Genomic DNA, 72,089 nt, shown 5'->3' on the forward strand with positions numbered 1-72,089 from the left:
TGGTGCGATTACCTCACAAATTCAAACCATCTAATCACTCCAAGTATGATGGCAAAACCGAACCAAAACAATGGCTCAGAATATATTCACAATCGATTGAACTAGCCGGAGGAGACGACGATATCAAAGCCCTTTTCTTCCCCATGGCACTGGAGGCCATGCCCCTCCAATGGTTCGATAAACTAAATCCAGGATCTATCAGAAATTGGGAGGATTTGCAGAGAGCTTTTTGTGAGAATTTTGCAGGAATCATTACACACCCAATCACTCATGCAGAACTAAAAGGACTCAAGCAAAAGGGAGGTGAAAGTCTCAGAAACTATTATCGACGATTCGACGAACTACGAGCTCAAGTGCATGACATAACCGAACGAGAAGTAATTGAAGCTTTTTCTCACGGAACCATGGCTAGATGGCAATTTCAAGACTTCTGCAAAGAAAATCCGAGAAACAATGAAGAATTCAGACGTACAGTAGAAAAGATGATTACTGCAGAAGAAAAAACACGAGAGAGGTTCCCGGACAGAAGCAACCAAGACAACCTGGACAAGCAAAGTCAACGAAATAGCAGACATCAAGAAAGAAAACGTAGACCAGACAATACTGTGGCAATGGCCGACAAATCAAAGAAATTTCCCAAACCAAGAAGATATGATGACATTGAAAACATACGTTGCCCATTGCACCCTAGTGGGAGGCACACTATCGGAAATTGCTACACTTTCAATGATCGATACACAAGAAAAGATAGTAAGGAAAACACTAAAGAGGACAATCAGAAAAGAGAAGAAGACAACCACGAGGACAAAGGATTCCAAAAACCTAGGGGAACGGTAGCAGTGATTTTCTCAGGGGCTCCGGATTGCAGAAGCAAACATCAAGAAAAACTAGCACTACGGACCATTATGACAGCAGAACCGGCTACACCAAGATACCTCAATTGGTCACAGTATCCTATCCAATTTACCAGAGAAGACCAATGGACTAGCGTGGGAAACGCAGGCCATTATCCATTGGTTCTGGATCCGACTATTGCTGGTATGACCGTCACCAAAGTACTAATCGATGGAGGAGCTGGGCTTAACATCATCTTTTCGGAAACTCTAAGGAAAATGGGACTACAACTCGCCGGGATGATTACGCCAACAAGCACACCTTTTTACAGAATAGTACCCGGCAAAGCAGCCATGCCACTCGGACAAATTACTTTACCTGTTACCTTTGGAACTCCTTCAAACTACCGAACAGAGTTTATCAAATTTGAAGTCGCCGACTTCGATTCATCATATCATGCAATCCTCAGACGTCCAGCACTGGCCAAATTCATGGCAATACCACATTACCCGTACTTACTACTTAAGATGCCAGGACCCAACGGTATACTTTCCCTTCGAAGCAATTTAAAGCGCGCTTTTGACTGCGACGTTCAGGCGATCCAGATTGCAGCTAAAGCGCAAGCCAACAATGGAAGAAAAGAAATCGCAATCGCTGCAGAAACAAGCCAAGAAGAATTAGAAATACCGGCTAAAAAGCCCAGCATCATCGCACCACCAAAAGAAGCCGACGTCAAGCAAATCGACTTAGGCACAGGCGATACCTCCAAGACAGCAACTATCAGTGCTCACCTCTCGGCAAAATAGGAACTCGCGCTCACCAACTTTCTTCGGGACAACAAAGATATCTTCACTTGGAAGCCAGCCGACATGCCAGGAGTCCCAAGGGAGTTGGCTGAGCACAGAATTGATGTTAACAAAAGCTCCAAACCAGTAAAACAATGGCTACGACGATTCTCACCCGACAAGAAGGCAGCAATTAAAAAGGAAATAACAAAACTAATGGCAGCCAGATTCATCAAGGAGATCCTACATCCAGATTGGCTAGCAAACCCGGTCCTTGTACAGAAGAAAAACACGGACGAGTGGCGTATGTGCGTCGATTACACGGATCTCAACAAACATTGCCCAAAAGATCCGTTCGGGCTACCATGCATTGACTAGATAGTTAACTCAATAGCAGGATCTGCGTTATTATCTTTTCTCGATTGCTATTTAGGATATCACCAGATCGCACTAAAAGAAGACCAGAGCAAGACATCTTTCATCACCCCGTTTGGTGCCTACTGCTACAAGACCATGTCATTTGGACTAAAGAACGCTGGTGCCACGTACCAAAGAGCTATCCAGACTTGCCTTGGGAATCAAATTGGTGAAAATGTGGAGGCATACGTGGACGATGTGGTGGTAAAAACAAAGAACCCAGACACTCTAATTGAAGATTTAAAGCAAACCTTCGAAAACTTGAAGAAATGGAAATGGAAATTGAACCCAAATAAATGTGTATTTGGAGTTCCCTCAGGACAACTACTTGGATTTTTGGTCAGTCAGCGTGGGATCGAAGCCAGCACCAAGCAAATTCGAGCTATAACAGAAATGGGCCCACCTAGAAGTGTCAAAGATGTGCAGAAACTAACAGGATGTATGGCAGCCCTCAACCGTTTCATATCAAGACTCGACGAAAAAGGGTTACCTTTCTTTAAACTACTAAAGAAAACAGACAAGTTTGAGTGGACAATAGAGGCCGACGAAGCTTTCAAAAAACTTAAAGAATACCTCACTTCATCACCTATCCTAACACCTCCAAAGAAAGATGAAGATATGATGCTATATATTGCGGCAACTCCTACCGTAATCAGCACAGCAATAGTCATAGAAAGAGAAGAACAAGGGCGCGTGTATAAAGTGCAACGTCTAGTATACTACATCAGCAAAGTACTGACAGAATCCAAAATCCGGTACCCGCATGTACAAAAACTACTCTACGCCCTACTCATTACCTCATGGAAACTTCGCCACTATTTCGAAAGCCACAAGATTACCGTAGTGACAGATTTTCCACTCGGAGACATCCTACACAATAAAGACGCCACAGGGCGCATATCCAAATGGGCAGTTGAAATTGGAGCTCTTGACATCAATTTCACCCCACGGAAAGCAATCAAATCTCAAGCCCTCGCCGATTTCGTGGCCAAATGGACAGAGATTCAACAGCCCTTATCAGATACAATCCTCGACCACTGGAAGATGTACTTTGACGGATCACTCAAACTAGGCAGGGCCGGTGCAGGCGTTCTCCTCATTTCTCCAGAAGGAAAACAACTCAAGTACGTCCTTCAGATATTATGGCAAGCTACAAATAATGAAGCAGAATATGAAGCCCTCATCCACGGGCTACGAGTCGCGATTACCCTCGGAATAAAAAGATTACTCGTATACGGCGATTCAGCAGTGGTCATCAACCAAGTCAACAAAGATTGGGACTGCACCAAAGAAAACATGGGTGCTTATTGTGCTGAAATACGGAAACTTGAAAAACACTTCCAAGGACTAGAAATTTTACACGTCCTACGCGATTCCAACATTGCAGTAGATGTCCTTGCCAAGCTCGGATCAGACAGAGCAAAGGTTCCACCCGGCGTATTCATAGAAGAGTTATCAGTTCCCTCTATCAAACAACCCGGTGAAACAACACATGAAATTCAGGCTAAAGGCGTTCAGATCTTGATAATCAACACTTCATGGACCCAGGTTTTCATCGACTATATCAAAGAAAACAAATTACCAGCAGATAAGGTAGAAGCCACCCAAGTTGTTCGCAGAAGCAAAAACTACGTTCTAGTAGGAGATAAACTTTACAGAAGAGCAGCGTCATCAGGAGTACTCCTAAAATGTGTCTCATTTGAAGAAGGTAAAGAGATCCTAGACGAAATACACTCAGGTTGCTGTGGAAATCATGCCGCTTCAAGGACACTGGTTGGCAAAGCATTTCGCACCGGATTCTACTGGCCAACCGCTTTGAAAGACGCAGAAGAGCTTGTCAGAAAATGCAAAAGTTGCCAAATGTTTGCAAGACAAGCCCATGTACCAGCTCACAATCTTATCTGCATCCCACCCGCTTGGCCTTTTTCCTGCTGGGGGCTAGATCAAGTAGGACCCCTGAAAAAAGCAAAAGGCGGCTTCGAGTACATCTTTGTAGCAATCGACAAGTTCACCAAGTGGATTGAATACAAACCACTCGCGAAATACAGCGCAACCAAAGCAGTCGAGTTCATCCAAGACATTATGCACCGCTTCGGCATGCCCAATCGAATCATCACAGATCTACGCTCCCCCTTCACAACTACAGAATTCAAGAGCTGGGCACAAGACTGTGGTTTCAGTATAGACTATGCATCTGTTGCACATCCAGAAGCCAATGGACAAGTAGAAAGGGCTAATGGACTCATACTAGCTGGATTAAAACCAAGGTTATACAAAGAACTAGTGGACTATGGGTCCAAATGGATTGAAGAATTACCGAAAGTAATATGGGGGCTACGAACTCAAATAAGTAGAGCAACAGGCCACTCACCCTTCTTCCTAGTTTACGGGTCAGAGGCCGTACTACCTGCCGACTTGATCTAGACATCCCCAAAAATAGAATAATATGATGAAGGAGAAGCAGAACACACAAGAAGATTAGATCTCGACAGCTCAGAAGAAGTCAGAATAAACGCTACCCTCCAATCAGCCAGATACCTACAAGGTTTAAGACGGCACTACAACAAGAGTACCCAACCTCGATCACTACAAGTTGGAGACTTAGTGCTAAGAAGGATACAAAAGACTGATGGACGACATAAGCTACTCAGTCCATGGGAAGGCCCGTTTATTGTCACAAAAGTCACCGGACCAGGCACATACAAGTTAATAACCGAAGATGGAAAAGAAGTCAGCAATACATGGCACATCAGCCAGCTAAGAAGATTCTACGCGTAAAAACAGCTCAAGAAAAAACAGATATGCAAGCCACAAGGGACCTACGTTCACAATCAACGAAAGACAATACTCTTCAACAACATATGTATTAGTTTATACTCATGATCAATAAAGATGATATTCATCCACAGCATGTCTTGTCATGACTTCCAATGAGTTTTTTTCACGAAACAAAAAGCAAAATGGCTGAAAACATGCTTGAGCATTCCGGCCGAGAGCAAAATAGCTGAAAAAACGCTTGAGCTCGCCGATGAGGGTAGCTAAAAGCTAACACCCGAAACAAAAAGCAAAATGGCTGAAAACATGCCTGAGCATTCCGGCCAAGAGCAAAATAGCTAAAAAACGCTTGAGCTCGCCGATGAGGGTAGCTAAAAGCTAACACCCGAAACAAAAAGCAAAATGGCTGAAAACATGCCTGAGCATTCCGGCCGAGAGCAAAATAGCTGAAAAAACGCTTGAGCCCGCCGATGAGGGTAGCTAAAAGCTAACACCCGAAACAAAAAGCAAAATGGCTGAAAACATGCCTGAGCATTCCGGCCGAGAGCAAAATAGCTGAAAAACGCTTGAGCCCGCCGATGAGGGTAGCTAAAAGCTAACACCCGAAACAAAAAGCAAAATGGCTGAAAACATGCCTGAGCATTCCGGCCGAGAGCAAAATAGCTGAAAAAATGCTTGAGCCCGCTGATGAGGGTAGCTAAAAGCTAACACCCAAAACAAAAAGCAAAATGGCTGAAAACATGCCTGAGCATCCCAGCCAAGAGCAAAATAGCTGAAAAAATGCTTGAACTCGCCGATGAGGGTAGCTAAAAGCTAACAAAAAGCAAATTGGCTAAGTCGACCGAAATTTTAACGTCAAAAGACCCTCCAGCACTTCATTCTGAAAAGCAAGAGGCTCGGGGGCTACATCCAGATAGGAATACTTTTTCCTCAGAAAAGCACAAGCGCCACTCAAGAAAGCACTCGGATGCCGAAGTTTGTTGAGGCAACATTCTATACCAAGTCGTTTTACATAGCGCAGGCGAAAGGTTGTTAACGCAAAGACCTACATCCAACAAGTCATAGCACGGACAAAGCACTCGACGGACAAGTCATAGCACGGATCACAAAGTACTCGACAAATCGAGGGGCCTCGTCAGAATAACGCACAGAGTTGTCTTACGGAGCAGAGACGGGAACAAGACAAGGTACTCAGCAAGTCAAGTAACTTCAACCGCACCCAGGCAAAGAATACATCGACAAAAATAAAGAATCTTCATTTAAAAAGAAGTGTAATATTACAAGAGGACGCTCAATCGAGTCAGGCGTTGTCATCAGAAAGGGAAATATCAATATTTAGACTATCTACAACCCTACTGGCTAGATCTTCAACCTCGGGCTCCATCCTTTCAATGGCGTCAAGATATTCTTGGCTTTCAGCTTCTTCTGCTATCTTGGAGAGAGGCGCTTCTGGAGCAAGGACCCGGACCTGGGCCAGCACATTCTTGGTACATACTTGGGCACACCTCTTCGCGAACTCTTGGAAACGAGTCAGAATCTGGGGAATGAACTGCGCCCAAGATTGCCCGTCATCCGCTGGAGTCCGGAGGACATCGGCTACCGAACGAAAAGATTTCCACAAAGCATTCCAATTCTCGGTAGCCGTCGCCAGCTTCCCGGACAAGCCTTCAATGGTTTTCTGGGCCTGCACAAGATCTCTGTCAACTCCACGCCTAATCAGCCTAGCAAGGGCGAGTTCTTCCTCAGCATGAGTAATTACCTCCTCAGCTCTATTATGACTAGAACGGACAAGGGCCCTCATTTCATCAATACTCTCCGAGAGCTTCTGCTTCTCAACTCGGAGAGCTAGACAGAACACCCAAGAACAAGTCAGCGGAAAAAGAAGTCAAAATACAAGAAGAAACAGGCAGAACCCGCGGCACCTTTGCATTCATTCTTCGTAGACTCCACCGCAGCATCTCTCTGTTTCTCCGTCACCACTACCCGGGCGCGAAGGGCTTTCTCCTCCTTTTGGTGCATTTGACGCTCCGTCTCCAACTCAACCCGGAGAAGGTCAAGATCGGCTTTCAGAGCGTCCACCTCCGAAGACAACTTCCTCTCATTTTCAGATGAGAAAAAGAAGCCAGAATGATCACGAGAGAAAGACTGAGCAAAAAGAAGCAAAGAGAAACAAAGCGTAAGGATAGAAGAAAAAACAAGCATACAAAAGAGGAGCAGCAGTAAAACCTACCTGGAGCTTTTCACCAAAAGAAGTCACGAGGGTCGACAAGCTCCCCCTGGCTACGGTCAGCTCCGATAACCGATGAGTGGCATCGAACTATTGCACCATGTCACCGGAAAAAGGAGGGGCCGCCGGAGACAAGAGAAGGGGAAGGAGAGGCCGGCTGGGGCGAAGGAGGAATGACCAAAGCGACCTCCAGGGAAGCCGGAGCCAAACCCTCAGAAGAACCCGGCGCGATGGCCACAGTTACCTCCGGAGCGACCAAGTCCGCAACTCCGCCAGGTAGCTCTGAAGCCCCCGCGGCGACTTCATCAACACAATGTTGTGAGTCCCGAGGCTCGGAACTCGTTGGCACGGCGGGAGGCAGAGAAGAAGTCGATGAAGAAATTAGAGAAGACGAAACACTGAAAAGTGATAAAAGGAAGCACCAATAAGAACCAGAAGAAGATAAAAGCCAAAAAGATAAAGCTAGAATTTACTCACCCGACTACTTTTTTCTTCGCGAAACCAAGAGAAGGCCTCGCAGGGGGAACCACGACGGCGAAGACGTCCCCGCCACCCGGCGACGGGAGCGGGATAGCAGACAACGGGGCCGCGGAAGAAGCCAGGGCTGGAGCCGTGGAAGAAGCCGGGGCGGAAGAAGAAGCTAGGGCTGGAGCCGTAGAAGAACTCCGCACCGGAGGAGCGGTACAGCTCGGGACAGAGGCAACCAAAGAACTCGACACCGGAGCTTCAGAAGAAGTCGGCGCGGGAGCCTCGGAAGAACTCACACCCGACCTCCGATTACTTCAAAAAGTCCAAGACTAAAATTCAAAACAAAGAGGAGAAATTCAATGCAACAAGAATATGAAAAACAACTCACCGCCGCATGATGAGGGGGACTTCATCATCCTCTTCTTCCTCAGCCAACGAAACCAGAGCACCCGCTGAAAAGGAGACGAAAAGTACTCGGTTCAAGAGAGAAACATGAAAATAAAAGAACAAAGAGTATTAAATGTGCTCACCTAAGAGCATGCTAGCAACAACTGGAGTACCTGAGGGAGTACTTGGTTTGCAAGGCTTCTTAGAGACAGGCAAGCCAGATGAAGACCCATCCATTCGCCCCCTCTTCGGGACACTGCGAGGACCGCGAGGGACTAGACGAGGAACATACTCTTCATATACATCAACAAATCTGAAAGAAACCCCAGGAAGGGCTGTAAAGGTTTGAGACTTACTAATTGTAGAAGTACCAGCTAGACGATCCCCTGTCTTCGCCATGGCAGGGAGAACACCAAGGGGGATCGAATCGACAAAATTCCGCCCAAGCTCCTGCGAAAAAAGATAAAACACCGAGACAAGGAAAAGCTAAGCAAGAACGGATGCAGCAAGAGTACATAAAGAACTCAAATAAAAAAGATAGACAACTCACAGCTGGGGGCGGGTTGATGGCCGAGAACTCAGAGACGGCAGGAGGAATGACGCTCACTCCTTTCAGCATCTTCTGGAGGCGCTCGAGTACCTCCTCACCGGTTAGCTCAAGAGCTGGGACCATGCGTGAAGGATCCTCGGCCCCAGAATACTCAAAGCCAAGATGTTCCCGCTCTTTCAAGGGCTGAACCCGGCGACGAAGAAAGCTTGAGACAATACCAAAGCCGGTCAATCCCTGTTGTTTCAACATGCTAATCCTATCAAGGAGTGGCTGGATCGCTTGAATCTCAGCAGGTGACTCAAGCTTCTTGTCCCATCGGTCATTCACCACAGGACCAGATCCGGAGTGAACAACAAGAGAAGGGATCAAATTGGCAGCATAAAACCACTCGGCACGCCAATCTTTGACAGAATCAACCAGGTCATAGTCAAAAAACTTAATTTTGAGACCCTGGCGAAACTGAATCCCGCAACCGCCGAGGGCACTGGTTTCTTCACGGCGGGGTTGAGGTTTCAGACGAAAGAAAAAGCGAAAAAGAGATAGAGAAGGAGGGATCCCAAGGAAGGCTTCACAAAGGTGAACAAAAACAGAAAGATGGAGAACAGCATTGGGGGTTAGATGGTTCAGACTAACCCCGAAATAACCAAGAAACTGATGAAGGAAGGCGGAAGCAGGAAGACAAAGTCCAGCGCGGACAAAGGAAACAAAAAGGACAATCTCACCAGGACCCGGAGCCGGAACCCGATGCTCGCCCGGAACTCTCCATTCAGTGATGACTTTGCTTTGGATCAAGCCATCACTAACGAGCTCACGCAGCTGGTCTTCACTTGTTGTTGGAGCCGGCCAAACCTTCTGAGCTGCCCTCATGGCCATGAACTCCTGGTTTTCAATCAAAGACAGGGATGACTCCTCATCCACGAAGGTCGCCTAAGACTTGCTTGCGGTTTTCTTGTTTCCCATGAACTGGCGGAAGCAAAAAAGGCGCTAAGGAAGATGAAGCTAGAATGATGGTGCTCGGGTGATGGCGATAATGACGGCGGCAGATTTCTGAGAACTAGGGTTTAAAGGCAAGAGTTGGGCGACAAGGGAAAGGAAGATAAAAGGTCTTTAAATAGATTTTTCAGTAATACAAACGGCCCACAAGGCCCGTTAAAGCACAGCGTGGGAACGCAATGGTCCATTTACCGACGCAGCTAAAACGACGGAGGGCACGAATCCTCACAACGGTAAAAACCAACGGGCAGATTTTTAGACTTATCCGTCCAATGCCACGGCAGGATTATCAGATTGATACAAGAACGACCCGTCAAACCAAGAAGAAAGAAAGAAGAAAGAAAGGGCTACCTCACGAGGAACAAAAGAACCCGGTTATGTAAGAAAGAACTTGGTAGTCTCATGAACGACAGGGATCACAACAGAAAAGTCAAAGACAACTCAGAAGACAAGATTCGTTACATTACAAGCGACTTCAAAAATAGAAGATTACAAATCTTACAAGACCCAACGAACTCAGCACCACGAAAAGCAAAGTAGCAAAGAGGAACACGGACACGACTAGGCTCTGGAACGACTACGTGTCCCAAATTGCTACTCGGAAGGACAAACCGCCATCAGTTACACTGTTTTCTTCAAGGGACGGACGCAGTGCATCCAAGGCGGAAATCGACAGCACGGCAGGGCAACATGGAGCATAGAAGACCGGCAGGCATCTGTCTACCCAAGACCGATGTGATGCTAGATATGGTGTTGATCTGCACCGGACGGTCTCAAGACAGGCGATGAGGATCAACCCAGAACTGCCGGATGAAGGAACGAAGCCCACATCACAAGACTTCCTCCAACTACCACCACGTACATCCTGGCACAATGCTGTCGCGGGATCAGCCTACCTCTAATCCCTATCACAAGACTTCCTCCATCTACGACAAGACACACAGAAACTACAAAACATGCCCGGGGGCTGCTCTACTTCACAAACTACCATGTTCATGACCACCAAGGTTTCAACAGAATATCCAATGAATAAAAACAAGCACTCAGGGATAGTATTTATAGACCAAAGGATCGGCGCACATGGACTAGGAGTACCATCGAAATAGGCCTAACAAAGGACACAGTGAAAAGACAGGACACAATAATGGACGACTCAGGCGAGAGGAAGCGGTACTCGAAGACGGGCATATTCGGAAGAATATACCAGCACAGTACAACCCGTGAACAAAAGGCATTTACACTCAACCACCACCATACAACTACATCTGACAACAGCAAAACTATCAAAGAATACGCCAAAACCACGCATCTGAGTTCTTCCTAAACAAAACAACACGGATATACGCTCGGGGGCTTGGCCAGCATCATAGCTTAAACAACACTGAGCCAGGGAGATCGGCCTTCATTTTCACCTATTCCCGGAGGCTCGGAACCAAAGACAAAGGACCAGGAATACAAGAAACTCAAGACTACAACGACGACACATCAAGACTCTTCATCCAACTTCTTTTCTAAAAAGAAGAACTCGGAGAAAGCACGGGGCCGCAGGAGACCCTCCAACTTTTGCAAACAAAAGCAAGAGGCTCGAGGGCTACACTCAGTGAGTGCAATTTTTTGACATAAGCTCGGAGGCTGCTTACCGCAAAACTACTCGGATGATGACGTAATCCAAGTCTCGGGGACTACTTCAGAACACAAAATTTTCAAACAACATAAAGGATCAAGACCCTCCAACTTTTTGTTCCAAATAGCAAGAGGCTCGGGGGCTACACTCAGTGAGTGCACTTTTTCTTCGAAAAAGCGCACGTCACCAATAGGCTTCCTCAACGCAGACCACTTCGAGACATTACGGCAAAAAGAACCCGGAACAAGCCATGTTCGAGTTCTTTTTGATAAAATTTCAACGAACAATCAGGGCAACTTCAAGACAAGATCCTCCAGCTCCTTGTTCCAAATAGCAAGAGGCTCGGGGGCTACAACCAGATGGATGCACTTTTTCTTCAAAAAGCACTCACCACCCAAAGATCCCAAGAAGCGCTACAAGGTTTCACTCCAAAAAATGCTCAGATGACATTTTGTTCCTACTCAACAAGACTAGAAGGAGCAGAGCGAGATTTTCAGAGCTCAACCATGAAGTGCTCGGGGGCTTGTCGATGCGGGACCCACAGGATACCCCGCAAGGTAGAAAGAAGATCTAGTCCAACTAGGATTCTTCCCATATAATCGTAGTAGTAGAACTATTAGGTAATCCTATTAGGAAATCTCATTGTAAACCGACTAGGACTCTGGCCTCCTGACTATATAAAGGAGGGCAGGGCTCCTGAGAGAAGGACGATTGTACAACAAAAACACTTGACAATCAATCCAACGCAAAGGCTAAGGCCGACTGGACGTAAGGTTATTACTCGATCTACGATCGAGGGCCTGAACCAGGATAAATCGGCTATCTCTTGCGTAAACCATCGAGTTCGGCATACGCCGAAGCCCGAACATACTGCCCTGGGTACCCCCGTGGCAGGCTATCGGTGGTGAAACATCGACAGGTACCCACACCTTTGTTCTATGAACTGGCACGGCTCAGCTATAAGCCGCCTCTGCCTCGGCACACACCTGATCACATAAACGACAATGCCACCATGCTCCACCGAGAGAGCCCCGCCGCACCACCAAAAGGATGCATGAGCCACCACAGCAGACCGGGGATCCTCCGCCTCCACCTCCGTCGCTGCTGCCGTAAGTCCAGTGGGCACATATTTGTTTTCACTTGCAGGGGATATCCAATTTAGGTTAACCTGTAGGGCATCCACAAGGACAATAGGATACTATAGCGACACCAAAGAGATATCAACACAACCAGGCGTCTAGCGCAATGGTAAAGACGTTCCATTCCTTGGTCCAGATCCTAGGTTTGACTCCCAGGTATCATACCTTTTTTGAGAAATTAAACCCCGGTGGCACACATGGTACAAGTGACATGCAAGTCGTCGGGACCCATAGGTTGGACGAATATAGAGAAAGGTCCCATAGGTACACATGACACGTAAGCCATCAGGTCCCACAGGTCGGATGGAGAAGGGTCCCACATGTACACGTCGGATGGAGAAAGGACCGAGCGGAGACTTTTATGATGAACTGTAAGAGTCACAGATGAATAACTACAGGTCCCATAAGTACACATCAGATAGAGCAGCAGGTCCCACAGGTACACGTCGAATGGAGAAAGGACCGTGTGGTGATTTATGATGAAGTGTTGTTCGTTACAAATCAAAAACTGTTCGCCACAGATGTGTAATTAGTTCAATGATGAAGCCCTGGTCATCACAGTTCTAAAGAGGATTGTCATAGATTAGCAGGAACGGTTGCGCGAGTGATCCGTGATGAAACCCTGTGCTGTTCTATGACGTTTTTTTACGACGATGACTGATTTCGTCATAGATAGGATGGATTGGAGGATTGTCACCAATGATCTTTGACGAAACAAAAATATTCATCATACAAAGCAATCTTCTATGATAGGATTGGATTCGTCATTAAGATTTTCATTATAGAAGTGCATATTTCTAATAGTGTTTTATAGTTTATAATTTCATGATAGTTATTATATAATTAATGATTCGTTAAATTATATATTAAATTAATATTTTTTTCACGATAACTATATTATTTTTTAGGAGCTATCCTTGTATATGTTAAATATGCAGAAAGAAAGAATGTAGAGGCGGCGCATGATACGAGGCATAATAAATTTAGGGTAAATGAAATTAAATTCACCATCACATTGTTGCTCCATCCCATTACTTATAGTGAGTGTCAAATATTGCTTGCCAATTTCTCATGACATAATTGTGCCTAAAAAGGACTGATACTTCAGATGACATACGTTACTCATCAACACAAGACATCTCATTGTTTATTATTTCATATATTGAGTAGGACACTACTGAATAGATTCATCACAGACACATACATATATGAAATTAACCATGAAAGCAAGTTCAGATGTCACATTCGCTCGCATTATTCAATTGATGCTTGCCTTTCATATATCAAGGCATAAAAAAGTATAAGGTAGCCTTTGCTAGGCAACCTAGCCAATACGTGGAGGCGGCGCCGGCGGGCCAGCAACGTATGGGACAAAGTGTTGATCGATGTAGATGTTGATAATAAGGCGTACAACGCCTCCGTCACCTTCAGGTGGCTCCGAGTCGCCCATTACGAGTCGTACCCCTTTGATGTCTCTCCGCTCTTGAAAAATTTTGACAATTGCTTCACAAATGCCCCAGTTTACCAGTTCGGGCCACGTTGTCCTCAAGCCAGCGGGACCAAAAGCAGGGGCAGCCATGATCACGTACTATCCTTAGCTTTTCTCTATTTTGAAACTGTTACAATACCAATAAAAATCAATAATGTACAACATTGTCATAATCAATAGAAACATAACATGTTGTTTCGAACTAATGCTATCATAGTTTCGTACTAAGCAGATGTCTTAGTTGAATGCACTACGTACCAACTAACAAAGAAATACATGACAACCTCCGGAGAAGAAGAAGAACGCAGTAGCCTATGACGATGATACATGTTCTATGTATATGTGTATTTATACACACTAAAATTTGTGTAGTAGCTTTTGGCTCTTTTAGGTGAAAACAATGTATGTGTAAGCACAAACGTAGATGATGATGTTGTCCAAACGTACATGATGATGTTGTCGACCATAACAATGCTTGCAGTCTGCTCCCTTTGACCTAGTAAACATCATCGCTGAATGCCCATAGTTTACATGCTGACCTGCTGTTGGGCTCCACCTGACATATTAAAACCACTCTTAGGGTGCGCGGGTGAGTGGTGAAACTCACAGTCCCATCCATTATAGCTGGTGAGTCCTCCGTCGGCCGAATCAGGCCATACTTGTGCCTATATTTATTTGGGGAAGAGAGAATTGCATGGAGATCACTTGTGGGACACACGCGCCACCACATCTCTGCAGTGTGCCTATGTAGCCCTATGCCTCGCGCCACCGTCTCCTGCATTCGTGTCGCTCTCTAATGCTTGCTCTCTCACTACCTTGCGCGCTTAGGAACAGAGCAAGGAATGAAAAGGGAGGCAGGAGGGACTAATACCAAAATTATGTTATGCTAGCTATTGATTCCACGTGTCATGTCAGATCTAAGAGCCAAACAAAGGAGTATAGACCTGCGGTGATTCAATTAAAAAAAGTCTATGGACCAAAAAGTTACATCAATGGGCCAAACGAAGGGGTATATATGGAGCTATTTTGAACCATTTAAAAAGTTAATGTAGCCGAAAACCAACTTTTGGAGTTGATTGACCTAACTAAAACCACTGCATAAGTAGACCTCACATGCATTTAACTCTATATTAAAATGCCTCACGGGGATGCCATAATTGCGGCGTAGTAGTAGTGAACGCAGAACCTTTAGCTATATACGGGCCTATAATTATTCATCTTGCTTCACTCCACGTACGTTGGACCGGCCAAGTGTGCTATTGGCACAAGCCAGAATTAATCAAATACTGATTGACATCAGCCGTAAAATGCTGGACACATATTCAATTAAATATAGCTTCTCCTCATCGACCATAAGGTACCTTTGTCGTTTTGATGAAGGAAAAGTCCTCCTTCCTCCTTGCGCCAACAGCAAAATTTCGCATTTTATTTCTCCATTTCTATCTTAAAAAGAACGTCCTCTTCTGAGATGCTGCGTGCCATGTAGTTCAGCGTGTGGTGGTGGGATGCAGGGAAGTGCTCAAAATATTTTAACTAAAACTTGGCCATCATATGATTTTTTTTCCAAAGAAGTTACAGATGAGGGAAAGAGGAACATTGAGGGCAGCTTACTAGAGCAATGGAGCGACACGGCGAGCGAGAGCCCTCCCACCCGACACCTCCGGCATCACCTCCGGTGCAGGCGTCCACCACCAAAATCACGCCCCAACCTCTTCAGCCCGACTGAAGACGAGGAGGAGCTGCTCGACTGGGGAGAAGTTGAAGATCCGGAAAGGATGTTATTTTAACTCTACAGCGGCCACTGATGGTGGAGAGGGAGCTGCGATGACAGTTCTGTGCCTCGGGCAGGCCTCGCTGGCTCCAGCTTCGAGACTGGCGGCGAGCTCCGTGTCTTTGACCGCGGGATCCGGTGGATCTGCCAATCTTCTCCTCGGCGAACCCGCCGCCTCCTTCGCACCCTGCTGTGCCAGAGCCTCACTGACGCCGCCAACCACCCAAGCTCAAATCCGTGGTGTTCCAGCCTGCCCGCGTGCCCATGCCCTCTGCTGCTGCTCCGGGCCTCCGCAACAAGGTGTGGCGCAGGCTGGAGCTGACAGACACTACTAATTTTTGACCCTACCGTGTCGCTTTGCCTTGCATCAAACGCAAATCAGATGCAATAAGTGGCTGTTATTGCATCAATTTTGCAAATTTGATGCAATAGGTACACATTGTTGCATCGAGAACGAGTCGGATGCGATAGTAATTCATGTCGACCGATTTCATATAAGAGATGCAAAACATAGAAATTGTTGCAGACTTGCAGCCAACAAATTTGGTTGTGTTACTATTGATTCTTGATGCAATATGTAGGTGGTACTACAGTGGTTTATAATATGGGTGCAATTAGGAGTACTATTGCAATGGATTGACAGTGCTAAACTCTAATGCAATATGTGATTTTTATTGCATCAGTTTAGCAGTGATTCGATGCGATACATGGTCATGTTGCAGTAGGCCAAAACATATCATTGGGCCACACGTGCCTGGAGGGCCCAGGTAAAGATACAGGGGCATAGACATGTCTCTGCCTAGTGCTCCCTCAGCCACACGCCTCCCCACACGCCCTCTTAACTGTGCATCCCTGTGCTACGCCGTGCCGCCACCATGCATCTTACCAACACAAGACGACTAAGGTATATGGCGCGCGATAGCATCTCACCCGCAGGTAATAGTTCACATGCCTTCTTGTACACATGCCATAGTATTCCCATGTTGCAATTTTGTGAAATTGCTAGATGATATTTTTATTATTCACTAGCAAAAATGCCCGTGCGTTGCAATGGGTCTCAAATAGATGATTTCATAGCAATAAATTTCTCAGTGACACTTCTGGTTTATTTGTTTCCACATTTAGGTCTGTGAACACAATCTTTTCAAGCTGAGAAGGAACCACACGATCATTTCTAGAATCATCCACTCTTGACGCTGATTTATTAGGTGATGAGATGAGGATAACATCTAGGGAACAACCAGTATATGACAAGGATAGCTGCACAAATTCAGCTGGTGTGTGGAACAGGTCAGTGGATGTTTGGGAGAACTCCTGGACCAGCTTTCCATCACCCATTACAATATCTGCCAGGGGAACAAGGGCAAAGCCAAGCAGCTGATCCTCCAGCTTTCCATCACTCACTATGCTTAACATCCATATCTCGCACTTGAACGAAGCATCCATATTTCTTTGTTTCCACATCAAGCCGTAGGCTTTCCTTAAATATGGGGTTGCGCCCAGCACTGTTGATCACCTTGGTTGAGCATGACATATCAGGGCTGCTCGTGAAGCACAGCTTTGCATACATGTCTTGCTTTTGATAGATACAAACATTGTGGATGTCACGTGCCTTGTGTACAAACACATCCAAGTAGCCAATGCATTTGTCTTTTCTGTTAGTGGCAGCAACAAAGTCGTTGGCCTTCTAAGTGATAATTTCAGTGTTCAGCAACTGTGGCTCAGCAACAAGGCCAGTTTGGTAAGTAGCCGCCATTGCTGGTGTGCTAACTAGTAAGTACTGCACTACACACCCAAAAAGAAATAGGTTCAATGCCAAATCAGAAAGAAAGTTGTTTGAACAAATAACACAACCTGTAGCCAGTAGCCTTGTAAGAAAACAATAATGATGCATATTTCAGCCAAAGTGTTGTGGACTCATTCATTGGGCAGCAGTATAATAGGATGAAGAAGGATGTGGCTGCCTCTAGTGGCTAGAGCCTGGTCAATTGGATCAGGTAGCTGTCTCCTCAGCCGCTCATGTGGGTGTGCGGCTGTGTCTAGTGCTAGTGCATGGTCAATTAGTTAATAATAGTAGGAAGTGTCCTCAGCCACGCATGTGGGTAATATAACCACTAGTTCTGTTGGGATTAGAGGCAGGCAGAAGTAGAGTTAGCAGATCAGAGCCCCCCAAGGAGGGCAATCCTCTCTACTGTTGCTGTTCTAGTAATTCAGCCATTGTAATCACCTTCCAGTCATCAATAGAGTTCTCAGATTCCTAGCCATATCATCTAGTATTAGCTAACCTCTCGATCCTCTCGCCTGTCATGGGTGACGACCTCAACTCCACTCTAAAGGCCATCCAAGCCAATCTCTCCTCCAAGAATGAGGTGACGACGATCAAGGGCGACCAGAGCCGCCTCAACGTTGTCGTCAACCGGCTGCAGTCGAACCACCTCTCCTCCGGCGGCTCCCACAGCGACAAGGACGCTGACCACGGAGCCCCTCCACCTCCGCCTCCACGCGAGCACGGCAAGCACAAGCTCCGGTTCCCGCGCTACGACGGCAGCGCCAATCTGGTCACCTGGCTTCACAAGGCGGAGTAGTTCTTCTGTGCCGATCGCACGGTGGACGACGAGTGGGTGTGGCTCGCCTCCTTCTACATGGAAGGTGCTGCCCAGGACTGGTACTACCGCCTGGAGCAGAACCACGGCGCTCCAACGTGGCCGGAATTCGTCGACAAGGTGCAACGGGCATTCAGGACGCCGGCGCGCAGCAACCCGCTCGGCGCCATCATGAAGCTCCACCGCACCAGGACGGTCGAGGAGTACAAGGCACAGTTCCTGCCCATGCTCGCACGCTGCCGGCCACTCCAGGAGCAGGACCAAATCAACATATTCACCGCCAGCCTCCGCAATCCACTGCAAACGGATGTCGAGCTCCAACACCCTGCTACCCTCGACGATGCCATGGGCCTTGCACGGGCCATGGACCTGGATGACGACGTGGACCTTTCGTCGTCCCACACCAGCCCGCCGATCCGGTCGCAGCCGCCGCCAGCGACGTTCGTGCCCCACACGCCGCCCCCAGCCACCAAGATCGCGCCTCCGACCCCACCAGCCCCAACCAAGGCTGCTCCCCCAGCAGGCGCGTGCTTCAAGCGGCTAACAGCGCAGGAGATGGCGCAACGCCGTGCGGACGGCCTCTGCTTCAACTGCCCTGAGAAGTTCACACAGGACCACAACTGCACGAAGAAGGGCCTCTACCTGATTGAGCTCGATGATGACGCGCGCGCTCGACGACGCTGTGGCAAACGAGCCAGCCTCCGATGCCAACCTCGCGATCTCCATCCATGCCCTCACGGGCATCAAGACGGCCAACACCATGCACCTGGCCGCCTCCGTCGCAGGTGCGTCCATTCGGGCTCTTGTGGACTCTGGGTCCACCCACTCCTTCATCGCCGCGGAAACCGCATGCCGCCTCAGCCTCCAGCCCGCGCTGCGTCCCGGCCTCACCATGGGCGTCACCAACGGGGAGTATGTCCCGTCCGTCGGGGTCTGCACTGCCGTCCCCATCAGCATTGGCACCGAGGAGTTCCTCATCGACCTCTTCGTCCTGCCCCTCCCGACTACGAGCTCGTGTTGGGCTGCCACTGGCTCTAGTCCCTAGGCCCCATCCTCTGGGACCTCGACCTCCAGACCATGGCGTTCTGGCACCAGGATCACCACGTTCGCTGGACCGGCATCACGACCACCAGGGCCCCTGATCTCCACGCCATCAAACGCCTGGACCTCCTTCAACTGCTCCTAGCTGAGTTCGGCGATATCTTCGACATGCCATTAGCGCTGCCTTCGGTTTGTGCCAGCGAGCCGTTTGAGGTGGTTTATGGCCGAACTCCACCAACCTCAGCTTCATACCAGCCCAACCTCTCCAGGGTGGCTGCCTTGGACAAGCAGCTGACAAATAGGGATGAATTCCTAGCTGCTGTCCGGGAACGGCTCCTTCAAGCTCATGACCGGGTGTAGCTCCGTCTACACCAGCACGCTGCGATGACCATCAAGAGCAGCCAGAATGCCAAGCTTGCACTCCGCTACTATATGACCCCTTTAAGGTGATCGAGCGCATTGGCTCGGTTGCTTATCGCCTCCAACTTCCAAACAAGGCGCGCATCCACAATGTTTTACATGTGGTGTTCCTGAAGAAGTACCACGGCACTACACCGACGGACATTGTTCCACTGCCCACGGTCATCCACGGCCATGTTGTCCCGGAGCCTGGACACATTGTTCGCGCACGCCTGAACCATGGTGTGTGGGAGGTTCTGGTGCACTGGCTTGGCCAAAGTTCCACTGATTCCACCAGGGAGCTGCTCAAGAATTCAAGACCACCTATTCCAAATTCAAGCTTGAGTACGAGCTGTTTCGAAAGGAGGGTGGAAGTGTTGTGGACTCATTCATTGGGTAGCAGTATAATAGGATGAAGAAGGATGTGGCTGCCTCTAGTGGCTAGAGCCTGGACAATTGGATCAGCTAGTTGTGTCCTCAGCCGCTCATGTGGGTGTGCGGCTGCCTCTAGTGCTAGTGCATGGTCAATTAGCTAATAATAGTAGGAAGTGTCCTCAGCCACGCATGTGGGTAAAATAACCACTAGTGCGGCCGGGATTAGAGGCAGGCAGAACTAGAGTTAGCAGATCAGAGCCTTCCAGGGAGGGCGATCCTCACTACTACTACTGCTGTTCTAGTAATTCAGCCATTGTAATCACCTTCCAGTCATCAATAGAGTTCCCAGATTCCTAGCCATATCACTAAGTCATATTGATAGTCATAAATTTGTTTCAATACTTAGCTAAAATGATTGGACCTACATCTTTGGGCTCACAATTTTCAGAACATCATCATGTAAAACTGAAAAGTAAGGCAGTTGCTAGTTCAAGATTTTAAGTTAATAACTGAACCAGACACAGGGCCCAGCTACTCTCTAATCAGGAAACTAACTTTGCTAGTTCAGAGAAGGAATTTTAGCTCAAAGATCTCCTACAACTGCAGCAAAAAAAAAGATTCTAGTGGTAGAAAGGTGACCTGTACTAATTTGTTCTGAAACAGAAAGAGCACATGACAGCAAACAGAAGCAGTATCCAGTGTGCAAGCGTAAGAGCCTGGACGATTTGACAATTTGCATCTTTACCGATAGCCTGGATTTATGATTCCCAGAAATTAGAGAGTGAGTTGCAGTTGCAGCGAACGCGCATTTTGTACATCAATTGGAGCCCACTGTCAACCCAAGATGCCGTGAGGTGAAGAATAAATAATACCAAGAATGAAAAAATATTTTCTTCCAATAAGGTGTACCTACATCATCGTTTAACCATTTGCTTTGGTCTAGGAGGCACAATAATTGATGTTGTTTGACAGATATTTCATCCATCTTCACCAGTAAATCATTTTCCAAAGATGTTTCTATAATTATTTGAGCACATAAGTCCATATTGGTCAATGCATAATCTGCATAAAATTCAATACAGATTGGCTTTATATCCTCGGCATTATAATGAAAAGACTACATACAGAAGTACACATAAATGGAAAAAAAAACTTGTGGCTTGTGGGAGATAGTCACACGTTGAACGCAAGGGAGATAGTCATACGTTTCACCAACATTTGTCTGTTTATGTTCTTCAGGTTGTTTATCATCATCCGATGAAAGATTTTCTTCACTCATCTGCTCATCTACAAATTCAGAAACTGAAGATAATGTCTCTATGGTTGGTGATGTAGCTGAGGGAATTGCGTCAACATTTATCATGCCAACAAATCCAGTTGAGAACATTTTGCTTTCTTTAAGGACCAGTCATCAAAATCCTCAACAGTGTTTGATTCAACGCTATGATCCATTTTCTGTAAAAAAAAAGCATAACTCACTAGTAGAGAAATAACTTTTCATCTACTTCGATTTTGGGCTTTAGTCTCAATATTTTTTGCGTCCGGGAGTAGAGGGAGAATTAGTCCCGGTTGGAGCTAGCAACCGGGACTAAAGGCTCCTGTCCTGGCAGGCTTTCGCAGCATGCCACCTTTAGTCCCGGTTGGAGTCTAAAACCGGAACCAAAGGTCAACCTTTTAGTCCCGGTTGGTGTTACCAACCCGGACTAAAGGTCCTTCAACCTTTAGTCCCGGTTTGTAACATCAACTGGGACTAAAGAGTGACCTTTTAGTCCCGGTTGGTATCACCAACCCGGATTAAAGGTCTTTCACCCGGGACTAAAGGTACCCCATGGGTCAATTCAAAAGGAGAGTGTCCAGGACTCTGTCACATGTGGTGTACAGCTGAGTTGGTAAGGAGTTTATGTGCGAGGAGAGAGGTCCTGAGTTCGAATCTCATACACCGCAAGAGAGGTCTCCCTAGTATTTCGTTTATTTTTTCTCCTAGGGATGAACTTTTAGTCCCAGTTATGTGCCCGGGACTAAAGGTCCCAACCTTTACTCCCGGATTGCTAATCCCGGTTGGGAATCCGGGAGTAGAGCTAGTTCCCAACCGGGACTAGATCTCATTTCTCCACTAGTGACTCAAGTACAACTACCATAGATCCATGCAACATAACTCAAATAGTAAAATGCTAGCTCTTTCACAAAATACTCAAGTGGCATGGCATATAGTCAGCAACCAAAAAAATGCTCTTAAAAAGGGTCAGGACAAGCATCAGCTTGTGAGGATATTTCTTCCTAGTGCTACTCTTGTATGCAATCAGAAAAATCACTGCTATTCAAAGTCGCACGCAAACATATTTGCCTCCTACCAACTATTGACAAGCAGCATATAGCCCCTTCCACAGCGATAAGAACTCAGCGTGCTCTTCCAACACCATCAATCTCGCAACACCATCAAACAGGCAAGTGTCTCTAAAATAGATGCACTGTATAAGAACAATCACTGAGAAAGCTAACCTTGTCGATCGTGTGTATGGCAAGATCAAAGGATTTCGTTCTTGCTCAGCTCGAATTCGAAGGTGAGGTCTGCTCGGCGAGATCAGGTACGAATTCAAAGGCAAGGTCTGCTCGGCGAGATCAGGTACTTGTTCTTCGAGGATTTCCCAATGGCAGCAGTAATATATAAGCGGAAGCAATCGCGGAAAAACAAAAAGCGGAAGCAATCGTGGAAAAGCAATTCGTGTCGGACATGGAACTCGTAACATACTGATATAGTTCACGATTTGATTCCGACTCCCGCACGGGAAAGGCCTGGGGGCCTGCGACGGCCAGGACGGGCATGCCAGCACGGGCCTGTGACGGATTCCAACTACCGCGGCGTCCGGCCTGGGGTCCTCCGACGGACGTGACTGGCGGGGGGACGCAGACCTGCGACGGCCATGACGGGCGGCCGGGCTGATCTTGCCGTCGTCCATCTCCCGGTGCACGGGCCTGAGACGGCCGGGACGGGCGCTGGGCGGCCTGGGTTGCCGCCGTTGGCAGCCTGAGCGCCGCCGCCGTCCATCTCCCGGCGAGCGAGGTCCCAGCGCGAGGAAAGAATATGGGACGGGAGAGGAAGGGAAGGACGGGACGGGTAACTTGTGCTGAGGCGAGCAGAATAGGAAGGAGTGAGCCGGTTGTTGGACTACGAAAAGAATGGGCTGGACGAAAAATTATGGGCTGAAAATTTCTTATTAGGTAGAGATATGCGAATTTCTAAACCATGCATTTTTTTTTTGTCTGTTTTGAATCAATGTTGCAATACTTTTGTTATTAGGCATTCCATAACTAATATTATCCAGAACACCATAGAGTAAATAAATTACGGTAGATACATGTCATGGACCAAAAAAAAATTAAGGTAAGATATCAGAAGAATCTTCATCAAGTTCCCTAAATATGTTCCAATTTAGTTGGGTGATCCACATTAGAAAAGCTACATCATCTTAATTCGACTGGTTGCTCACCATGTCTGTGTGATTATTGCATAGTTGTTGGCAGGCTCATTTTTTCAAATGAAAATATGAAACTTCTGTACAAACTTTAGATACAAGTTATGCTACAAAAACAGGAGTGGACAGAGAATTTTTTTCTAGCTTTCTAGTGTTCTAATTTTCTCAAAGCAGCTCTCTACGGATGGGATGATCCCTGCCACGATACTATCACCGGCAGCCATCTTGTATTGTCCAAATTTCACCTCATCACACTCCAGTGCCGCTTTCTTGCAATCCCTGATGCTTCTCCTAGAAAAAGTGAATGCAGTGATGATTGATGAGCTCAACTGTGGCAGTTCGGCCATAAAAAAAGAGTGACCCTTTTCTTAAGGACTACAAATTGGTGTTACAGTAGGGCGGAAGAGCTACATTATTATATAATATATGAAGCTGACCATCAAAATTGACATGTAGCAATACTTTAAGTAGGAAAATAACTGACCGAACTAATTTTGAGTTCTAAAGGACAAATGTGGTTTCGAAAAGGTGAAAATATATATGAGGAAAACAGAATGAATTTGACAAATCTATAGCTTTCTATAGTTCTAGCTGTCTCTTATACATCACTTTTGTTATATTAAATTGGGTGAGGATTACACGGTCCTGTTCACCTCTACCTGAATCTATAAGGACCTCCACTACCATGTACCTATTCTTGAAATGGACCATGGTGACAACACAATCCCTTTACTGTACAGCTCCTGCGTCCAAATGATATACCACTCAATACTTTTAGGAAATGTAAGAGAACCAAAGCAACATTTTATTGTCTTAGTCCCATTTTCTAAGATAAAAATAATTTAGGGTGGGGGTAGGGAAGGCAGTAATGTAGAAAGTCAATCATCTTGCAGGTATGCCAGAGAGAATAACACTACATATCAAGGGTAGGGGCTAAAGTGAGAATGAGTGATAGAGGCCAAGCTGTCGCCAAGTCAAGAAAACAATGACCGGTTGTTTTCATCTGTCATCACACAATTCGAATCTAACGTGGGATGTTGAACAACATGGGTAGTGCACATCCATTGAATATGTGCAAAATAGTTCAGCTAAAGAACGTAATGGCTATCGTCTGACAAGTGAAACAGCTTAAACTTCTAAACTGGAACCAGAGTCCTCCCAAAATTATTTTTCTGAACAATTACTGAACCAAAACTTCTGAAAATATGAAACAAGTTATTCATATATCTTGACCATTTTAACACCTGTGAATAGGACTGCACACCCACACCCACTAGGCACAATAAATGCATGTGTGCCACAAATCTCTATTTTAAGATCAATGCAAACCAAACAAGGCATATGATTTCATTAAATAAGCACAACTCCATGCTAGGATAATAATAAAAAAACTCCCAAAAGGATCAGCATCAGCAGCTATTTTACTTATCTTTTTGCAACAAAAATTAGAGATGGGGAGTTAAATGTGAGCTATCATACCATTATAAGCTACATTTTCTATCTCATTAGTATGATCTACTAAACATATGTCACCACGCCGCCACTGGACAATGCAAAGATGATCTCACCTGGTGTCTTAGTGATGAGGACCATGGATACCACTAGATCAGAAGGATTAGGATTGCCCACCCATCCAGAGTCTTCCCCTTCCATTGGCTCAAACATGAACTAGCACACGTGCAGATCAGATCACCGGAAACTGATAGCATGCAGAGTAGAGCAGATGACCAGGAACTCACCTTACCGTGCGACCCCAAGGAAGGAGCCCGAATCAAGTCTGCCCCGCGCCTCACACGCACATACGAGCCTCTGCTTCTCTGCACAAAGCACGCAGCCATGAATCAGAGCTCTTACGACCCGAAAATCTCGTCCAAAAAAAAAATCAAGAAGGCATACCAAGGTTAGGGTTAGGAGAAACGGTTGAAGAGGGAGAGGAGAGGGATACGAGGAGTCGAGGAGGGAGAAGGGAATGGGGATCTGCCATACTCACCGGCGCGGATGCGACAGATGAGGGGGCGATCGGGAGGGCGTGTTTCTGTACGAGACAGAGGAGGGGGCGATGTGTCCTACCTAGACCGGACGGCCTCCAGACTCGTGGTCCCGTTTGCATCCTCGGCGGATAGAGAAGGTGGAGACTGGAGTGGTTGGAGGGGATGTGATTTTCTGGGGGGAGAGAAGGGAGAGGCGGAGGCAAAACGTATGGTTTTCATAACCCGCCAGATTTGGCGTTTGAGAAAGAAAAAAAATGAGAGGAAAACGAAGAACTTCAGCAAACAAAATGATGAAGATTTTACAGGATTTTGTAAAATTTATAATAAATCATAAAATATACAATTTTACAAGAATTTGTGAAACATCTCTTCAGTTTTGTTTGCACTAAGAATGCGGCAAAAATTCAAACTGTTATATTGAGTCATGTGCAATAAAATTTGTAATTGGGAAGTCGGTGTTTGTGCCACATTTTGGAATGCAATGGTGATTTTACTCTACTTTTAAAATTTGTGATTTTGCCCGTGTGACTTTTAAACAAAGTGCCGTTTACCCCTATTAGGTGACACCATTAGGTCTCAGCGGATTAAAGAGCCATAAAAAAAGAAAACAAAAGTGTGCCCACATGAAAAAGACCAAAATACCCTCGCCTTATCCTTTCCCGTACCTTTTTCGCACCTGTAATAACCCATCCATCTTCTCCTTGTCGGCAAGGTACCAATCACGACGAGCTGCAACAGCGACGGGTGCCAGGACTGCGGCAGCAGCGATAACAAGGAGTCCAGGCGGCCGCGGCCCAGTAATGTAAGAATTGTTCTCACAATCGTTCTCTTGTGTGTGTGGTGGGAGGTTGGGGTTGGGGAGCTCTTCATTCTTGTAGTCATGGCATTTTGATATTAAGACAGAATAGAGAAAGAAAGAATGAATGAAATCAGGGCATTTTGATATTAAGACAGAATAGAGAAAGAAAGAATGAATGAAATCAGGGGCGGACACAGCGGTGGGGTGGGGGGGGCTCAAGCCCCCCTACCCACTTCGCAGCAGTGGAATCCCTGTGGAGCCCTAATGAAATTTTTAGGCAAAATTCTATAGTGCAGGGGGGGCCCGCTAAGGAAATGATTCTTGGCCACAAACCATCAAGCAAATGCATTCAAGAATAGAAGATAAGGAGAAATAGTTTTCTCGGCGGTTTTGGCACTCAAAGATGATAGTTTTCTCAGCGGTTTTGGCACTCAAGATGATTTCCTTGGAGGCTGGCAACCAAGGAAACTACGACTAGACTTAATTTGCCAAAGGGCCAAGAAAATTTTGCAACCGCCAAAAAAAGTGGTTTTCTTGAGGATCGACAGCAGCCAAGTAAATTAATTTTCTCAAGGGTCGACAACCTCCCAGGAAACACTCTAAACCGCCAAGGTAATTGATGTTTCCTTGGCTGCCCTTCACCTCGAAAGAAATTATAGTTTTCCTTGACTGTCATTAACCGCGAAGTTAATTATGATTTCCTATCCTAGCAATAAAAAAATAATTGCAGCAATCAATATATTCTAATATTCTAGTCACTATATTCAATCGACACACGATGACATGCATATAGACATTTTATTATGGTCCCCAACCATTATATTGACGTTAAAATATCCATACGAATATTACAAGTACATTTGTCATTCATCCTTACATGAAGTCCATACATCATAACACACAAGTCACTAATAGTTTCCAAAGTGGTAGGGGTATTACTAACTCCTGTATCAAGCCCTCCACCACACTATCTTTTGGCCTAAGTCGTAGATTTGCTGGTTGCATACCTACATGAGAAAATAGAACAAAGAATTAACTAAACCAAACTAATGGTTTTAACAGGCAGTTTGACACATGTACCAAACTAGTAACGAGGTGCTATACTAGTCAGCGCTTTCACAAAAAATATCCAAATTATTGCTAAGAAATAAGACATTGTTTCAATCTATAGAAGCATATAGACCATTTTATTTTAGAGAAAGACATACAACCAATAGAAAGAGATAACAACAGTCATAAACGTATAATCCATTTGTCCAAAAATTGAATTACACCAACCAGATCAATGTAATGATTTTGTTTGGGTTAGAGAATTAATAAGTGCTGCCCCTAGATGCTACAATTTGAATAAACTGCTGCTACCATTTGAGCCCGACACATTCTTTACCTCAAAGACAGAGTAACTGCTAATGCATGGTCTGAATTTTTAGATGCAAGCAACATATACGCAACTGTATTTTCAATTCTACTATGAACCACATATCAATCTCACTAGATCTCTTTTTAATTTAATTCTAACACAACCAGACTTGACATAGAAATATTATCTTTTTACTAAATATACAAATGTTACTACTGCTAGTCATCGTATAAATTCACATGTCTTATTCTTACTGGCACTTAAAGGCACTGGAATCACCAACCCACGAACTGCTGCATGACGGCCTCCGCTGCTCCGCCCGCCGCCACGCGGCCCCGCGCCACCGCCGCTCGCCCGCCCCTAAGGCCCTAACCCTAGCAGGAACAGCGCGCTGGTGCGGACTGGGAAGCGGGAGATAACCGGAGAAGAAAGGAAAAAAAAGGTCGTATGGGGAAGAGGGGCTCGGTGGCTGATAGGGTTTCTGGAGAGCATTATATTACAACGCCCAATGCATCTTGATCGTTCCTCTCGATCTAGCGGCTGAGGCAGTGTTTGATTTGGGCTGTAGTGGGCTGCATCCATGAGATGGGCTTTATTTTAGGTTGAATATTGTGAGGTTGTCAATTATATGTAGTTAATTGTTTTGTCTAATGTTTAAATAATAAGTAGGAAAATGCTTCTAAAGTAACATGAAAAAACGTATCTTGTATACCCAATATATTTTTCAAATGTAATATGCTATATATAAGTTGTTGTGCAGGAGTTTAAATTTTTTTGAATATATTTTCTATTTTCTATAGTTTAAATTAATTTCTAGATGTTCATTTAAAGTAATTGTAAACTGAACTGTCCATACCTCCAAAAAGATTAAAAAACAAACATAAAAATATATTTGGGCTCATACATTTCACTCTAGCCCATATCTTGGAGTTACACAAAAAAGCCCATTTGTTTGCTAGGGATAATTCATACTTCTATCTCCAAATTACCATAAGATAATTAAATAATATCAAAACTTTGTTAGAAAATTCTACAAACTTGCATGACAACATGGTTTTGATGTATAATCTTTGCATAAAAATCAAATGGTTAAAATAAAGTGGTAGTATACATTGTTCACAAATGGACACATGTCTCACATAGCTATGTAACTATGTGAAAGATATATCCATTTGTGAATAACGTATAGTCCAACTTTGTTAATATGATTTGAAAATTTTATGCCAAGATAATACAACCATATTATTATCTCATACCCAATTTTAGGATTTTCAAACACCATTAAGATAGTATTCTTTTTTTCAGTCGGAGTCACCAAAATACTTACAAACATTTCATTGGGTGCCAAGTGCCAACCTCCAAGAAACTTCAACAAACCCCAAGGAAATGATAATTTATTTGACGGTTTATAATAACACTCAAGGAAATAGGTATTTTTCTTGGCGGTTAAGAATAACACTCAAGGAAATAGTAGTTTCCTTGACTCTTTACACTTACACTCAGGTGATTGGAAACCGCCAAGGAAATACCCATATTTCTTGACGGTTTACTTCAACCTCCAAGGAATATATGTTTCCTTGAGAGTTTAGTAGCACCGCCAAGAAAAATGCACTTTCCTTGTCGGTTTGATCTTGGCACTCAAGAAAATCTTTGGGTGCCAAGGTAATTCCAGTTTCCTGTAGTGGGGCCCACTGGATCGATTTGTACTGGGTGTGCCTGCAACAAGCCATAGCCATGCATGGAGCTCTGCCAAAATGGACTGGTGTAGAGCCGACCAGTTCGAGGAGAAGAAACACAGCTCTGGGCCCATCTGTTGTAAGCATTTACATCTTACTGTTGAATCGGAACGTACATTTGCTCTCGGATCTGTCGCCTTTTAGGAAGCATGTGGGAAATTAAACTCTTCCTGTTCTTTTGCTAAGGCCTTATTTTAATTTAGGGGCTAAAGTTTAGGGGTGTCACATCGAGATGTCATATGGAAGTGTTCGGATACTAATAATAAAATAAATTACAGAAGTCCTAAGTACTCTGCGAGACGAATTTATTAAGCCTAATTAATCCGGCATTATCGCATTGTACAGTAGCTTTACTGTGGACTAATTAGGCTTAAAAATTCGTCTCATAAATTAGTCGCAATCTGTGCAACTAGTTATTTTTTAAGTCTACATTTAATATTCCATGTGTTCAAACACCCAATGGGTTTAGGAGGAGAAATTAAACAAGCCTAAACCAAACACTACCGGACTCAGTGAATTTGCCGAGTGCCAGGGGCACTCGGCAAAGCCCAATTTACACTCGGCAAAGGCTTTGCCGAGTGCTGCACTCGGCAAAGAGCACTCGGCAAAAAAAGAGTCGGCAAAGACGTCTTTGCCGAGTGTCTTTTGTCGGGCACTCAGCAAAGCCTTTGCCGAGTGCCGACACTCAGCAAAGTTGGAACCGAAAAAAAAGCCGAAAAAAATGGGAATTTTTACCCAAAAAAAAATGAAATTTTTTTTTTAATTGGTGGAGGCCCCCACCGGTCAGCGCCCATCCATCTCCGGCTTTTTTCGCGTAAATTTCACGGCTACGCGGTCGACGGGATTCGAACCCAAGACCTCCCGCTGCGCACAAACCTCCTCTACCACTACACCACACTGTCACTTGTGTCTAGATTCCGTTTTAGTTCCCAATATATTATACTAAACCGAGTGTAAATTGCTTATTTGAGACCCTAAATGAATTCAAATCAAAAAGTGGTCAACTACAAAGTTTCATAACTTTTTGAGATCTACAATTTTCATTTAGTAAGTTTTTCCATCCGAGGTCGTTTGAAAAATTTGAATTTTAAATTTCAGAGATTCAAACGTAGTTTTGCATGATAAGATGATTTCAAATCAAAAAGTTGTCAACTACATAGTTTCATAACTTTTGGAGATCTACAATTTTCATTTAGGAAGTTTTTTCATCCGAGGTCGTTTGAAAAATTCAAATTTTAAAATTTTCAAATTCAAACGTCGTTTTTGCATGAAAAATGATTTCAAATCAAAATGTTGCCAACTACAAAATTTCATAACTTCTCAAGATCTACAAAGTTTATTTTGGTCATTTGTTCATCCGACATAGTGGTAGTAACATTGTTCACAAATCATATATATCTCTCTTCTATTTTTTCATGAAATTAATATGAGAGATGTATATTTTATGAACAACGTTATTGTCGCTTTGTCAAATGAAGAAATGACCAAAATAAACTTTGTAGATCTTGAGAAGTTATACAACTTTGTAGTTGAAAAGTTTTTCATTTGAATTCATTTAGGGCCTCAAAAATTGATTCGAAAAACTGATTTGCCGAGGGCCAAAAAAATGCACACGGCAAAATACCTCTTTGCCGAGTGCCAAAATATAGGCACTCGGCAAAATACGGCTTTGCCGAGTGCTAGAAAAAAGGCACTCGGCAAACTGAGAGTAAATTGCTTGTTTGAGGCCCTAAATGAATTCAAATCAAAAAGTGGTCAACTACAAAGTTTCATAACTTTTTGAGATCTACAATTTTCATTTAGTAAGTTTTTCCATCCGAGGTCGTTTGAAAAATTTGAATTTTAAATTTGAGAGATTCAAACATAGTTTTGCATGATAAGATGATTTCAAATCAAAAAGTTGTCAACTACATAGTTTCATAACTTTTGGAGATCTACAATTTTCATTTAGGAAGTTTTTTCATCCGAGGTCGTTTGAAAAATTCAAATTTTAAAATTTTCAAATTCAAACGTCGTTTTTGCATGACAAGATGATTTCAAATCAAAATGTTGCCAACTACAAAATTTCATAACTTATCAAGATCTATAAAGTTTATTTTGGTCATTTGTTCATCCGACGTAGTGGTAGTAACATTGTTCACAAATCTTATATATGTATCTTCTACTTTCATGAAATTAATATGAGAGATATGAGATATGTAGATTTTATGAACAACGTTATTGTCGCTTTGTCAAATGAAGAAATGACCAAAATAAACTTTGTAGATCTTGAGAAGTTATACAACTTTGTAGTTGAAAAGTTTTTCATTTGAATTCATTTAGGGCCTCAAAAATTGCTTCGAAAAAATGATTTGCCGAGGGCAAAAAATGCACACGGCAAAAAGCTTCTTTGCCGAGTGCCAGAAAAAAACACTCGGCAAAGACGTATTTTGCCGTGTGTTTTTGTTTGCCGAGTGTATTTTATTTGGCACTCGGCAAACACGGTATTTGCCGAGTGCCCGATAAAATACACTCGGCAAAGCCTCAGCACTCGGCAAATCGCCGGTTTCCGGTAGTGAAACTCCCTTATCTGAGAGGAAATGTACCTCGCCTCTCGTGGGGAAAAAAACTCTCTGAACATGGATCGTTCATAAACGTTGCCCAAAGTACATGCACAGTATGTCATGCGTGAACAGTACCCGTTCCTAACATGTGCGTCACTTCGCATTCAAGTGAGGCACAAGGCTGGAAGTCGCTGGCTGGAGACCTGGAGTGATGAGTTTCACAGACATCCGGGTAGCGCGGATTGCACTAACCCAAAGATAGAAACGCAGCTAGCATTTGCAACAAATCAAACAAACTGATCAGGAGCAATATATACGTACGTCAGTGCAAAAAGATCAGGAGCTACTAGCTAGCAAGATGGCTCTATTAACTGGTACCATGCCATGGCATGACAAGATGCAGCACTTAATCCACACAGTCCCACACATGCACTACTGACCCTGTCGAATTTCACTGCTACTCCATTGCTTGGCTGGCACAACTACGTACTAGTACTGCTCCTCTAATCTTCATGCTGCCATATATAGCACTATGGCATACAGTGAGCTAACGACGAACACGAGAGGAAGCAAACATGAAAAATTTAAAGAGCACTCTACCACTACTTAGCTAGTACTTCTTCAGATTCCACACGCCATGTATCAGCTAGCCGCCCAATGCATTGGTAACAAGTACCCTCTAACCTAGCTTCAGGCGACGCAGTTGAGGCCCAAGCAACCCATCCACAAGCTCCTCCTCTCCGCACTCTTCTTCTGCAAACCAATGCGAGGAAACTTTTAGTCTGCAAGAAGAATACGTAAGCTTTTCCAATCGCTCCATCTACCAAATGTCGGCAAGAATACGAACCCGGCGCCTAGGGAGGCGGGAGACAGTGGTATCGTCGTCCGGCGGTGGCACCCGGTACAGGTCCTCGTCGACGGGCCTCACGACCACCCTGCGGCAGGCGCCCTTAGCCGGCGTGCGCGCTGCCGCCACCGCCCTCTTGTGCTCCGCAGCTCCAGCGACGACGACTCCGCCGCCCGCGGTCTCCGGCCTCCGCGCCTTCTTAGGCGCCGGCGGGGGCGGGGAGTACCTGAACCAGGCGTCGCTGCAGGCCTCCGGCTCCGGCGCGTACCACCACCAGGACTCGGCCGCCGCGGCGCCCGAGCGCGGCGGCGCCGGCTCTTCTGGGGATGACGTCGAGGAGGAGTAGTAGTTCCACTCCCCGAACGCCGGCACGTGCCGCCGCCTCGCCTTGTCCATGATCGCAGAAGCCGATCGAAGGCAAAGAGGTCGAAGCTGGTGAGTAGAAGGCTTGCAGGTGGTGGTAGTGGGAGAAGGACAATGGCTGGATGCACGTAAGTCCTTATTATAAATGCGCACTCGGCTTGGAGCCTTCGACCCCCATGCCTTGCCGTGGCGTCGTCCCGAAGGAAGAAGTGCACGCGAGGCAGAGTGGCATGGCAGGGCAGGCCAGGCCATAAATTTCTCGGTCGAGCTGGGTCCTGTTTAGTTCATCCAAAATACCAACTTTGACATTATGCAAAAAAAAGATTCCCCGTCACATCAAACTTGCGGTACATGCATGGAATACTAAATGTTGACGAAATCAAAAACTAATTATACAGTTTGGTTGTACTTTGCGAGACGAACGTTTTGAGCCTAATTAGTCAACGTTTGGACAATTATTACCAAATAAAAACGAAACGCTACAGTACCTAATGTCGCTACAGTAGGCTCGGCGGCGCCGAATTCGGACGCAACTAAACGAGGGCCTGCTTCGACTCGACGCACGGCGGGTGTGCACTGTACATGATGTACGCGCGCGGCATGGCGACGGTTGCGCTCGCCACTACTGGAGAGCCAAAATTCCCTGACGGTGTACGGACCGTCAGGGAAATGTAAAACACCGTCAAGGAAATCTAAAAGTAAATTCCTTGACGGTGAACCGCCAGGGAATAACCGTCAGGGCTGGCTCGACAGGGATGATGTTATTTCCCTGACGGTGTACCGTCAGGAAAATACGATTTTATTTTCCTGACGGTGGATAACCCACAGGTTAATTGCAAAACCGTCAAGAAAAATCTCTTTTCTCTGACGGTAGAAACAGTAAAAAAAATGGATTACCGACAAGGAAATAAAATTCCTTGGCGGTGCAAAACCGACAAGCTATTATATCATTTACCCTGACGGTCTGCACACCGTAAAAAAATCGCTTTTTCCTGCCGGTGCCTGTTTTCCCTGTCGATTTCTTCCCATCAGGGAAATATATTTTTCCTTGTCGGTGGTGATTTCCCTGTCGAAAGAGGACCATCAGGAAAATTCTTTTCCCTGTCGGTGTTAAACCACCAGGAAAAATCACACCGACAGGAAAAAACTGACATACTGTTTTCCATATAATTTAAAACAGATATATTGAATATAATATACACTGAACCATGGAGACATATACCAAGATAAATACAATACACCATCATATATATATAGATTAGTCTAGCATAAATTCATTACATACATAGATGTCTTGTTTGCATCAACATTGGTAAATACATGAGATGTCCAAATATTTAGCACCCATCTACCCAAAATAACTTCTCCAAACATTTGGCATCAACATAACTCCCTTCCACCACCAGTACTAGCTAAAGATCAGTACTAGCCCAACAACCACACCACTAGTACTGACCTAAGTGTATGCAGAGGCAAACACTTCAAAAGAATACGAGCTAAAGGTTAGTACTAGCTCAACATCCACGCCACTAAGAACTAGCTGAAGGTTAGTACCAACCAAATTGTATGCAGGGGCAAACACTTCAAAAGAACAGGCTACACAGCCATTCAGTCTTCAGTGAGATCAGCACCAGCACCTGCACATGTGGCTTCATTATGATAGTTCCTGGTTTCTAATGCAGCTCTACTTCCACCATGGAGTCTCTCATTTGCTGCAACATCGTCATTAGTCGATTCGGAACCCACATGAGATGATCCAGTCACCGGCTGCATGTGAAAAAGTAAAAGATTATTAGTCACCGGGCTGCATGTGTTTCAGTCAATATGAGTACAAGGCTAAAACATGTTCAGCTAAAAACAAAAGTTGTTTTCTAAGAATGTTCAGCTAAGATGTTCAGCTAAAAACAAAAGATGTTCACCTAAGAATGTGTTACTGACCAAGGTATACATGTTCAGTTAAGAATAGTTTACTAATTATTTTAATACCACTAGTCTAGAATCAGTTCAGCTAACAGAAATTGTGGTACCCTATTTGCATAACATACTAATTCTTCCCAGTTCTTCAAAACCGAAAAAGTGTGAATTTCTACCTTACCACCAGATGTGAACATTGGAATCTCAGTGTAACATGATTATGTGATTCTGTGCAACTAAAGTCCATAGCTACAAAAGAATCAACATGAGGCCACTTCCTCACTGGTGCACTGGGTACTGCCATGCTGAATACCAAAAAGCTCTAGTTAGACTAACTGATAGGAGCCAAATGCCTAAATTGAATGCCATGCAAAGAAGAGTAAAATTCCCTTCACTTTGTTTATTTTCCATCTATGATTTATAGCTAATAGAATATTTTTTATATACTCACAGTTGGTTGTGTTGTTGATAGAATGCTTAGTGCTTCCTCTGGAACTTCCTCGCCCACGCGCCGATAAAGTCGCTGCACACGAATATGTACCACGTTAATGTGAACAAATGTTGTTCGAAACAACAAATCTTAGATTCAGATATTTGCACATACCACTATCAAGCCTAGTGCCATTTTGCCTACATTGTCCTTTTCCTGTTGTAGCCTTGTGTTTTCAGAGCGTAGATGTGCAACTTCTCATGCCATGCTTTGCATAGAAACTGAATTTGATGGACGGATATTGTTTTCCTTCGCGGCTGCCCTGATATCAGCTGCCCTAACAGCACCATTTGCAATGGCAAATCGTCCATGGGGCGTGCCACCAGAGAGGTCATACAAGACCTTGCCATTCAATTCTTGCTCATGCACTTGCTGGCTTTCCTCTTCCACATCCCCTTCCCCTTCCATGTGCTCATGCTCTCCATCCACTTCATCTGGATGTGCAACCCTCCTAACAGCTGACATATAGTCATCCTAGAAACAATGTTCATACATAAAGTAGTCACTTGCACCATAAAAGAAGAATCTAAAAAGTAAATGGTTTCCATATATCAAAGTAGAGCGTGCTTACAATCAGCTTTTGTGCTTTCTGACAACGAATTGGACCACTACTGCCAGTGCTATCCACACTTTTGAAACCAGAATGCATCACAGCAAATGTGTTCATAAATGTTGCCTTTGCTGGACCAAAGTTCTTTCCCTATAAGATAGAATAGGTTTTCAATGTAAACATCAGCAAAGAAATAGAAAAAATACTAATCTGTACTTGTTTAGAACATGCAGATTTGCTAGTAATCTTCAGCCATATGTCATATTGGTTGTTTTTGTATTGGACGAGATTACCTTGTGCTAAAAAAATAATTTGTCTGTTTGTCCATATTGGCTGTTTGTTACATTCTGAGGTTTCTCTTATCACTTTTCTGTCAGATATAGCACTTATAATTCAAATAGTAGTCTTTATAGATTCTTACGAGTAAGAAGACACTCATTAGCAAGGGTATCATACCAGAACTTGTTGTGTCTCCGTGAATGGCCTCGAACCTCCATGATTTTGAGCAATATCTTGTGATTTGAAGCGACATTCCTGTGCTCTCGCTCGTTTTAGCTTGAAATCATCAGTGCACCAATAAGCACACAGCCTAGGCCACACCTCGTCACTGCACCACTTCAGCCTACCAGCCAAGTATTGTTCATACTGCAGCTGTATCGGGCGAGCATGTGCATCATCAATTGTTTCAAGTGTATTGGGATCCCTGTAGTACTCCTTCACACAATCCACACGGGATTGATACAACTGGTCCTTAACTCTTTTCTTCAAATATTTTTCAAGAACACGATCAGCCTCTGCTTGGTCATCTATACTGACTTCAAACAAGCGCTGCATGTGTACAAGACAAGCTAGATCAACAAAAGCAACTTATCTGTGCATGTTATACTCCTAACTTGAAAAATTATGTGTTGCTTACCCAAAATTCAGAAAGCACACGATCTGCACTTGACACTCCTGTTTGATTCGCAGGATCTAGAAAAAAATAATCTGCCCACTCCAGTGCTGCACGCTTCCTAATGAGTGCCCCATTCTCATCTCTGTCCTCAACCAACACAGTAGGGTATTCTCTCTTAAGAACGACTCCAACTTGAGTCGTGTATTTGTAAGGGGGATCCTTGTTCTCATAGTCAACATAGCTAAACTGCCTGCAGTCATACATATTTGTTTTATTGAGGTGTTCAAATATTTATAATAACAATGAATCATCAATTAGTAATGTACTCACTCGTCACCACTTGGTTTAAGAAGCACCTTGGTACCAGGCTTAGGTAGTGCTAATTCTGTCACGCGCCCTGGCTTCCTTCCTCTTTTTTTAGGTGGCTCTTCTCGGGCAAGAGCACCTCTGGTCCTTTGGGTGGCATCACTAGCAGAGGCTGTACCAGTACCATGAGATGCACTGCCATGGGAGCCACGATTGCTAGTAGCACGATTGGTTGGAACATGACGAATGGCACGAGTCATCTGCACAAAAAGTAGAGTCCACAAAAAGTAAATTAGCATAGGAATTAAATAGCCAGGACAAAAGTTAAGTCTGCATAAAAGGTAAATGGATGCAATGAATAACCAGCAAGTAAAAAAACAACAAATATAAGTTTAGAAGGTGAACAACAAGCTAAAATTATATAGTCCACACAAGTAATAATAGTAGATTGAAAAGTTTTGGTTGTCAGACAACCAACTGCATTACATCACATTAATTTTACTAGGACTATATATTGGAACAACAAGTTTTCTCCAAATTGCAGTTTATGACTAGATCAGAAATCATTTGGATCATAAGTCTCCTCAGCCTCTTCATCCATTGGTTCCTCCTCTTCTTCTGTGCTTACATACTCTTCCTCAATATCTTCTTCATCATATCCTTCATCTTGAACAGCAGCCTTCTCTATTGTTTCCAAGTCTTTTGGGTCAGTTATCTCGTCAGAGCCCAATGAGATTATGGTGTCCAATGCATCCCCCAAATCAATAACAAAGGTACCATCCAATCCTTCCTCTTGATAGACATCATGTATTGTGTCTTCAGAACTCATTGACATAGTATTATCGGTATTTCGGGGTACACATCCATGTGGAGCAACCTGATACACAACCCACCATGGTAACAACTCCTTCTTGCATGGGTACGACAGATAGTAAACTTGAGTAACTTGACTAGCCATCACAAATGGGTCAAAACTTTTTAATCTTGCTGCATGCTTGATCTCTACCAACCCTAGGTCTTCTGTGCGCCTCAATCCATTAGGTGTTGGATCAAACCAGCGGCAATAAAACAAAACCAACTCTAGTTTAATACTACCCTCCCATTTTATCTTTATGATATCTTCTATGACACCATAATACTCAAGAGCGTTATCAGATTCATCATATGAAGTAACACAAACACCGGTATTAATGGTTGTTAGCCCTGGTCTTCCTTTCTCATATTTCTCAGACCGAAATCTATATCCATTGATATCATAACACCCATATGAGGTAACTTGAGTGCGAAAACCATAAGACATTTGGCACAGCACATTGTGAATGCTAGCTGATTTTTGGCACTGAAAAAGAACAATTTATATGTTAACTTTGTTTAAGTTTTCTTATAATTTAAAGTAAGCATAATGTGACTTTTTAGAACAAGGGAAGAAGATTACTTTTCTTTTGAACCATTCAAAAAAATTTGGCCCTGATTCCGTGCCACGGCCATGTTTCCAACCATTTAACCTTAAATCACGAAGTTGCTGTTCTGTGGGAGGAAGACGGCTCTTCCACTGCTCCTTCTCAAATTGTCTACATTAACAGATTTATTGTTATCCCTATATGCACAAATTCTACTAAAGAAACCTCAGATTTTTCATGTGTTTTTAGAACTTACATGAAGAAATCTTCCATCTCAGGCATGTTTGTTAATATGTACAGGAAAGCAACCTTGTATTCCTCATTTGAGAGGTCACGGATACCCCTTGGACTAATGCATCGACCCGAGCATTTAAAAATTTCAAGGTCACATGTAGCTTGAAATGTAGATGCACCATCATCATAGCGAGGTATCTTGTTTCTCATTGAAGGAGCAGTGGATTTAAAATACAAGCTAAGGTTATTTGTAACCTCTTCAACTAGGAATGCCTCAACCATGGCAGCTTCAACTCGAGCCTTATTTCTAATTTTCTTCTTAAGTTTTTGGATACACCTATGAAGTAACAACATACCCATGATCAATAAACTAAGGTCCTTTAATTTGGACAGCAGCTTACATAACTTATTTACATAATTACCTCTCATATGGATAGCTCCAACGAGCTAGGACTGGCCCTCCTAACCTTGCCTCATAAGGTAGATGGATGATCAAATGTTGCATAACATTGAAGAAACCAGGAGGGAATATCTTCTCTAATTTGCAAAGAAGCACTGCAACATTTTGTTCCAGAGAACGGACAACATCTTTGCTAAGCTCTTTCGCACACAATTGGCGATAGAAGTAACTAAGCTCAGCCAAAGAGCGCCATACATTGTCAGGCAAGAACCCGCGGAACACAACAGCAAGCAACCGTTCAATAAAAATGTGGTAGTCATGACTTTTTAGGCCTAAAACCCTCTTTTGCTCAAGGTTTACACCACGCCTTATGTTTGCAGCATATGCATCAGGAAACTTTAAATCTTGGATCCATTTGAGAATGGTTGGCTTGTCATCTTTACCAATACAGAATGGACCTCTTGGCCTATCCCACTTCCCATTGTTTCTTTGCACCAAATGGAGCGAAGGACGATTACAAATTTGAGCTAAATCTAGCCTAGCCTTCACATTATCTTTGGTCTTATCTCCTATATCAAAGCATGTGTTCCATATGGCTTCAGCCATATTCTTTTCATTGTGCATCACATCAATATTGTGAGGTAGAAGAAGTTTCTGGAAATATGGAAGCTGCCTAAAGCAAAGTGCATGTGTCCAATTATGCAATTTTCCATAGGTATCTGAATCACCTACAAATCTATCCAAATGGCGTTGCATTTCCTCTCCTGTTAAGATACTAGGAGGCTCCTCAGAAACCCTAGTGTTCTTACGGAATGCATTTGCTTGTTGTCTAAATTCATGATCAACAGGCAGGAACTTCCTGTGGCAATCAAACCAGCAAGCCTTATGACCATTACGTAGTGTAAAACCTTTGCACCCATATCCATATGGGCATGACAATCTACCATGTGTGCTCCATCCAGCAAAGTCACCATATGCCATGAAGTCATGTACAGACCAAAGGTAGGCTGCCCTTAATGTAAATTCTTTCTTTACCGAAGCATCCCAAGAATTAACCCCTACCCATAGGTCCTGAAGTTCATCAACTAAGGGCTGCATTAGAATGTTCAACTTTTTACCAGGGTGCTTTGGACCAGGAAGAACAAGGGAGAGGAAAATATACTCCTGTCTTAAGAGTGTGCCAGGTGGTAAATTTAGTGGGGTCACAAAGACTGGCCAACATGAATAAGGAGCAGCATTTAGATTAAATGGTGTGAAACCATCAGTTGCTATAGCTAGTCGCACATTTCTTCTATCTGATTCAAAGTCAGGGTTGTCTTTATCAAATTTCTGCCAAGCTTCTCCATCACAAGGGTGCACCATTTTACCATTCGTTGAGGGACTAGGTGCATACATTAGTTTGGCTGTTTCGGGGTGTAGAAACAACCTTTGCAGCCTATCTTTGATGGGAAGATAACGCAAAACTTTGCGTGGAATTTTCTTCCCACCATCCTCATATCGATTGGCTTTACAAAAATCACATTTCTCTTTATTCTCATTATCTTTGTAGAAAAGCATGCAATTGTTGTAGCAAACATCAATTTTCACATATGGCATACCAAGACCCTCTAATAGTTTCCTTGATTGGTAGAAGTTGTCAGGTAGCTTAGAATCTAGAGGAAGAAGTTCATGGACAATATCTAAGATGTCATCATATTCTGCAATAGGCATGTTGTATCGTGACTTTACGGCAAGTAATCGAGCAACCGCGGACATGCATGAGTGATTGGTTTTCTCAGTGCACCAACTCATCTGCACTAGCGACCATCCTGTAGAAAGCTTTAGCATATGGTGTTGGTTCATCTACTGCAGGTGGATGGGCCCCAGCTAGATCAACTAGCATTTCATCCATATGGTCGGTCTCATCAAAACCCTCTCTATTTACTGCATTGTCAAATTCAGTATGACTAACAGTCCCCTCTCCATGCTCTGTCCATGTTTCATAGCCTTCCTTAAAACCATGCTTACATAGGTGCAATTCTACAGTTTTTCTTGGGTGTCTAAAATAGTTCCGGCACTTGGCACAAGGACACTTGATGGTACCATTTTGAGCTACACCCGGAAATGCAAATGCATGATTCAAGAACACAGTGCTTTGATTAATCCATTCATTAGAAAAGTTACCACGCTGCCAACCACTATACATCCATGAGCGGTTTGACATGTTAATAAGTTCTGTATTGAAAGATTAACATGTTAGATTTCTGTTTAGTATTATTTTAGATCAGAAAATCTACACTGCATGAAAACCACACTGTTTTAGATCAAGAAACAATCAAAGATTTGTTTTTTATTAATATAGAACTAAACTACAGTTGTCCATAAAACGATCTGGGTTCACCATTCTTTAACATTGCTCAAGTGAAGTTCTCGCTGAATTGAATCACAGCCAAATGCCAAAGGAAAATAAATGCAGGCAACATCACAACGAGAAAGGAATATAGATTAACCTTGATTCTGGAACCAGGAAGCTCAGCTCACGGGCCCTTCACCTCCAGCGTGGATCCTGTCTTCTCCAGATCCAGTGTCACCTGCCTTCCGTCGGACCTCCACTGCTCGCGTGTTTCTCGATGGAGCAGCAGATGAGTTCTTGAATGGAGACTGCGGAATCCTGGACTCCTGTTAGTTATCCCAATAATGAAGATCTTAATTGTTAAAAGATCTATCTAACAAGGGTCCAAACTATCAAGTTGTAACAGAAGCTGTACAAAGAAACAGTATGTAATATATGTTCTCCTGCATCCAAGACTCAATAGTCTACGTACATCAATTAGATACGGAACGTGCCTATAATGGAGACTGATTTGTCTCAAATAAAATAACTCTATATTGCCATTAACAGGTGTGATAACTGATACATGCACAGCTCAGTTAACAAGAAGAATCAATCGATCTATAGTGGAAGACAGGAACACACCTGTATGGAGACTAGTGGAGGAGCCGAGTGGTGTCCCGAGGAGCCGCGGCGTCCTGTCCGTCTCAAGGGCGGCACTTGGTGTGGAGGAGCCGCAGGGGAGCCATGGCGGCGTGGAGTAGCAAAGAGGCGGACGAAGCGGGGCGGCGTGGTGGAGGGCACAGATGGGGTTGCGGACGGCGTAAGGGAGGCCGACGAGGCGGGGCGGCGTGGGGGAAGTTCGGGGGCGGCGGCGTGCAGGTAGCTCCGTGGGGAAGATGGGGGCAGGCGTGAGAGGGAGACCGTGCCCGCGCGCAGGAGCTCCGTGGGGAAGATGGGGGCGGCGGCGTGGGGGAGGGAGAGCAGGAACGGTCGGCGTGGGGAGGCAGCGCCGGGCGCAGTGGAGAAGAAATTGTTGCTGGCGCTTGGGAGAGGTGGGAGTACCGTGCGGTGTGGTGTGGGGAGATAGGGTTTGCCTTTTTCTTTTTTTTCTTTTTCCCTCTTCTACGGCGTGCAGCCACTTTTAGCATCGGCCACCTGAAGAGCTTGAAGGCAGGGATGCGGGATGGAATTTTTTGGCGGGCTTTCGGCCCGCCTCTCATTCTTTGGAGGGATGGCGGAAACTTCTGGCGGGCCTTTTTCAGCATTTTCGCGCCTTCCAATAATTTCCCTGTGTGTAATTAAAATCACCGTCAGGGTAAATTCAAAAACCGACAGAGTAATTATTTACCCTGTCGGTTTCTTAAACACACAGGTTAATACAAATTTCCCTGATGGTTATTCATTTTCCCTGTGTGTTTTACAATAACCGTCAAAAAAATTGAATTTACCCTGACGGTTTTCTGAATAACCGTAAAAAAAAACCGAAACCGTTAGGGTATTTCGACTTTCCAGTAGTGCGCATTCGTTGCCCACTGCTGGTGCTGCTGGGCCAGCACGTCAGGGATAGCTTTAGCTGGCTCTGGCGGTAGCAGCGTTGGTTGGGCAGGCTAGGCAGCTAGCATTTTCCGACACACGGGCTTCGGTTCGGCCAACCGTTGGTTCTTTCACGCGTCCGAATGTAGGGTAGCGTCCCGATGCACTTTAAAATGGGGCCGCTGTGGCCTGTGTGGGCACGTGCCACCGTATATTTCATTTGCCGTTATTTATAGAGTACTGTAGGTTGAAGGCACTTACGTAAAGCAGGTAAAATAAAAAAAATAAAAACTAGAGTTTCTTGAGTATCATTTTATGTGCTGTCACAAGTCTATCTTTTTTCCCTCAAGCACCAGAGTTTGTGCAGCTAGATCTATTTAGCTAAAAAAACATAAAGCGGAGGTGGAAAACTTGGAGACAAGCAGTTCAAACAAGCCTTTAGTTTCCCTAGGACTATATCATAAACCATTTCTTTCAAAATATTGACACCGTGTTTCGATTCTGTATTGATCTTATCCAGTGGATTTTCTCTCCTTTTTCTACGGGACTTCGGATCCCCACGCTGTAAAAGTACTCTACCCTGCATGCTATTGACCCAGGAGGAAGTAGCTGTGTCGTCCTAGCTAAACGTACGTAGTGTTCAATCTCTACTCATGCCCAAATAATTAATACGCTCCACCACCATTCACCAATGTCCATTCCAAGGGCTGCAGACGCTTCAGTGAGTGGCATGCTTTTGCACAGAGGCATGCAATGCAAACACGGCCTCACCACCACCCTGTAGGCGCCCTTGGCCGGCGCGCGCGCTGCGGCCACCGCCCTTGCCTAGGTCTCCATCCCAACGCTCTTGGTGCTCTCCGCCTCCTGCAATCTCCGGTCTCCATGCTTTCTTAGGCGCCGGCGGCCTACGATGCGGGGGCTGGAAGTACCTGATATTAGAACTTAAATGTGTGATTAGCTAGCCTATTAGAACCGCTAATCTAATAACATGAACACACTAATTTCAAGATTAATTAGTACATACCTCAGTTATACGTAGATGGTCGTTATGGTTGATGTCTCCTGGATCCACCTCTTGTTGTCGGTACTCGCGTTGTTATTACTGACACTCCGAAGAATCACTGGCACAGGGACTGGTGACTAGCCTATGATCTTGACCCGACTGTCGTGCCTAGGTTAGGGATATGGTGGATATCTGATCGAGATAGCAGAGAGACGTCAGAAGCCCCGGGTGATTTAGTCCGCACGTCCGATCAACGTGCGTTAGATAGGGGTGGTGTGCCCACAGCCCTTAGGACTCAGTCATTAGACCTAATCTGAACAACTTTAACACCTGAACTAGGCGCCGCTGGAGACCTCGTGCCTGTTTGATTGCCGCCACACCTTGCCATGCCTAAAGTTAGCTGAGGTGAGATTAAGTTAGCAGGTACTTAGCTGAGGTCGAAGCAGTAGTAGCTTGTTGTGCATGCGGTCGCGGCCTGGCCAGCTACAGAGCTACAGACCGGCGCTCTGCGCGCGGCAGCCGAGAATGGCGCGCATTTACGATGGATGGCCTTCGGGCAATTCATCGAAGAAGCCTGTGGCATACTGGGGCCTCGTTTAGATTGCGAAAAAATTTCAACCCGATGAATAGTACCACTTTCGTCTTATTTGGCAAATATTGTCCAATTGTGGACCAACTAGGCTCAAAAGATTCATCTCGTGATTTCCAACTAAACTGTGTAATTAGTTATTTTTTTTACCTACATTTAATACTCCATACAAGCGGCTAAAAATTGATGTGATGGAGAGAGAGTGAAAAAACTTGGAATTTGAATGGCATCTAAACAAGGCCTGGGCGGTAGTGGGTTGTGTGGGGTCTGGAATGCATGCATGCATGCCTCATTTACGGTTGGCTATTGACACAGCTACTACGGTCAAAACAGGCTTGTTGCCTTGTTGGGTACGGTAGGCTGGCATGCATAACGGGGCCAGATTGAAGCGCGCGAGGTGGGGGGCTATTTGCAGGCCGGGCGCTTATGCAGAATGGCGTGGCTCGGCAGGCGGCAGCCGGGAAGTCAGAGGGGAGCCGTGCGAAGCCTGATTCCAGCGAGGCCCGGTCCCGTCAATCTATCACTACAGGAACTGCTGGATTCCCCGAGTGCCGGTTGTACTCGGGGAAGCCTTCCCCAAGTGCAACACTCGGGGAAGAGCCTCCGGCTAATCCTCTCACGGGAAAGTCGCCTTCCCCGAGTGTCAAAAATCGTGCACTCGGGGAAGGCTTTTGTCGCAGAACCGACCAATTTATAAGAATACAAGTACAATGGCAATCCGCAAGCGGTCGCACTGTCATACTTGAATCTATATAAACTCGGTAGTCCGTCGAGTACCACGACGGGTCTCGATAAACGATTTACAACAACCAAGATCGTACAGGATTCAACATACATGCCACATATTACATAAAGTTCGCAGATACTTTTCGTCATCAGAGTACGAATAAAAAGTTATTACAAACTGAGTTTGGTAAACAAAGCGGAAGCAAATAAGTTCGAAGATAAAGTTTCCAACATAGTTTGATATAGTGCAAGCCAGATCACGGTCCACAAAAGCAAGGATAGGAATTACTAAAGAAGCCTGCCCAGGGCTTACTCCTCATCCACAGCGGGATAGAAGCAACTCTTGCAATAACCATGATACACAGTGTCATCTGCAACAATGGGAAAATAAACCCTGAGTACGAGAAGGTACTCAGCTAGACTTACCCGTCATGAACCAGAAATAAAATGACTCCAAGGATTATGCAAGGCTGTATAAGTGGACGTAACTTGACAACATTTTGCGAAAAAGACAATTAACCGTTGTACAATTGTGATTCTTTTATCAAGTTAATTATAACTATCCATTTCTAGATTAGCAACTATCCTATGCCAAACATGTGGTATATTATTTAGAATCATACAATAGTAACCATAGCAGGTATTGTAATTCCATATTCATTTGAACCATCATGTTTCATAATATAGTTGCTACGATGTTGGGACTAGCCAAGTTTCTCACTATCCGGGAGAGACGGCGATTCGAATCGATTTCAACCAGCTGGGAATTTATTCCTAACACAAACCCAGATCTATCAGCCACGATAGTCTTAGGTCACCTTTGGTACAACTCAGGTACACATTTCGCGGGTCCGTACCGCGCCGCACAATCTGGAACACCAGATGCCATGATGCTCAGGCCAAGCCTGCCTTTGGGCTCAGTCTGATTGTTCCCCGGAAGGAGCGCACAACAGAACGGTTCCCGGCCTGAGTTGAATTACTCGGCTTCACGGTCGGAACGAGTTATCCGGCCAGCTAAGTGAGAGGCATGCGTTCAATCTTGTCAGAAGCGCCAACAACGGTACGGTCCTTAATCGACACAGACGGGGATAAATCCACACCCAAGACCTCCATGTCTTGTTGCTTCTCTATCGACTTCCCGTCCGGTCTCAATTTATTTTTACCACATGGTTCTGTTCCACGATAGCAGATATAGCCAACCGTGCTCCGGTATCCACCTATATCTCGCAGGTGACAGGACATCACCCGACTTCTACCGGTCTAAGCATGGCTAAGCATATATTCGATCCTGGACCTATACCGGTTAAAGGGTTAATATCTGGACAAGGAATGTACATGCATCAAGTGGTTTCATTCAACTCTTATACCTAATGCATCAATCATAAATACGTAAGTAAACATTTGTAAATTACTGGGAGACTTATAATGCTCCGGGGCTTGCCTCGCAGAAAGGAAGTAGGGCGGTGGTCAGGGCACTCCGGAAGCTCTTCAGGGTTCTGCTCCACGCCTTCGGGAGCTGGGGCTTGCGGATTCTTCTGCGGGTTCCCTTCGTCTGCTTCTTCGAATTCCAGCAACGTGATCTCTTCCTCCGATCCTAGATGCATGAGTATGATATGAGTATTACGAATGCATAATGTTAACAAGTGCATCGCGTTGTTTGAGTAGGTGCATATCTCTTCTCGATTACTACTTAACTATTTCTACAATGCATCGACTACACCGCAAACAGTAGCTACTTGTTTCACTCATAACTAGAGTTCTACAAATCCAAAAACAGTGATCCTGGACTTTCTAGAAAGCTTATCAAATTCTCTACAACTTTGTTATTAACCATTTTTATAGTCTACATCAGTTTCAACATGTAACTCTTCCCACTCTAGAATCATTCCAGAAACTACTTAACATGCAATATAAAGTAATAACACTTCTACTTCAGGTAATTATTCAAAATTTGACAACCTAGAACCTACCAACAGTTTCAGCATACCAAATACAGTTAAGATGATATAATGGTGAAGCCCAAACTATTTATTAAATTGCCTTTATTATTTTATTTAGATATCTAGGTTAAATAATAAATATATATCAAATGTGCTTAATAAATTCTCAAAATTTTACAGAGTCTTACTAATGCTATCAAAGGACTACTATAAAAATTTCATGTCATTTTACTAAGTAGAACATCCTATACAAAAATGATAAGGAAGCAAGGCTTGAAATAGCATAAATGGAAAATCCTATTGAAAAGTGTCAAGCAACAGATTTCTTATTTTTCCTAACATCCATATGGTACTAGTATCACTTCCAACAAATTTCAGGAATTTTGGACTCATAATTAATTTATAAAAATTCATGCAAGGATTAACTATTTATAAAAGAAAAATCTATAACTATAGATCTACACATGCACTGGTCCTCAAATTTTTACCCAAGCTCACGTATGACAAGAATAGCCTACCACAAAAATTTCATAATTTTTGGAGCACAGGAACTTTAGATATAAAATAAACAAATTTGAATGCATTCAAAAGCACATTTGAAATCCCTATTTAAATCTCCAGAAATTTCTACTGTTGAAGCCAAGACCATATTTTTCCTAAATACTACACTTCCTAAGGAACACAACCATATTTATTTGACAATTTTAGGAGCTACCAAACTAAAGATACAAAAATAACAAAACAAATCAAAAACTGGAATATTTGAACTAGCCTACAACACTGCTGTCGCTGACCGGTGGGACCCGCTGGTCAGGGGACCCCACGCGTCAGTGACACAGAGCCGAGCAGCGGCGCTGCTGGGCACTGCGCGGCTATGGCTCGTCGACGGTGAGCTTCGCCGGCGGTGAGGTCTTCACGACACCAACCACTGAGTAGCGCGCGTCAAACGACTTAGGTGGTGGCGGGTGAGGGTGGGTGGAGCATGCTCGTCGTCGGTGATGGCGGCACGGCGGCGCTGCACGACGCTGTGCCGGCCATCTCCGGCCACGAGAAAGCTAGGCGAGGCGCGCAATGGTACCACGGTGACCTAGTGACTCTATTTCAACAACAAAAGCTCCACATAAAGCTCCGACGACTCTTGACCACGGCGCGGTGGTGCGGGGTTAGAATGCGGCGGCGCGGGTCGTCGCATTCCACGCCGGCGGGATCACTAACGACGGTAACGTCTTGGCACCGGCTAATACACGTCCTGACCCAACGCTAACGCTCAAAATCGAGGGAAAAGCGCCGATGAGCCGAGCTATGGCCAGCTTGCCATGGAGGCGGCCATGGCGACCGTGAACTCCGGTGAGAAAGGAAACGGTGAATTCGTCCTCACCGAAGTGTGACAGCCGCTGAAATCAAGACGAGGGGTGGAGGGAGGTGTGGCGCAGCTATGGGTGAGATGGAGGCGGTGATGGTGCGACGTAGCGCACGCGAGGCGATGGCGGAGGCGGTGCTGTGCTCGGCGGCGTGGCCTGGTTCTGCGGCGAGAGCAAGGGAGGGCGCTGGAGAGGGAGAGAGCTGGCGTGGGCGAGTGGAAATGGAGCGGGCGCACGCTGGCGTGAAGAAGGCGCGCCCAGGCGCGTCGTGGCCTGCGCGGACAGAGCGTTGGCGACGCGCGGCCGTCGTGAACTCCACGCGGCGGCTCTGCTCTAACGCCGGTCGACCACTGTGCCGGCCGATTCAGTTGGTTCAGACGCGAACGGGACGCCTGACAGCGTGTTTTCTCGTTGATTTATCTGCAAATCCATGGCTCCTTCGTGCAAACCTCCTGAATAAATTTCGTAGACTTAAGTACCATCTACAAATGTTGTTCAATGATCTCGTGCTAATTCGCAACCGAAACTGGGAAAAATCATCTCCAAAGTGAGCCCGTCAGTCGGTCAGTGACCCACGACTTAGCCAATTTCGTTAAGTGTTGAAATCAGGATTTTGATGATTCTTGTGAGTCCAATTCAAACATGTTAGAAGCTAAATCAGTCCATGACATAAAAATAAAAGTTGTTCCTTATGTCAAACACTACAACTTTGCTTTAGTGAACTCCTCCATGCAAGGTCCCTAACACCTAGTTCAACTTTAGTCAAACATGTCACTTTGAAATCATGATACACATTCAAACCATGGCTAAATGACCAAACTAGCCCTAGCACTAAATACCAAAGTTGTTCCTAATGATATCCTAAGCATGTTAAAACAATTTGCAAGGTCATTGAAGCATTTCATGTAGTAGTCACTCATATAGCTATTCAGGTCAACACATGAAATATCACTTAAGTGCTTGATCATGAAATGTGGCCTTCATGAACAAGGTTCCTTTTTGTTAACCTAAGTGTAGCTAAGGTGTTTTAGTGACTAGCACTACCCACTTGCATTCATTTGTACATGATCATATGCATATGTTCTAAGAAACACGAGATAACAAGCAATGTTTCATATGTTTCGATCAAATGTTTCAATTGTAAATGATGATTTATGAATGCTTGATGCTCATGCTCATCTTATGCAAGTCAAGTTATGCAAGGCTAACACCCGAGGTGTTACAGCCCCTCCCCCTTATAAAAATCTCGTCCCGAGATTTGTAAGACCTACCATTCTTGAAAAAAGGCGGGATAAACTTCTTGCAGATAATCTTCTCTTTCCCATGTAGCATCTTGTTCACTATGATTGTTCCACACCACCTTATAGAACTTAATAATCTTACTCCTTGTCACTCTCTCCATTTCCTCTAATACTCGAATTGGCTTTTCTTCATAGGTCAAATCCGATTGAAGCGGCACGTTGGTGGGTGCAATAGCTTCTTCCGGTACTCGAAGACATTTCTTTAGCTGAGAAACATGGAACACATCAAAGATTGCACTCATCTCTGGTGGTAGTTGTAGCTTATACGCAACATTTCCCTTTCGTTCCAAAATTTTGTATGGCCCTACATATCTTGGTGAAAGCTTCTTTTTCATCCCAAATCTCTTCACACCTTTCATGGGTGATACTCTTAAGTACACATAGTCACCTACTTCAAAAGTTAGTGGTCTTCTTCTTCTATCGGCATAACTCTTCTGTCTTGATTGAGCTGCCTTCATGTGTTGTTGGATGATACGTACTTGTTCTTCGGCTTCATTGACAAAATCAATACCAAAATATCTCCTTTCATCGGGCTCAATCCAATTCAATGGAGTTCTACACTTTCTGCCATACAAGGCTTCAAATGGAGCCATTTTGATACTTGCTTGATAACTGTTGTTATAGGAGAATTCAGCTAAAGGTAACCATTTCTCCCATGACCCTTTTGAAGATATAACACAAGCTCTAAGTAAATCTTCTAGGATTTGGTTTACTCTCTCTGTCTGCCCTGAAGTTTGCGGATGATAAGCTGAACTCCTGATTAGCTTGGTTCCCAAAGCTTGGTGTAAGTGTTCCCAGAAATGAGCTATGAACTGCGGCCCTCTATCCGAGATTATGGTCCGGGGTACTCCATGCAACTTCACGATCTAGGATACGTATATCTTAGCGTATTTCCCAACTATATACGTCGTGTTCACGGGTATAAAGTGTGCTGACTTGGTAAGACGATCAACAATGACCCAGATTGAGTCATGACCTTGTGGCGTTGTTGGAAGGCCTGTAATAAAGTCCATACTGATCTCTTCCCATTTCCATCCTGGAATAGGCAGTGGCTGAAGTAATCCAGCGGTTTTCATATGGACGGCTTTCACTCTACTGCAGTTATCATACCTTGCAACATAGGCTGCGATCTCTTTCTTCATCTTAGTCCACCAAAAACGGGTTTTCAAATCTTGATACATCTTACTACTACCCGGGTGGATAGACAATTTGGACGAGTGAGCTTCTTCTAAGGTTTGATTCCTTAGCTCACGGTCTTTTGGCACCACTAGTCGGTCCTCAAACCATAATACACCTCTTTCGTCCAATCTAAAATGTTTGGTTTCTTGCTCTAGCATTTTTCTCTTGATGTGACTTATTCCTACATCTGTCTGCTGTAGCTCTATGATTTTGCCCTCAAGCGAACAACTGATTGTGATATTGTGGAGTACGGCAGGATGTACCAAGTTGAATCCATCTTCCAATAGTGCTTCCATAGTGTTGCAATGGGACTTCCAGCTAAGTGCATCAGCTACTACATTTGCTTTACCCGGATGGTAATGCACTTCCAAATTGTAATCCTTAATCAATTCCAACCATCTACGTTGTCTCATGTTCAGTTCTGGCTGGGTAAAGATATACTTGAGGCTTTTGTGGTCAGTACAGATATGACATACATTGCCCAACAAGTAATGTCTCCATATCTTTAATGCATGGACAACGGCTGCTAGTTCCAAATCATGTGTAGGATAGTTGACTTCATGTTTCCTCAATTGCCGAGAGGCATATGCAATTACTCTCCCTTCTTGCATAAGTACACATCCCAAACCTATTCCTGATGCATCACAAAATACATCAAAAGGCTTTTCAATGTCTGGTTGTGCTAGCACAGGTGCTGTAGTCAACAAAGTTCTGAGGGTGTGAAAAGCGGTTTCACATTCTAGTGTCCACTTGTATTTCTCATCCTTCTGGAGTAGTCTGGTCATAGGCTTAGCTATTTTTGAGAAATCTGGAATAAACCGACGATAGTATCCTGCTAACCCTAGAAAACTCCGAACTTCATGAACCGAAGTTGGGGCTTTCCACTCCATGACCTCTTGTACTTTTGATGGGTCTACTGAGATTCCATCTCTCGATAAAATGTGACCTAAGAAAGGTACTTTGCTCATCCAAAATTCACATTTGCTAAACTTGGCATATAGCTTATGCTCCCTCAATCTGGATAGGACAATCCTCAGATGTTCTTCATGATCTGACTCATTTTCTGAATAAATCAGTATGTCATCGATAAACACGACCACGAACTTATCCAGTTCGGGCATGAATACCGAGTTCATTAGGTACATAAAATAGGCTGGGGCATTTGTTAGTCCGAAAGACATAACCAAATACTCGTATAAGCCGTACCTAGTAGAGAAAGCGGTTTTAGGTATATCCTCCGGTCTGATCTTTATTTGATGGTACCCTGATCTCAAGTCAATTTTGGAGAATACCTTTGCTTTCGCTAGTTGATCGAACAAGATGTCAATGCGGGGCAATGGGTATTTGTTCCTGATGGTCACAGCATTGAGTGGTCTGTAATCTACACACATTCTTAGTGACTTATCCTTCTTTTTCACAAACAATGCTGGGCATCCCCACGGAGATGAGCTAGGTTGGATAAGACCTTTGTCCAATAGATCTTGCAATTGAACCTTGAGTTCTGCTAACTCATTGGGTGGCATTCTATAGGGCCTTCTAGATATGGGTGCGGTACCTGGCACTAATTCAATCTTAAATTCCACGTCCCTATCCGGTGGTAGACCTGGTAATTCCTCTGGAAATACATCCGGAAACTCGCAAACCACTGGAATATCACATATGGTGGTAGTTTGGATAGCACAGGCTAAATATTGGGGTTTGAAATCGCGGGAGAGTGGAACTAGAAAAGCATTCCCTCCCGTGGGTTCTCTCAACATAATAGTACGGGTGCTAGTGTCAATAAGAACACCATGATCCATCATCCAATTCATGCCTAAGATTACACTTATCGACAACCCCGGCAATATTATCAAATCTGTTGTGTACTCTCTCCCTTGTATCAAGATGAGTACATTTTTGACTATCTTTTTGGTAGTAACAGTACCCCCTGCTGAACTTATGTTAAAACCCCCTTTACTTACTTCTATTATTTCTTGATCATGTCTAGATGCAAATGCTTGACTCATAAATAAATGAGAAGCTCCCGAGTCAAATAAAACAACTGCGGGATGCTTGTTGACGAGAAACATACCAGCCATGACAACTTCTCCGGCGGGCACTTCCTCCACAGCGGTATAATGCACTTGTCCCTGACATGCCCTGGCATTCACCTGCCTCTGATTGTTCTAATTTGAGTTACTATTCCTCTTAGGGTGGGGGCACTCCTTGGACCAAGCTGCATTTCGCTGGTGAGTTAACCGAGTCATTTCTTCAGTGAGCCTCTCTATCTCGGCGTCGTGCTCCCTCTGAAGCTGACGTCGGTCTTCGCGGGCATGACCAAGAGCACCAGACACACGTCTGAGGCTACCTTCAACTCCATCTAACACTCTCATCACTGCGAACATGGCGCTCATGGCAGGGTTATCGCTGTTCTACCCTTCTGCTGCACCAATCTCCAAAGATCTTCCTCTTGCCTGCTGCCATGAGTCAGTGGAGGGATTACCTCTTGGAAAGACTCCAACCATAGCGGCTGCCAGCTCCTGAGGAAAATGATCCATGATATCCCTCAGGATCCCAAAGGCTGCCCTGCCAGCTGCTTCTTCAGCAGTCCTGCCAGTCGACTCATAACACCAACCTGTCCACTCAGAATCGTCACCTCGGGGACGGACAATGGCCTCCACAGTAACTAAGAGACCTTCTCCCAACCGCTCATTTGCCCAAAAGTAGCAGGGTTCCATTCCATCGGGATAACCTACATAGCTGAGCACTCTCCACAAGAGTGTAGGCATCCCAAACTCTCCAAGGAACGTGTGACGTTGACGGGTACGTGGAGCAAGCTGACGGCTAGGAGCTCTACCTCCGGTGGACTTGCGAGCAGTCTGCTTGGTGCGTGCCATCTGCACCATCAACATGTACCCTTTTGTGAGACAATGCCATAATGGATAAGAGTTACATAACCGAGTAAGAATTTTATAAGGGGAGGAACCATGTAGTTTTGTGAATGGTAATTTAACATGATGCATGCTCGTTCCGTACGTCCTTACAAACTTAGGAAAAATTTGTTTCTAACGGTAGACACGGTGGCATACATACGTTCTCTATATAGATCGTAACTAGTCGAACTACACGTTTCGTTGTTAGTATACCTGCATAAAATTTCATTTCAGCCCTAAACCCAAAATGAAATATGCCGAATGTAATTGTAAATACTTTCATATATGTATCCCCATACATATACTTCCGTATCAATCTACCCAACAATAATTTAAACCCACAATTAAATACGTACCATGTACACATGCAAGCATGCATACATAGCCGTACCAAAGCTAACTCTTCCCGACCGCACGCTCTCATCTTGCGGTCATACACTCATCTTACCTTGGCGTAGAGGCATTTGATCCATACATTACCACTCAAGTGAATGGCATCCATACTATAGCACGCTGTATGGACGACGAAGTAAAAACCCCCATGTTAGTACTTAAATAGCCACCTAATAGTCCTTAATCTGGGCATGAGGAAAGTGATCATTGGCACACTTTAGATTTCAAATACCTATTAATTACTATTAGTTGCTAGAAAAGGATTTTGGAACACAAAAACTTTTGTTTTAAATACACTTGTGACCATTAACGTTGAATCCTGCTCTGATACCAGCTGTCGCAGAACCGACCAATTTATAAGAATACAAGTACAATGGCAATCCGCAAGCGGTCGCACTGTCATACTTGAATCCATATAAACCCGGTAGTCCGTCGAGTACCACGACGGGTCTTGATAAACGATTTACAACAATCAAGATCGTACAGGATTCAACATACATGCCACATATTACATAAAGTTCGCAGATACTTTTCGTCATCAGAGTACGAATAAAAAGTTATTACAAACTGAGTTTGGTAAACAAAGCAGAAGCAAATAAGTTCGAAGATAAAGTTTCCAACATAGTTTGATACAGTGCCAAGCCAGATCACGGTCCACAAAAGCAAGGATAGGAATTACTAAAAAAGCCTGCCCAGGGCTTACTCCTCATCCACAGCGGGATAGAAGCAACTCTTGCAATAACCATGATACACAGTGCCATCTGCAACAATGGGAAAATAAACCCTGAGTACGAGAAGGTACTCAGCTAGACTTACCCATCATGAACCAGAAATAAAATGACTCCAAGGATTATGCAAGGCTGTATAAGTGGACGTAACTTGACAACATTTTGCGAAAAAGGCAATTAACCATTGTACAATTGTGATTCTTTTATCAAGTTAATTATAACTATCCATTTCTAGATTAGCAACTATCCTATGCCAAACATGTGGTATATTATTTAGAATCATACAATAGTAACCATAGCAGGTATTGTAATTCCATATTCATTTGAACCATCATGTTTCATAATATAGTTGCTACGATGTTGGGACTAGCCAAGTTTCTCACTATCCGGGAGAGACGGCGATTCGAATCGATTTCAACCAGCTGGGAATTTATTCCTAACACAAACCCAGATCTATCAGCCACGATAGTCTTAGGTCACCTTTGGTACAACTCAGGTACACATTTCGCGGGTCCGTACCGCGCCGCACAATCTGGAACACCAGATGCCAGGATGCTCAGGCCAAGCCTGCCCTTGGGCTCAGTCTGATTGTTCCCCAGAAGGAGCACACAACAGAACGGTTCCCGGCCTGAGTTGAATTACTCGGCTTCGCGGTCGGAACGAGTTATCCGGCCAGCTAAGTGAGAGGCATGCATTCAATCTTGTCAGAAGCACCAACAACGGTACGGTCCTTAATCGACACAGACGGGGATAAATCCACACCCAAGACCTCCATGTCTTGTTGCTTCTCTATCGACTTCTCGTCCGGTCTCAATTTATTTTTACCACATGGTTCTATTCCACGATAGCAGATATAGCCAACCGTGCTCCGGTATCCACCTATATCTCGCAGGTGACAGGACATCACCCGACTTCTACCGGTCTAAGCATGGCTAAGCATATATTCGATCCTGGACCTATACCGGTTAAAGGGTTAATATCTGGACAAGGAATGTACATGCATCAAGTGGTTTCATTCAACTCTTATACCTAATGCATCAATCATAAATACGTAAGTAAACATTTGTAAATTACTGGGAGACTTATAATGCTCCGGGGCTTGCCTCGTAGAAAGGAAGTAGGGCGGTGGTCAGGGCACTCCGGAAGCTCTTCAGGGTTCTGCTCCACGCCTTCGGGAGCTGGGGCTTGCGGATTCTCCTGCGGGTTCCCTTCCTCTGCTTCTTCGAATTCCAGCAACGTGATCTCTTCCTCCGATCCTAGATGCATGAGTATGATATGAGTATTACGAATGCATAATGTTAACAAGTGCATCGCGTTGTTTGAGTAGGTGCATATCTCTTCTCGATTACTACTTAACTATTTCTACAATGCATCGACTACACCACAAACAGTAGCTACTTGTTTTACTCATAACTGGAGTTCTACAAATCCAAAAATAGTGATCCTAGACTTTCTGGAAAGCTTATCAAATTCTCTACAACTTTGTTATTAACCATTTTTACAGTCTACATCAGTTTCAACATGTAACTCTTCCCACTCTAGAATCAGTCCAGAAACTACTTAACATGCAATATAAAGTAATAACACTTCTACTTCAGGTAATTATTCAAAATTTGACAACCTAGAACCTACCAACAGTTTCAGCATACCAAATACAGTTAAGATGATATAATGGTGAAGCCCAAACTATTTATTAAATTGCCTTTATTATTTTATTTAGATATCTAGGTTAAATAATAAATATATATCAAATGTGCTTAATAAATTCTCAAAATTTTATAGAGTCTTACTAATGCTATCAAAGGACTACTATAAAAATTTCATGTCATTTTACTAAGTAGAACATCCTATACAAAAATGATAAGGAAGCAAGGCTTGAAATAGCATAAATGGAAAATCCTATTGAAAAGTGTCAAGCAACAGATTTCTTATTTTTCCTAACATCCATATGGTACTAGTATCACTTCCAACAAATTTCAGGAATTTTGGACTCATAATTAATTTATAAAAATTCATGCAAGGATTAACTATTTATAAAAGAAAAATCTATAACTATAGATCTACACATGCACTGGTCCTCAAATTTTTACCCAAGCTCACGTATGACAAGAATAGCCTACCACAAAAATTTCATAATTTTTGGAGCACAGGAACTTTAGATATAAAATAAACAAATTTGAATGCATTCAAAAGCACATTTGAAATCCCTATTTAAATCTCTAGAAATTTCTACTGTTGAAGCCAAGAACATATTTTTCCTAAATACTACACTTCCTAAGGAACACAACCATATTTATTTCACAATTTTAGGAGCTACCAAACTAAAGATACAAAAATAACAAAACAAATCAAAAACTGGAATATTTGAACTAGCCTACAACACTGCTGTCGCTGACCGGTGGGACCCGCTGGTCAGGGGACCCCACGTGTCAGTGACACAGAGCGGAGCAGCGGCGCTGCTGGGCACTGCGCGGCTGCGGCTCGTCGACGGTGAGCTTCGCCGGCGGTGAGGTCTTCACGACACCAACCACTGAGTAGCGCGCGTCAAACGACTTAGGTGGTGGCGGGTGAGGGTGGGTGGAGCATGCTCGTCGTCGGTGATGGCGGCACGGTGGCGCTGCTCGATGCTGTGCCGGCCATCTCCGGCCACGGGAAAGCTAGGCGAGGCGCGCAATGGTACCACAGTGACCTAGTGACTCTATTTCAACAACAAAAGCTCCACATAAAGCTCCGACGACTCTTGACCACGGCGCGGTGGTGCGGGGTTAGAATGCGGCGGCGCGGGTCGTCGCGTTCCACGCCGGCGGGATCACTAACGACGGTAACGTCTTGGCACCGGCTAATACACGTCCTGACCCAACGCTAACGCTCAAAATCGAGGGAAAAGCGCCGATGAGCCGAGCTATGGCCAGCTTGCCATGGAGGCGGCCATGGCGACCGTGAACTCCGGTGAGAAAGGAAACGGTGAATTTGCCCTCACCGAAGTGTGACAGCCGCTGAAATCAAGACGAGGGGTGGAGGGAGGTGTGGCGCAGCTATGGGTGAGATGGAGGCGGTGATGGTGCGACGTAGCGCACGCGAGGCGATGGCGGAGGCGGTGCTGTGCTCGGCGGCGTGGCCTGGTTCTGCGGCGAGAGCAAGGGAGGGCGCTGGAGAGGGAGAGAGCTGGCGTGGGCGAGTGGAAATGGAGCGGGCGCACGCTGGCGTGAAGAAGGCGCGCCCAGGCGCGTCGTGGCCTGCGCGGACAGAGCGTTGGCGACGCGCGGCCGTCGTGAACTCCACGCGGCGGCTCTGCTCTAACGCCGGTCGGCCACTGTGCCGGCCGATTCAGTTGGTTCAGACGCGAACGGGACGCCTGACAGCGTGTTTTCTCGTTGATTTATCTGCAAATCCATGGCTCCTTCGTGCAAACCTCCTGAATAAATTTCGTAGACTTAAGTACCATCTACAAATGTTGTTCAATGATCTCGTGCTAATTCGCAACCGAAACTGGGAAAAATCATCTCCAAAGTGAGCCCGTCAGTCGGTCAGTGACCCACGACTTAGCCAATTTCGTTAAGTGTTGAAATCAGGATTTTGATGATTCTTGTGAGTCCAATTCAAACATGTTAGAAGCTAAATCAGTCCATGACATAAAAATAAAAGTTGTTCCTTATGTCAAACACTACAACTTTGCTTTAGTGAACTCCTCCATGCAAGGTCCCTAACACCTAGTTCAACTTTAGTCAAACATGTCACTTTGAAATCATGATACACATTCAAACCATGGCTAAATGACCAAACTAGCCCTAGCACTAAATACCAAAGTTGTTCCTAATGATATCCTAAGCATGTTAAAACAATTTGCAAGGTCATTGAAGCATTTCATGTAGTAGTCACTCATATAGCTATTCAGGTCAACACATGAAATATCACTTAAGTGCTTGATCATGAAATGTGGCCTTCATGAACAAGGTTCCTTTTGTTAACCTAAGTGTAGCTAAGGTGTTTTACTGACTAGCACTACCCACTTGCATTCATTTGTACATGATCATATGCATATGTTCTAAGAAACACGAGATAACAAGCAATGTTTCATATGTTTCGATCAAATGTTTCAATTGTAAATGATGATTTATGAATGCTTGATGCTCATGCTCATGTTATGCAAGTCAAGTTATGCAAGGCTAACACCCGAGGTGTTACAGCCCCTCCCCCTTATAAAAATCTCGTCCCGAGATTTGTAAGACCTACCATTCTTGAAAAAAGGCGGGATAAACTTCTTGCAGATAATCTTCTCTTTCCCATGTAGCATCTTGTTCACTATGATTGTTCCACACCACCTTATAGAACTTAATAATCTTACTCCTTGTCACTCTCTCCATTTCCTCTAATACTCGAATTGGCTTTTCTTCATAGGTCAAATCCGATTGAAGCGGCACGTTGGTGGGTGCAATAGCTTCTTCCGGTACTCGAAGACATTTCTTTAGCTGAGAAACATGGAACACATCAAAGATTGCACTCATCTCTGGTGGTAGTTGTAGCTTATACGCAACATTTCCCTTTCGTTCCAAAATTTTGTATGGCCCTACATATCTTGGTGAAAGCTTCTTTTTCATCCCAAATCTCTTCACCCCTTTCATGGGTGATACTCTTAAGTACACATAGTCACCTACTTCAAAAGTTAGTGGTCTTCTTCTTCTATCGGCATAACTCTTCTGTCTTGATTGAGCTGCCTTCATGTGTTGTTGGATGATACGTACTTGTTCTTCGGCTTCATTGACAAAATCAATACCAAAATATCTCCTTTCACCGGGCTCAATCCAATTCAATGGAGTTCTACACTTTCTGCCATACAAGGCTTCAAATGGAGCCATTTTGATACTTGCTTGATAACTGTTGTTATAGGAGAATTCAGCTAAAGGTAACCATTTCTCCCATGACCCTTTTGAAGATATAACACAAGCTCCAAGTAATTCTTCTAGGATTTGGTTTACTCTCTCTGTCTGCCCTGAAGTTTGCGGATGATAAGCTGAACTCCTGATTAGCTTGGTTCCCAAAGCTTGGTGTAAGTGTTCCTAGAAACAAGCTATGAACTGCGGCCCTCTATCCGAGATTATGGTCCGGGGTACTCCATGCAACTTCACGATCTGGGATACGTATATCTCAGCGTACTTCCCAACTATATACCTCGTGTTCACGGGTATAAAGTGTGCTGACTTGGTAAGACGATCAACAATGACCCAGATTGAGTCATGACCTTGTGGCGTTGTTGGAAGGCCTGTAATAAAGTCCATACTGATCTCTTCCCATTTCCATCCTGGAATAGGCAGTGGCTGAAGTAATCCAGCGGTTTTCATATGGACGGCTTTCACTCTACTGCAGTTATCACACCTTGCAACATAGGCTGCGATCTCTTTCTTCATCTTAGTCCACCAAAAACGGGTTTTCAAATCTTGATACATCTTACTACTACCCGGGTGGATAGACAATTTGGACGAGTGAGCTTCTTCTAAGATTTGATTCCTTAGCTCACGGTCTTTTGGCACCACTAGTCGGTCCTCAAACCATAATACACCTCTTTCGTCCAATCTAAAATGTTTGGTTTCTTGCTCTAGCATTTTTCTCTTGATGTGACTTATTCCTACATCTGTCTGTTGTAGCTCTATGATTTTGCCCTCAAGCGAACAACTAATTGTGATATTGTGGAGTACGACAGGATGTAGCAAGTTGAATCCATCTTCCAATAGTGCTTCCATAGTGTTGCAATGGGACTTCCGGCTAAGTGCATCAGCTACTACATTTGCTTTACCCGGATGGTAATGCACTTCCAAATTGTAATCCTTAATCAATTCCAACCATCTACGTTGTCTCATGTTCAGTTCTGGCTGGGTAAAGATATACTTGAGGCTTTTGTGGTCAGTATAGATATGACATACATTGCCCAACAAGTAATGTCTCCATATCTTTAATGCATGGACAACGGCTGCCAGTTCCAAATCATGTGTAGGATAGTTGACTTCATGTTTCCTCAATTGCCGAGAGGCATATGCAATTACTCTCCCTTCTTGCATAAGTACACATCCCAAACCTATTCCTGATGCATCACAAAATACATCAAAAGGCTTTTCAATGTCTGGTTGTGCTAGCACAGGTGCTGTAGTCAACAAAGTTCTGAGGGTGTGAAAAGCGGTTTCACATTCTGGTGTCCACTTGTATTTCTCATCCTTCTGGAGTAGTCTGGTCATAGGCTTAGCTATTTTTGAGAAATCTGGAATAAACCGACGATAGTATCCTGCTAACCCTAGAAAACTCCGAACTTCATGAACCGAAGTTGGGGCTTTCCACTCCATGACCTCTTGTACTTTTGATGGGTCTACTGAGATTCCATCTCTCGATAAAATGTGACCTAAGAAAGGTACTTTGCTCATCCAAAATTCACATTTGCTAAACTTGGCATATAGCTTATGCTCCCTCAATCTGGATAGGACAATCCTCAGATGTTCTTCATGATCTGACTCATTTTCTGAATAAATCAGTATGTCATCGATAAACATGACCACGAACTTATCCAGTTCGGGCATGAATACCGAGTTCATTAGGTACATAAAATAGGCTGGGGCATTTGTTAGTCCGAAAGACATAACCAAATACTCGTATAAGCCGTACCTAGTAGAGAAAGCGGTTTTAGGTATATCCTCCGGTCTGATCTTTATTTGATGGTACCCTGATCTCAAGTCAATTTTGGAGAATACCTTTGCTTTCGCTAGTTGATCGAACAAGATGTCAATGCGGGGCAATGGGTATTTGTTCCTGATGGTCACAGCATTGAGTGGTCTGTAATCTACACACATTCTTAGTGACTTATCCTTCTTTTTCACAAACAATGCTGGGCATCCCCACGGAGATGAGCTAGGTTGGATAAGACCTTTGTCCAATAGATCTTGCAATTGAACCTTGAGTTTTGCTAACTCATTGGGTGGCATTCTATAGGGCCTTCTGGATATGGGTGCGGTACCTGGCACTAATTCAATCTTAAATTCCACGTCCCTATCCGGTGGTAGACCTGGTAATTCCTCTGGAAATACATCCGGAAACTCGCAAACCACTGGAATATCACATATGGTGGTGGTTTGGATAGCACAGGCTAAATATTGGGGTTTGAAATCGCGGGAGAGTGGAACTAGAAAAGCATTCCCTCCCGTGGGTTCTCTCAACATAATAGTACAGGTGCTAGTGTCAATAAGAACACCATGATCCATCATCCAATTCATGCCTAAGATTACACTTATCGACAACCCCGGCAATATTATCAAATCTGTTGTGTACTCTCTCCCTTGTATCAAGATGAGTACATTTTTGACTATCTTTTTGGTAGTAACAGTACCCCCTGCTGAACTTATGTTAAAACCCCCTTTACTTACTTCTATTATTTCTTGATCATGTCTAGATGCAAATGCTTGACTCATAAATGAATGAGAAGCTCCCGAGTCAAATAAAACAACTGCGGGATGCTTGTTGACGAGAAACATACCAGCCGTGACAACTTCTCCGGCGGGCACTTCCTCCACAGCGGTATAATGCACTTGTCCCTGACGTGCCCTGGCATTCACCTGCCTTTGATTGTTCTGATTTGAGTTACTATTCCTCTTGGGGTGGGGGCACTCCTTGGACCAAGCTGCATTTCGCTGGTGAGTTAACCGAGTCATTTCTTCAGTGAGCCTCTCTATCTCGGCGTCGTGCTCCCTCTGAAGCTGACGTCGGTCTTCACGGGCATGACCAAGAGCACCAGACACACGTCTGAGGCTACCTTCAACTCCATCTAACACTCTCATCACTGCGAACATGGCGCTCATGGCAGGGTTATCGCTGTTCTACCCTTCTGCTGCACCAATCTCCAAAGATCTTCCTCTTGCCTGCTGCCATGAGTCAGTGGAGGGATTACCTCTTGGAAAGACTCCAACCATAGCGGCTGCCAGCTCCTGAGGAAAACGATCCATGATATCCCTCAGGATCCCAAAGGCTGCCCTGCCAGCTGCTTCTTCAGCAGTCCTGCCAGTCGACTCATAACACCAACCTGTCCACTCAGAATCGTCACCTCGGGGACGGACAATGGCCTCCACAGTAACTAAGAGACCTTCTCCCAACCGCTCATTTGCCCAAAAGTAGCGGGGTTCCATTCCATCGGGATAACCTACATAGCTGAGCACTCTCCACAAGAGTGTAGGCATCCCAAACTCTCCAAGGAACGTGTGACGTTGATGGGTACGTGGAGCAAGCTGACGGCTAGGAGCTCTACCTCCGGTGGACTTGCGAGCAGTCTGCTTGGTGCGTGCCATCTGCACCATCAACATGTACCCTTTTGTGAGACAATGCCATAATGGATAAGAGTTACATAACCGAGTAAGAATTTTATAAGGGGAGGAACCATGTAGTTTTGTGAATGGTAATTTAACATGATGCATGCTCGTTCCGTACGTCCTTACAAACTTAGGAAAAATTTGTTTCTAACGGTAGACACGGTGGCATACATACGTTCTCTATATAGATCGTAACTAGTCGAACTACACGTTTCGTTGTTAGTGTACCTGCATAAAATTTCATTTCAGCCCTAAACCCATAATGAAATATGCCGAATGTAATTGTAAATACTTTCATATATGTATCCCCATACATATACTTCCGTATCAATCTACCCAACAATAATTTAAACCCACAATTAAATACGTACCATGTACACATGCAAGCATGCATACATAGCCGTACCAAAGCTAACTCTTCCCGACCGCACGCTCTCATCTTGCGGTCATACACTCATCTTACCTTGGCGTAGAGGCATTTGATCCATACATTACCACTCAAGTGAATGGCATCCATACTATAGCACGCTGTATGGACGACGAAGTAAAAACCCCCATGTTAGTACTTAAATAGCCACCTAATAGTCCTTAATCTGGGCATAAGGAAAGTGATCATTGGCACACTTTAGATTTCAAATACCTATTAATTACTATTAGTTGCTAGAAAAGGGTTTTGGAACACAAAAACTTTTGTTTTAAATACACTTGTGACCATTAACGTTGAATCCTGCTCTGATACCAGCTGTCGCAGAACCGACCAATTTATAAGAATATAAGTACAATGGCAATCCGCAAGCGGTCGCACTGTCATACTTGAATCCATATAAACCCGGTAGTCCGTCGAGTACCACGACGGGTCTCGATAAACGATTTACAACAATCAAGATCGTACAGGATTCAACATACATGCCACATATTACATAAAGTTCGCAGATACTTTTCGTCATCAGAGTACGAATAAAAAGTTATTACAAACTGAGTTTGGTAAACAAAGCGGAAGCAAATAAGTTCAAAGATAAAGTTTCCAACATAGTTTGATACAGTGCCAAGCCAGATCACGGTCCATAAAAGCAAGGATAGGAATTACTAAAGAAGCCTGCCCAGGGCTTACTCCTCATCCACAGCGGGATAGAAGCAACTCTTGCAATAACCATGATACACAGTGCCATCTGCAACAATGGGAAAATAAACCCTGAGTACGAGAAGGTACTCAGCTAGACTTACCCGTCATGAACCAGAAATAAAATGACTCCAAGGATTATGCAAGGCTGTATAAGTGGACGTAACTTGACAACATTTTGCAAAAAAGGCAATTAACCGTTGTACAATTGTGATTCTTTTATTAAGTTAATTATAACTATCCATTTCTAGATTAGCAACTATCCTATGCCAAACATGTGGTATATTATTTAGAATCATACAATAGTAACCATAGCAGGTATTGTAATTCCATATTCATTTGAACCATCATGTTTCATAATATAGTTGCTACGATGTTGGGACTAGCCAAGTTTCTCACTATCCGGGAGAGACGGCGATTCGAATCGATTTCAACCAGCTGGGAATTTATTCCTAACACAAACCCAGATCTATCAGCCACGATAGTCTTAGGTCACCTTTGGTACAACTCAGGTACACATTTCGCGGGTCCGTACCACGCCGCACAATCTGGAACACCAGATGCCAGGATGCTCAGGCCAAGCCTGCCCTTGGGCTCAGTCTGATTGTTCCCTGGAAGGAGCGCACAACAGAACGGTTCCCGGCCTGAGTTGAATTACTCGGCTTCGCGGTCGGAATGAGTTATCCGGCCAGCTAAGTGAGAGGCATGCGTTCAATCTTGTCAGAAGCGCCAACAACGGTACGGTCCTTAATCGACACAGACGGGGATAAATCCACACCCAAGACCTCCATGTCTTGTTGCTTCTCTATCGACTTCCCGTCCGGTCTCAATTTATTTTTACCACATGGTTCTGTTCCACGATAGCAGATATAGCCAACCGTGCTCCGGTATCCACCTATATCTCGCAGGTGATAGGACATCACCCGACTTCTACCGGTCTAAGCATGGCTAAGCATATATTCGATCCTGGACGTATACCGGTTAAAGGGTTAATATCTGGACAAGGAATGTACATGCATCAAGTGGTTTCATTCAACTCTTATACCTAATGCATCAATCATAAATACGTAAGTAAACATTTGTAAATTACTGGGAGACTTATAATGCTCCGGGGCTTGCCTCGCAGAAAGGAAGTAGGGCGGTGGTCAGGGCACTCCGGAAGCTCTTCAGGGTTCTGCTCCACGCCTTCGGGAGCTGGGGCTTGCGGATTCTCCTGCGGGTTCCCTTCCTCTGCTTCTTCGAATTCCAGCAACGTGATCTCTTCCTCCGATCCTAGATGCATGAGTATGATATGAGTATTACGAATGCATAATGTTAACAAGTGCATCGCGTTGTTTGAGTAGGTGCATATCTCTTCTCGATTACTACTTAACTATTTCTACAATGCATCGACTACACCACAAACAGTAGCTACTTGTTTCACTCATAACTGGAGTTCTACAAATCCAAAAACAGTGATCCTAGACTTTCTGGAAAGCTTATCAAATTCTCTACAACTTTGTTATTAACCATTTTTACAGTCTACATCAGTTTCAACATGTAACTCTTCCCACTCTAGAATCAGTCCAGAAACTACTTAACATGCAATATAAAGTAATAACACTTCTACTTCAGGTAATTATTCAAAATTTGACAACCTAGAACCTACCAACAGTTTCAGCATACCAAATACAGTTAAGATGATATAATGGTGAAGCCCAAACTATTTATTAAATTGCCTTTATTATTTTATTTAGATATCTAGGTTAAATAATAAATATATATCAAATGTGCTTAATAAATTCTCAAAATTTTACAGAGTCTTACTAATGCTATCAAAGGACTACTATAAAAATTTCATGTCATTTTACTAAGTAGAACATCCTATACAAAAATGATAAGGAAGCAAGGCTTGAAATAGCATAAATGGAAAATCCTATTGAAAAGTGTCAAGCAACAGATTTCTTATTTTTCCTAACATCCATATGGTACTAGTATCACTTCCAACAAATTTCAGGAATTTTGGACTCATAATTAATTTATAAAAATTCATGCAAGGATTAACTATTTATAAAAGAAAAATCTATAACTATAGATCTACACATGCACTGGTCCTCAAATTTTTACCCAAGCTCACGTATGACAAGAATAGCCTACCACAAAAATTTCATAATTTTTGGAGCACAGGAACTTTAGATATAAAATAAACAAATTTGAATGCATTCAAAAGCACATTTGAAATCCCTATTTAAATCTCCAGAAATTTCTACTGTTGAAGCCAAGAACATATTTTTCCTAAATACTACACTTCCGAAGGAACACAACCATATTTATTTCACAATTTTAGGAGCTACCAAACTAAAGATACAAAAATAACAAAACAAATCAAAAACTGGAATATTTGAACTAGCCTACAACACTGCTGTCGCTGACCGGTGGGACCCGCTGGTCAGGGGACCCCACGCGTCAGTGACACAGAGCAGAGCAGCGGCGCTGCTGGGCACTGCGCGGCTGCGGCTCATCGACGGTGAGCTTCGCCGGCGGTGAGGTCTTCACGACACCAACCACTGAGTAGCGCGCGTCAAACGACTTAGGTGGTGGCGGGTGAGGGTGGGTGGAGCATGCTCGTCGTCGGTGATGGCGGCACGGTGGCGCTGCTCGACGCTGTGCCGGCCATCTCCGGCCACGGGAAAGCTAGGCGAGGCGCGCAATGGAACCACGGTGACCTAGTGACTCTATTTCAACAACAAAAGCTCCACATAAAGCTCCGACGACTCTTACCACGGCGCGGTGGTGCGGGGTTAGAATGCGGCGGCGCGGGTCGTCGCGTTCCACGCCGGCGGGATCACTAACGACGGTAACGTCTTGGCACCGGCTAATACACGTCCTGACCCAACACTAACGCTCAAAATCGAGGGAAAAGCGCCGATGAGCCGAGCTATGGCCAGCTTGCCATGGAGGCGGCCATGGCGACCGTGAACTCCGGTGAGAAAGGAAACGGTGAATTCGCCCTCACCGAAGTGTGACAGCCGCTGAAATCAAGACGAGGGGTGGAGGGAGGTGTGGCGTAGCTATGGGTGAGATGGAGGCGGTGATGGTGCGATCTAGCGCACGCGAGGCGACGACGGAGGCGGTGCTGTGCTCGGCGGCGTGGCCTGGTTCTGCGGTGAGAGCAAGGGAGGGCGCTGGAGAGGGAGAGAGCTGGCGTGGGAGAGTGGAAATGGAGCGGGCGCACGCTGGCGTGAAGAAGGCGCGCCCAGGCGCGTCGTGGCCTGCGCGGACAGAGCGTTGGCGACGCGCGGCCATCGTGAACTCCACGCGGCGGCTCTGCTCTGACGCCGGTCGGCCACTGTGCCGGCCGATTCAGTTGGTTCAGACGTGAACGGGACGCCTGACAGCGTGTTTTCTCGTTGATTTATCTGCAAATCCATGGCTCCTTCGTGCAAACCTCCTGAATAAATTTCGTAGACTTAAGTACCATCTACAAATGTTGTTCAATGATCTCATGCTAATTCGCAACTGAAACTGGGAAAAATCATCTCCAAAGTGAGCCCGTCAGTCGGTCAGTGACCCACGACTTAGCCAATTTCGTTAAGTGTTGAAATCAGGATTTTGATGATTCTTGTGAGTCCAATTCAAACATGTTAGAAGCTAAATCAGTCCATGACATAAAAATAAAAGTTGTTCCTTATGTCAAACACTACAACTTTGCTTTAGTGAACTCCTCCATGCAAGGTCCCTAACACCTAGTTCAACTTTAGTCAAACATGTCACTTTGAAATCATGATACACATTCAAACCATGGCTAAATGACCAAACTAGCCCTAGCACTAAATACCAAAGTTGTTCCTAATGATATCCTAAGCATGTTAAAACAATTTGCAAGGTCACTGAAGCATTTCATGTAGTAGTCACTCATATAGCTATTCAGGTCAACACATGAAATATCACTTAAGTGCTTGATCATGAAATGTGGCCTTCATGAACAAGGTTCCTTTTTGTTAACCTAAGTGTAGCTAAGGTGTTTTAGTGACTAGCACTACCCACTTGCATTCATTTGTACATGATCATATGCATATGTTCTAAGAAACATAAGATAACAAGCAATGTTTCATATGTTTTGATCAAATGTTTCAATTGTAAATGATGATTTATGAATGCTTGATGCTCATGCTCATGTTATGCAAGTCAAGTTATGCAAGGCTAACACCCGAGGTGTTACAGCTTTGCCGAGTGCCGTGCTGGCACTCAGGGAAGACTTGACGCCGTTGGCCAGCGGCCGACGTTGTTTTTTTTTTTGATTTTCTTCCCCGAGTGCAACACTCGGGAAAGATTTTTGAATTTTTTTTTTAAAATACTCTTTGCCGAGTGCCGAAGTTCTGGCACTCGGGGAAGAAATTTGTTTTTTTTTATAAAAATCCCTCTTCCCCGAGTGCCACAGCACAGGCACTCGGGGAAGCCACCTCTAAAATTCTTTTTTTTTTGTTTTTTTGCTTTTCCACGTAAACAACAAAGCATATATATATATATATATATATATATATATATCACAAACCAAACCACAAATCAACACCAATATGTCACAAACCACATTTATATATCACAAACGACCAAATTTATCCGAAATCCACAATATATTACAAACCACACGTTCAAAAGTACACACTATTCCAAGTTCACAAGTTCAATTCAAAAAAATGACTCCGAAGGCGGCTCACGTCGACTGTAGGGGTGGGACGCCCCAGCGTGCGATCCTGGCGACGGTCCAGGTGGGGATGGCCCAACGTGCGATGCCGGCGACCCTTCGACATGGTTCGACGCCCCACCCGATTGATGCTGCAAAAAAAAGAAGAGATTGCACGTGAGTGACAAGATAAAAATATAAGGAGTGTAAAGAAAAGTTGAAAATTTCGGTAGCACCTCCCCTGCATGGGGAGGTTTCCAAAACCTGCAAGAAAAACGTCGGCACGAAGGCCGACAACCACATTTCCAGCACGAAGGCCGACACATCAACAAATCCGGCACGAATGCCAACACATCAACAAATCCGGCACGAAGGCCATCACTAGGTTTGACACTAAGCATGAGCAAAGAAAGTAAAACATCCGTACTCATACTCACCGGAGTAGACTCTCGACGATATGGTGGTGGTGGTGGTGGTGCAAGCAGCTCTGCTGGAATCTCCCAACCTTGTTTCTGCCCAAGTTGTTGCACGAACTTGAGCAAACCATCTTGCTGGGCCTCCAAAGCTTGTACCCTCTGACACTCGGACTCCCGCTCGGCCCGCTCAGCCTCCCTCTCAACTAGCAAACTCTTCTGCTGAGCCCGAAGTTGCTGCAGCTCGGCCTGCAACATTTGACCCCAATGTTTCAATAATGCAGAGCTAAGGAACGTAAAAGTGAAAGAACGACGAATGAAACTGGAATACTTACCTGGATTGAAGCCACCGCTGTCGGCCGTTGGCTTATGGGCACGCTAGAGCTCGTGCTCGCTGCTCGTAGGCGGTTGAGAGGAGGAGTACAGCCCGTCTCGAGGATGCCATCGCCCATGTAAAACCGCCCATGCTTCTTGCCTTGCCCAATCCTCATCACTAGCTCAGGATCAAGGCGCTCCTCGGTCCTCGGATCATAGTCCGACCCGTGGACTAACCTTGATGCCTCCGTGTACGAACTGAGGTGGGTGTGGACGCTGGAGTTGGTGTACGCCTCTGGGCCCGCATCCGGGTTGTACTCGATGTTGGACTTTGCCGGGCCCATGTGGGCCAGAGCATACGCCATGAGTTGGCCAATTGGCTGGCCACCGTGCGCCGCCTCCTGCGAGAAAGACAACAACATGTGGTTAGAAATCATGCAGAATTGAGCGCGGCTAGATTAGACAAGTGGTGGAGACTTACATATGTCTTTTTGTATTTGCTGAGGGTGGCGCTGCCCTGATGGTGAGGTACACCTGGCATCAGCATACGGTGCTTGCTTTTCTCTTGGTGCGCCTTCTGCCAGTCCGCGTCCAACCATCTGTCCACTATAGCAGCCTAGCAATCGAGAAAGGTGGCGCACCAACTCGGAATCACCTACAAGCCATCAGAAGATCAAATTAGGCATAGTTAATCTAAAAAGAGATCAATAGGAGATGTTTTCTATTTACCTGTAGGTACTGCTCCCTTGTTAGAATCTCTATCTCTCTTCTTGCCTGAGTTCTGTTCATTCTTCTATTACGGTAGGTGACGTTGTAGTCAATGTGCGCCTGGAGGCGGGACTCGTGATACAAGTCCGAGACACGCCTTCTACAGGAAGCGGCAGCCACCTCATGCGCCCTTAACTCCTGTCCCGGCTAGCATCTAAAGAAGTCCTGCATAAAGACATGAGGTATCCATTATTTTATTTCAAGAATGTCCAATGAATGCAATGAATTGAGGGTCGTAGAGCGAGAAAGGCTTACCCACAACTCCGTAAGCACCTGATCCACCAAGTTTAGGTGCCCAGCGGCGGGGAAGAGGGCGTAGTGGTCGAACGAGGGTATCTCTGGGTCCTCATCCTCCGACGTCCACACTAGGCCAGGGAAGTGTTCCCTGCACAGAAGTCCTAGGATCCCATTGACATTGCGAGCCGGGACCCCCTCCTCCACAAGCATCCAGTTCCTGCACAAGTGGATAACAATAGTTATTATTAGCTCTAATTATGATTTTTCAACATATCAAATGAAGAACATATGAAGTTACTTACCTATCCCCCTCGGGTGCAATCAGTGGGCGGCGGTCAACAAGAATCGGTCGCTTCGGGAGCTGGCTGGGACCTCGCTTATAGGGTTTCGAGGCTGTAGAGGAAGTCGAACCCCCTACCCCCTCCTCGGACGTGTGCGGAACCCCCTCCTCGGACGCGTGCGGAACAGCATCGTCGTACATCTGTGAAATGGCGTCCTCGCCCACCGTGGGCAGAGGTACGTCGTCAGCCCTAGCAGAGCGCGAGGAGCCGAGGTCGTGGTCAGTCAGCGGCAGGCCCCCCGCCTGGGCCTGCCCCTCGGACGCCTCTGCCTCTCTGACGGCTCCGTCTCTGTCTCCTCAGCCGCTGACGTGTCCCTCGGTCTCGAGTAAGTCGAGGGACAGCTCCTCCTAGTGGGTCCCATCACCTGCAATTAAAAAGAATAAACCATTATTAGTCATGATAAACAAGAAATACTTAGCAAGGGATGCAAAATAAAGAAAATGTAATTACAAAATAACATAGTATTACATGTATTTCTAATATTCTTCATGATCGGGATTATCTGGACGATAGGTATCGTCATCACTATCAAGAGCCTCCAAATCGTCAACAGCCTCATCCTCATCGCTGTCTAGTTGTAGTCCGTCAAGCATTTTCAAGTCTCTTGGATCATGCACCTCATCTGCAGCTTGCTCGTCAACAACCCATTCCTCGTCTACTTCCATTTCAATCTCCCCGGTTAAGTCTATCTCAAGCATCCCTGGTAGTCCCTCGTCTTGTTGATAGAACTCCCCGT

At 44.6% G+C, this 72,089-nt stretch overlaps 2 protein-coding genes, 3 long non-coding RNA genes and 2 pseudogenes across 7 annotated transcripts; 1 reads left to right on the forward strand and 6 right to left on the reverse strand.

Moving 5' to 3' along the window:
• Positions 1-16,530: 16,530 nt before the first annotated feature.
• On the reverse strand, positions 16,531-17,215 carry LOC136488503 (uncharacterized; annotated as a pseudogene).
• Positions 17,216-17,623: 408 nt separating this feature from the next.
• Positions 17,624-21,231, forward strand: LOC136490109 (uncharacterized). The gene is made up of 2 exons (XM_066486594.1): positions 17,624-18,847; positions 21,117-21,231. The coding sequence occupies exons 1-2, from the start codon at positions 18,102-18,104 to the stop codon at positions 21,136-21,138; spliced, it is 768 nt and encodes a 255-aa protein (XP_066342691.1). The 5' UTR covers positions 17,624-18,101; the 3' UTR covers positions 21,139-21,231.
• Positions 21,219-22,958, reverse strand: LOC136490110 (uncharacterized). Its single transcript, XR_010767518.1, has 3 exons — positions 22,627-22,958; positions 22,377-22,509; positions 21,219-21,332 (listed from the first exon to the last, which is right to left on the reverse strand). It is a non-coding gene; the product is annotated as an uncharacterized lncRNA (long non-coding RNA).
• A 386-nt stretch (positions 22,959-23,344) lies between these two features.
• On the reverse strand, positions 23,345-25,508 carry LOC136490111 (uncharacterized). Of its 2 annotated transcripts, none has more exons than XR_010767519.1 (4): positions 25,341-25,507; positions 25,090-25,167; positions 24,919-25,018; positions 23,345-23,641 (listed from the first exon to the last, which is right to left on the reverse strand). It is a non-coding gene; the product is annotated as an uncharacterized lncRNA (long non-coding RNA). The 2 variants fall into 2 exon arrangements; XR_010767520.1 differs by lacking the exon at positions 23,345-23,641 and adding an exon at positions 23,655-24,093 and having other exon boundaries at positions 25,341-25,508.
• A 6,961-nt stretch (positions 25,509-32,469) lies between these two features.
• LOC136485997 (uncharacterized) lies at positions 32,470-33,022 on the reverse strand. The gene is made up of 2 exons (XM_066482767.1): positions 32,627-33,022; positions 32,470-32,529 (listed from the first exon to the last, which is right to left on the reverse strand). Exons 1-2 carry the CDS (start codon positions 33,020-33,022, stop codon positions 32,470-32,472), a joined length of 456 nt encoding a protein of 151 aa, XP_066338864.1.
• A 1,373-nt stretch (positions 33,023-34,395) lies between these two features.
• On the reverse strand, positions 34,396-35,586 carry LOC136486000 (uncharacterized). 2 transcript variants are annotated; one of them, XR_010766636.1, is made up of 4 exons: positions 35,508-35,586; positions 35,355-35,426; positions 35,080-35,208; positions 34,396-34,756 (listed from the first exon to the last, which is right to left on the reverse strand). It is a non-coding gene; the product is annotated as an uncharacterized lncRNA (long non-coding RNA). The 2 variants fall into 2 exon arrangements; XR_010766635.1 differs by lacking the exon at positions 35,508-35,586 and having other exon boundaries at positions 35,355-35,486.
• A 2,114-nt stretch (positions 35,587-37,700) lies between these two features.
• On the reverse strand, positions 37,701-41,381 carry LOC136488504 (uncharacterized; annotated as a pseudogene).
• Positions 41,382-72,089: the final 30,708 nt, after the last annotated feature.

The sequence above is a fragment of the Miscanthus floridulus genome, chromosome 10 (genome assembly GCF_019320115.1).
Source record: "Miscanthus floridulus cultivar M001 chromosome 10, ASM1932011v1, whole genome shotgun sequence".
In the NCBI taxonomy this organism is placed as follows: Eukaryota; Viridiplantae; Streptophyta; class Magnoliopsida; order Poales; family Poaceae; genus Miscanthus; species Miscanthus floridulus.

Excerpts from the sequence above, each read along its gene's own strand:
- LOC136485997 (XM_066482767.1), bottom strand. The coding sequence starts at position 33,022 with ATGGACAAGGCGAGGCGGCGGCACGTGCCGGCGTTCGGGGAGTGGAAC. Across the intron at positions 32,530-32,626 it reads CCCGCCTCCCTAGGCGCCGG|AAGAGTGCGGAGAGGAGGAG; the intron begins GTTCGTATTCTT and ends GGTTTGCAGAAG.
- LOC136490109 (XM_066486594.1), top strand. The coding sequence starts at position 18,102 with ATGGAAGGTGCTGCCCAGGACTGGTACTACCGCCTGGAGCAGAACCAC. Across the intron at positions 18,848-21,116 it reads CCTGGCCGCCTCCGTCGCAG|GTTGTTTATCATCATCCGAT; the intron begins GTGCGTCCATTC and ends TATGTTCTTCAG.